Here is a 72,089-nt window from a genome sequence, read left to right on the forward strand (position 1 = left end):
AATGAAATCATATGGTAAGTACTCTTTTCATCTGACTTCTTTCACTCGGAATAATTATTCTGAGATTCATCCATATTGTTGTGTGTATCATTAACTGCAGAGCTGTTTTTTAAAGGGGCAGTTGCTGCATGCTACTGAATGACCCCAGGTGCATATACTTTATCTTTCTGGATTATTGTGTGGAAAAAGGATGGTATCTCTACTCTGTTCCACTGGTCTATGTGTCTGTTTTTATGCCAGTACCATGCTGTCTTGGTGATCACAGCTTTGTAATAAAGCTTGAAATCAGGTAAGGTGATGCCGCCAGCTTTATTTTTGTTTTTCAACATTTCCTTAGCGATTCGGGGTCTCTTCTGATTCCATACAAATTTTAGGATTATTTGCTCCAGCTCTTTGAAGAATGCCGGTGGAATTTTGATCGGAATGGCATTAAAAGTATAGATTGCTCTAGGCAGTATAGACATTTTAACAATGTTTATTCTTCCGATCCAAGAGCATGGAATGGTCTTCCATCTTTTTGTGTCTTCCTCAATTTCTTTCATGAGTGTTCTATAGTTCCTAAAGTATAGATCCTTTACCTCTTTAGTTAGGTTTATTCCCAGGTATCTTATGGTTCTTGGTGCTATAGTAAATGGAATCGATTCTCTAATTTCCCTTTCTGTATTTTCATTGTTAGTGTATAAGAAAGCCACTGATTTCTGCACATGGACCCTCAACTCTATGGTCAATTAATCTTCGACAAAACAGGAAAAAATATACAGTGGAAAAAAGACAGTCTCTTCAATAAATGGTGCTGGGAAAACTGGACAGCTATATGTAGAAGAATGAAACTCGACCATTCTCTTACACCGTACACAAAGATCAACTCAAAATGGATAAAAGACCTCAACGTGAGACAGGAATCTATCAGAATCTTAGAGGAGAACATAGGCAGTAATCTCTTTGATATCAGCCACAGCAACTTCTTTCAAGATACGTCTCCAAAGGCAAAGGAAACAAAAGCGAAAATAAACTTCTGGGACTTCATCAAAATCAAAAGCTTCTGCACAGCAAAGGAAACAGTCAAAAAAACAAAGAGGCAACCCACGGAATGGGAGAAGATATTTGCAAATGACAGTACAGACAAAAGGTTGATATCCAGGATCTATAATGAACTCCTCAAACTCAACCCACACGAAACAGACAAACACATCAAAAAATGGGCAGAAGATATGAACAGACACTTCTCCAATCAAGAAATACAAATGGCTATCAGACACATGAAAAAATGCTCATCATCATTAGCCCTCAGGGAGATTCAAATTAAAACCACATTGATATATCACCTTACACCAGTTAGAATGGCCAAAATTAACAAAACAGGAAACAACATGTGTTGGAGAGGATGTGGAGAAAGGGGAACCCTCTTACACTGTTGGTGGGATTGCAAGTTGGTGCAGCCTCTTTGGAGAACAGTGTGGAGATTCCTCAAGAAATTAAAAATAGAGCTTCCCTACGACCCTGCAATTGCACTCCTGGGTATTTACCCCAAAGATACAGATGTCGTGAAAAGAAGGGCCATCTGTACCCCAACGTTTATAGCAGCAATGGCCACAGTCGCCAAACTATGGAAAGAACCAAGATGCCCTTCAACGGATGAATGGATAAGGAAGATGTGGTCCATATACACTATGGTGTATTATGCCTCCATCAGAAAGGACGAATATCCAATTTTTGTAGCAACATGGACGGGACTGGAAGAGATTATGCTGAGTGAAATCAGTCAAGCAGAGAGAGTCAATTATCATATGGTTTCACTCATTTGTGGAGCATAACCAATAGCATGGAGGACAAGGGGCGTTAGAGAGTAGTAGGGAATTTGGGTAAATTGGAAGGGGAGGTGAACCATGAGAGACTATGGACTCTGAAAAACAGTCTGAAGGGTTTGAAGTGGCGGGGGGGGTGGGAGGTTGGGGTACCAGGTGGTGGGTATTATAGAGGGCACAGCTTGCATGGAGCACTGGGTGTGGTGAAAAAAATAATGAATAATGTTTTTCTGAAAATAAATAAATTGGGGGAAAAAAAAAAAAAAAAAAAAGGAAAAAGGATGGTATCTATCCCAGAAGGGCCATGAATATGTATCCCAAATAGTTTTCACTTTAGGGTTTCAAACCCTGTATCTCCTTCCCTCCCCACTTAGGCCTAGTAACCAAGGAGGGCCAACTGCTTTAAATCGTTAAACCAATTTCTCGTCACAGAAAATTTACCATTTAAGTAGGCAGTTCACAAATGATTTTACATCACTCTACTTCTGGCTGAACTCTACATCAGAATTTCCTCATGATGCTCAGTCTCAGTTGACACTACATTCCCTTTCCCCAGGGACTCTCAGTCCCAGGTCAGCATTATCTTAGCCCAGGGAAGAGAGGAAAGAAGAAAAAGAAAGCACATCATGATAAAGTATTCTATTACTAATAAAACCAACTTTCTTACATGGCTGATGAGTAGAACTGGAAATTCCAAAGGTGACCATCAACATTTCTCATCAGCTGGCTATGTCTGAAGGGTATCATTTATGTCAAGGACATAGGACTGACTGTTATTCATGTATTTAAACATCACATACCTTGCCTATTATGGACTAAATCCTATAGGTAGACAATTGTGCAAAATTTGTGCTCAAGAAGTTATTACTGGGACCAAGTCTAGTTACTTTAGCTCTCCCTGAGCAAGCCTGAAATTTCTAACATTATGAAACAAAAGCACAGACACAGATCAAATCATGGAAACAAATGTTTGTGCTCTAGTTCACACATTTTAAAGGAGGATATTTCCTAAATAATGACAGGGTACGGAGTAACACCAGAAGTATTGACCAGACACACAGCTCAAGTAGAAATGTTCTGTTTTCAACCACAATGAACATCAATCTGTTCTCTAACACTTGTATTTCTTATAAGAGATTTATCAAAATTTTCTGCCCAAATTTATCAAAATGCCATTAGCAAGAAGTCCTAAGTCTTTTCCTATGTGATCATCAACTTTCCCAAAGAGAGTATTTTAAATTCTAGGAGTCTAAAAAGATGAAGCTTTCTTTGACCTCATGATTACTTTTGCTCTTCCTTTAAAAAATACCAAGAGTATCTTTAATCTTTACTCATGCATTTCTCATGACATTTTTAAAAAATCATATTCTACATGAAAAAAAATCAGCATTTATGAATTTATTCTGTAGATTAAAATTTAAAGCTTGGGAGGCACTTACTCATTATGTAGTCGTCTTCCCTTCCCAAGCAGGCTATCTAAAAGCAAATGCTGAATGATTTGTAAAAATAAAGTAAAAATTAGAAAAAATTGTATAGCGCTTTTATTACTACTAATATATATTAACATACTGAGTTTTATATATGGCCTTTAAAATATAAACACTTTTAAAAACTCTGCATACTCTGGTAGGCCATCTAGAGTTGATCAAACATTTGGCATAGTGTTTTAAGTCACTTCTACTAAATAATGGATATTAGATCACTAATTTGGAAAATAATCCTCTATTATTAAATTTCTATGAAAATAAATGTCTATGAAAAGTCAATGTTACCGACTCTTATTATTCTGATCTTCAATCCTTTTGAACACAATACATTGTAAGATAAAACTTTTAAAGGGATACTCTCTATGTGGCTATGATATGAAAAGAACATAGAGTAATTCTGTTCATACTTCAAAAACTATACTTTTGAAATTTAACACTCTTACAAGATAATAGGGAACTTAAAGAAGATTATTTTCCTCAAACTCTAAGTTTTTCTAAGGTAACTATAAAGCTGATTAGGTTCCATGCTTATTTCATCTTGCCCAGTAACTTTCCAACAGCCTGTAAGTGTGATTTTAGACCCTTGAGGAGACCCTGGACTTACCAAGATAACATATAAGCTAAATTGAATTTCAAGTAACAAAATATAAGTATTAAGGTATTTTACTTCAAATTTAAATGAATCTTAAAATCACCACATTAAATACTTTTAAATATAGTTTTAACTTATTTTCTTACTAGTAAGTTCTACTAAGTCCATGTGTAGAGTTTAGTCTCTCTAAAGTCCTAATAGACAGCAAATTTTATACATTATTTGATTTACTCCTAAAGTTCATGTCAATGTTAGACAAGTTGACATATATGTAATAAATTCTTTGATTACATAGACATCATGGTCCACAGACCTTTTACATAAACAAGAGTAGTCTTGGTAAACAACAAAACGTATAAAGTAGCAATCAATTCAAATCAATTTTTTAAAATCTGGCTTAAATCTGGCTTAAATCACTACAATTATAATATAGCCCAAAGAGTGGCCATAGTTCTTTTTTTTTTTTTTTTTTTTTTCAAGTAGTCTCCATGCCTAGTATGGAGCCCAATGTGGGACTTGAACTCACAACCCTGTGATTAAGAAATGAATTGAAACCAAGAGTCGGACACCCAACCAACTGAGTTACCCGGGTGCTCCAGTCTTAGTATTTTTAATTTTAGTTTAGTTTTGGTCACTGACATGAGCTCCATCTCCATGTAGAATGGGGCTAAGCCTGTTCTACAAAAGCCCAAGCAAAAAATCAATGCTATTTCCTTTAGGATATGTTTTCTTAAAAAGAAGTCTAAGGCCCTGAGGTAGTTTTTGAAGTTCCTTTAGGCAATTATACACTTGTCTCTTGTAGTATTCATGTTTACGCCACATCTCCCCCTATGTTTTAGATGAATTATAATCATTAGTGAAAAAGTAACTGATTTCATTCAAAACAATATCATTCATCTCAGTGTTTTAGCAGTGTGTGTCTTTTTCCAAAGACAAGAAAAGCAAATAGGTTTACCAGTCTGTAAGATTAAATTTTCTATTAATATTATTCATCTCCATAATGATGTTACTTATCATGCTTATCAACTGTATTAGAGTAGGTATGTATGAGATATCTTTTTAAAACCTCTTCTCCTACTTTCAGATATTAAATTTCTTACCAACCTTCACAAGTGGCATCTGCTCAATAGGTACATTTTCAACTGGGACATAACATGTATAGCAATAGAACATTCTTGAACCACCACACTGGAGACATTTTGATCTTCCACTTTGTTGAGCTTTTTGAAGAACTTCTTGAGATGCTAAGCATAAGTTTTGAAAAGGATCTTCTGCAGCTATGGAAGTAGTTTGTGAGTGCTGTATTTCTACAAACTTTGAATTATTTTCTTCCTTTTCTTTGAGAAATATAGGTGGATTGAGAGACATTTTTCATTCAAACCAAAGTTTAACATCTATTTCTAAAACATAAATCATAGGTGCACTGCAAAAGAAAAAAAAAAAAGTGGGGTAGGGGTGAAATAAAGACAGGAAATATTTTGTTCCTTGTCTCCACAAAGAAAATTACCCAATTTAATTTACAACTGCATGCCATTTTTAGCATTTATTAACAAGTACTAATAAGCTTTTTAAACCACTTAGTTAGCATGATTTAAAATACAAAATTAAAAAGCAATAAACTCAAACAATAAATTACCCTTCTGAGTCATTCCCTCCATAAAAATAAAAAGGTGCTCTCTTAGAAAAACTATTTCAAATATAAAATTTAGGTACCAATAATACATTTTTCAGTGACTCTTATTTTGTTTTATATTAGGAATATAGTGTTTAAATGCTATTATCAGCCAAGAATGTATTCAACCCTGTACACTCTGACTTTATTTTTTTTATTTTATTTTTTTTAGATTTTATTTATTTATTTGACAGACAGAGATCACAAGTAGGCAGAGAGGCAGACAGAGAGAGAGGGGAGAAAGCAGGCTCCCTGCTGAGCAGAGAGCCCGATATGGGGCTCCATCCCAGGACCCTGGGATCATGACCTTAGCCGAAGGCAGAGGATTTAACCCACTGAGCCACCCAGGCGCCCCTACACTCTGACTTTAAACCAATGTTATATAAAATCTCAACCTGGATCCTAATGAAAATACAAGGTTCCAGTGAAATCAGTAAAACTTAGTTGTTATGTTTCAAAAGACTTATTCTTCTCCAACTTATATCACACACACACAAAAATATAACTAAACATCCATTAAAATAGGACAGGCATCTACTACCAATTATGATTTGTAAAATACCCCCAAGGCTGAAATATATGCCCAGAAAAATAAAGTGTGATCCTGTAAACTAAAAATTTTACAGAGTAATGTTAATGTCCCCTCACTCAAAGACTTCATACCACTTTTAAAAAATATAATTCATTCGGGGGCACCTGGGTGGTTCAGTTGGTTAAGCCACTGCCTTCGGCTCAGGTCATGATGCTGGAGTCCTGGGATCGAGTCCCATATGGGGCTTCCCCTGCTCTGCAGGGAGCCTGCTTCTCCCTCTCCCTCTGCCTGCCACTCCCCCTGCTTATGCTCTCTCTCTCTCAAGTAAATAAAATCTTAAATAATATATATAATTCATTCAGAGTCTTCAGTTCTAGAGATAAAATAGTGAAATAACTTCCTCACTTAAATATTTCCTGCCAAGAAGAATGATGTCTGTTACTCAAATATTCTGTAAGCACAGTATCTCTTGAGGGAGAAAAGAGACTAAGGCCCTTTTGATTTGATATGCATTCCAAAGCTGTAAAACGAGTCTCTCATTATAAAGCTTATGGCATTGTGGTGTTTAACTATGAGGCCCCTGGCACTTTGAGTACAAACACTGACGGGAGAAATGCTGTGACTGCAACAGGAAACTTTTCTGTGGTATTCCAAATAGAAAGTGAACAAAAAGTCCAGTAGAACATAATATACAACATAATTTAGCAACAAGAAGTTAGTGATACTAATTTAATTACTCATCAAGAGTTTTTTATAGGGTGTAAATCCCAGTAAGCTTGAGACCCAAATAAAAAGATACAAAGGAAAAAGATGTTTATCCCTGAAGGAAAAATAAAATACACTGGCCAAATTTACTCAAAGTAAATTTACCAAGCTGTCACCTTTCCTTGAATCTCAGATCTTTTTAAGATCATGTTGAGTCTTGGACCTTATCTGTACATGTATACACAAGACACAGTATTTCATACACAATTTCAGATGGTTTGCAGATCTTTAAGAGTCCATCTACAGAACCAGGTAAAGAAATCCTAAGTTCAAACAGTCATTCTAAGGACAGGAGCAGTTCTAAAAGTCTGGGAAGAGATCCTATTAGTCTCCAGAAATCAGAGCTACAAATCCCCTGTTAGGCAACTAAAGGTCAGCTGTCACAGGCCAATAGGTCTCATTACTGCACTTAGGAAGGTGGTTTAAGTTGCACCTAAGTCTTGGTTTGGGTTTGCTCTGGTGTTTTCTGAAATTCTGACAGAGAAACATTTTAAGATTATAATAGTCTTGAATTATCCCATCATGGGACCCATCCTAAAAAAGAAACTAGACTGGACTAATTCAACCTGACTCTATTTTCCTGGGTGTTCTAGTGGCTAATTAGGGGGTTTACATACGCCACTAAAGGCCTCCGGAATAATGGGGCTGAAATACACAGTTCCTGGGGATGTCATGAAAGTCAATGTGCTTCCTGACATTCAATGGAAAACTACTGGTGAGTTTTTCTAGGGCCTTCCAAGTGCATTCTGCCTCAGAAACATTCCCCTATATTTCACTTGGCCTTCCATCCACAAAGCCAAATGGATACTAGTAAAGCCTTATATAAATGTTCTTCCTCCCAAAAATCAAACAACATAAACATATGAGGCAATGAAAGGGAAATGTTTATGGCTCCTTTCCCGGCCTCACCTATACACTCTCTCTTATGGCTCTGGTGGCCACACAGAAGAGTCCAGAAATAGTAAGTCATGGACACCTCCCTCCAAAGGTCTCTGAAACCATATGACACCAGCATTTGTCCTCACCTAGCCAATAGCCTCAAATGTGTACAGACAGTTTGCTGCAAATGATGGTTCACAACCTTTCAAACACAATTATTAATATCAAGTTCATGCAGGGAATACGAGTGGAGTTGTGGGAGTTACTTAGAAAACATAAAAAGAATATATTCCTAAAGAAATAATATTTTTACCTTGATGGTACATTCATCAATCTGCATCTTAGGTTGAAAACAAATTTTTACTCCCCCTCTACCCTCTTTTCCCAAAAAACCAATTACTCACCAAGTTCCATCAATTCCACCTAGCATATAATTCTCTAACTTTAGGCTCAAAGTCAGGACTCTAGATGATCTATGGCAATAGATCTGACATCTTTTTAGGTTTACCCCTTTATTACTGGTTCCACAGATTTAGCATGGAAAAATCTGCTTTAGCCTAGAGTTGTCTTTTAGCAAAGCTATCCCTCCTAGCAATCAACTCTGCAAAAGAAGCATTCTTGACCAATTCTTTACATATCTCTCCCTGTGTCTCATGCGGCAGGAGGAATTCAACAATTACTTATTAAATCAAAACCGTCCTAAAAACAGAAACATACGTATGCATCTCCCTCCTGAATGACCCAACAAACCACCTTCATGGGCCATCTGCAGCCTGGCACAAGTGGCAACATGGCAGATTCCTCTCCCTCCCCACCCCCCAAAACAATGATCTTAAAAGCTCCAAGGTACAGGTTACCTCCCAATGGAATACTATATAAAATTCCCCTACCATGTATTGTAGACCAATTCAGTATACTAGATAAAACCCACTTCAATTTTTTCTTTTCCTTAAGTATTTTTAAGAACCCGGTCAAATAACACACACAGGTCCAACATTCATTTTTTAAAATCCAAGGTGCCACCTTTTTCATACAGGACCAGCGGCCCCTCCCACGTCCCCCATCATTTGGCAGGCAGGCAGGCTGTCTTGCCTCAGTTTTTCATGGTACACTGGGGTTCAGGCAGAAATAATCCTTAAATGTTTAAAAGAAATAATCTTTAAATGTTTTCACTCAAGCAGAGATTTTTATCATCCAGCTCCGTGAACTTGTATCTTAATCTATTAATATACTTCTTTACTTCTTCTACATTCCCAAGAAACAATTTAGACCTAAGAAACAGCCTCCCTGGCTTATTATGTAACCACTATCTCAATATTTTAAATACACTGCATGGCACACTATTTCTGTACTAAGCTGCTGCTTCTGTGATTACCAATTTCCCGCAAACCACTCCAAACACTAAAAAATATAGATCCTAGGGGACTACCTGCCAGAACAGACTTTCCTCAAGGCGGAAACCACTGAAAATGATTGTTAGGGCAAAGAAAATTTTTGAGGAACAATTTGGAAGCCTTTTCCCCGAAGGGCCCGCAGGATGGTAAAAAAATGCAAGCGCTCCAGTACAGGGACCAGGGTCCCGCTCACAGGAGACACCCTGCACGGCCTCCACCAGCGCCCAGCCAAGCAGCGTCCTCTCCCCGCAGCCGCACGGCTCCGGCCAGGCCACTGGTCCGCACACGGGCGCGGACACCCGCACCAGCGATCGGAGTGGGACTCAGACCTGCGCTTCCCTCGGGTCCTCGCACGGCTCCACACGCCTTCCGCTCCGTCGGAACCCGAGGAGCGCGCCCGGCCGACGTCGCGCTAGAGCGCGGCGGAGCGCTTTCCGGGAGACACAGGAAGGAGGAGCCCGGCCGTTGCTAGGGCCGTTGCCAGACCTTGGCGTCGCGCACTGCCCGCGACGAAAGTAACGGGCGGGAAGGGACGCGGGGCGTGGTTAGAAGGGGAAGTCCCGCCTCAGCCTCTGGGCCGCTGGCGGAGTCGCCCAGGTCCTGGGAGATCCGGGCTGAAGCAAGGTGGGGCTGTGCAGCTGGTCCTTACAGTCCAGCCGCCTTGGGCTGCGTTCCCTGCCGAACCTGGCGGAGGCCCCTTGAACGGAACGCGGTTCTGGAAGTACATTCTCGAGGTGTAGTTGCAGTGAGTTGTGAAAAATGCTGATCCTACAGAACACTTTTCCATTTTACCCATTCCACAACTCTTTTCGTCGTGAGAACTTAGTTCTATTACTTTTTTAGGGCTACGTCAAGAGAAGTACTAGTAGTCACGAAAGCTATCAGGGAAACTGTGTGTCTCTTGATGGTTTGGTTTGCTTGAAAACTACACGCGGGTAGAGTTGGAACTGCTTTATGCACTTTTCCATTTTGGAATTAAGCATAAAATGTGGATAGATGATAAAACCACTTTCCCTTGCCCCACCCCAAAGAAAATCCCAGACTAAGGAGTGCGTGTTAAGACTGAGATTCAGAAACACAGACCCTGAGCATTGTATTTATTGAGTACTTTGAATTTAGCATCTGAAGGATCAAGGACAGATGCTTGCCCTAGAGGAGCTTAGGACATCAAGTTGAAAGGGCTAGTATAGAAAACACATGACTAATAAATTGTAGGTATTTCACAAAAGTTCAGAAATGGGGTGGTCAATGAAGGCTTATTGGTTGGACTTGAGTAAGGTTTTGGAGAATGACATGGCCCGGAGCAGTGCTTTTCAAGGGGATTGGTGGAGGTCCCGTTTGTAAGCAAGCAAATAGACTGAGTGGAAACGACACATTTAATTTTTTTGTTGTTGTTGTTATTTTTTTTTTAAATGTCCCAGTGTGGGACTTGAACTCACAACCGTGAGATGGAGCGTCACAAGCTCCACAGACTGAGCCAGCCAGGTGCCCCCAAACTAGAGATTTTAAAAAACGAATTAGCATAGTGTGAAAATGTCAGTGCATGGCACTTGGTAATGTTAAGTATTACTTCATGGAGGTTTTTTTGTTTTGTTTTGTTTTGTTTTAGATTTTACTTATTTATTGGATTGGGAGAGACAGAGAGTTCAAACGGGAAGAAGTAGAGGGAGAGGGAGAAGCACACTCCTGGGCGGGGAGCCTGATGCGGGGCTCCATCCCAGGACTCCAGGATCATGACCTGAGCGGAAGGCAGATGCTTAACTGACTGAGCCGCCCAGGAGCCCCACTTCATGGAGTTTTAAATTACAGATGGTCTGTGACTTAACATTTCACTGACTTAGGATTTTTCAACTTTATAATAGTGTGAAATCAATAAGCATTCAGTAGAAACCATACTTTGAATTTTGACTTGGTGTTTTCCTGAACTAATGATACATAGGATGAAACTCTCTTGGGATAATGCACAGCCACGTCAGCGAGGCCATCACTAAACAACGGACAAGTTCTATACTTTAGAAACTATTCTTTACCCATACAACCATTCTGTTTGTCACTTTTAGTAGAGTGTTCAATTACATGGCATATTTAACATTTGATTATGAAATAGGCTTTGTGTTAGATGATTTTGCCCAGCAGTATGTCAACATGTATTCTGAGCACATTTATGCACATTTAAGCTAATTCAGTGTGTTAAGTGTATTATATGCATTTTCAACTTAGGATGGGTATTTGGAAACATAACCCCATCATAAGTCAAAGAATATCTTTGTGTGTGCACATGTGTACATGCTTGTGCACTAGGCCGTGTTTATAAAATGTATTTGTTATTGTGTGTTTCTCCTAAAAAGTTTGAAAGCCACTGCTTTATGAAGAAAGATGAGCTTTCTGGGTAAGAGAAGTAGCACTAGCAAAGTCTCCAAGCCAAGAATAAATAATTTGCAGCTTTTTCTTTAGTTCAGGTGCACAGATTACAAAAACAAATGATGCTATTTATTATTTGAAGTGATGCGAGTATTGGCTCACTACTGCTATGTAAGAAATTACTCCAAAATATGGCTTAAAACAACCTTTTTATTGTGTTCATGAATTGTGTGTTGAGGAGGCCACAGAGGGACAGCTCTTCTTTGGTAACTCAGCGTGGCAGTCTATGAATGCTATCAGAGATCACATGCATAGCCTCTCCATGTGGCCTGAACTTCCTCACAGGATAGCAGCAGGGTAATTAGACTTCTAGTTTAGGCCCAGGGCTCCAAAGCCAAGTGTTGCAAGGAATAAGGTATAAACTACATGTTCTTTTCTGGCCTACTCTCAAGGGGTAACACAGTATCACTTCTCACACATTCTTTTGGGTATAAATATATTTTAAGGGGTGTCCAGATTATAGGCGATGGAGCATAGATAGATGCCACTTCTCAAAAGATTGTCAAAGAATTTGTGGCCATTTTTTAAAAACCACAATAATGAATTTACTACTGTCAAAGACAACCCCAACATTTCAGTGGTTTAATATAATAAACTTTTATTTCTCACAGGGAATCCATTGAGGATGTTACTAGTCAGATGGAACAATAGATTTAAGGATGCAGGTTGTTTGTTTTTTGGATTTGGGTTTTTTTTTTTTTTTTTAAGTTTTAGTGGTTCTACTGTCTCCTAAGACTTAAGTCCAACAGCTTACGTGACAAAAAAGATAGCATGGTGAATCATACAAAAGGTTTTAGAGGTCATCCCTAAAAGTGACATATATCACTTTGCCCACATTTCCCAGGCCCCCACTTTAACTCCCAAGCAAGCCTGGGAAATGTAGAGAAACATATACATATTGGTGAGCACCGATAGTTTGTCCTAGTCTAGAGTTTTCACCAAAATCCCTTGGTCCTCAGTTCCTCCATTCTATTCTCAGTTCTTTTTTCAAAAGGAAAATTCTTTCATGTCTTTTCAATATTTTTTCTCTTATTTATTGCAAATTTCAAAATACACTTATATTGCAATTTTCTGATTGACAATTTCAGATATCATCCATCAACTTTCTCCTATAGAAGCCAATGATATAGCTCTTTTATAACACCATCCTCAGGTGTATGAACACTCCTTCTTTCTCTACCTCCACATGTTCTTATCACCTCATCTCTCAATATAATGATATCCTAATTTTTGTTTAAATCAACATTTGTAATAGCACTCAACCATGATATGTTGTGTTTTTGTTATCTTTCATTATCATTCAGTTAGAGTTTTTTCCAGTTTTCGCTATTATTTTTTCTGTAAGCCATATTTTACTTAGAAATGGATTATTTAAGATTTAAGATTTTTCCAGATATCTTTTTGTTGCTGTTTTTTTCTTTTACTGGTCTTGTCAGAGAACATACTCTGAATGATTTCAATTATTTGTAACTTTTAAGATTTGTCTTATGATACAGCATAGGTTCATCTTGGTGAATGTTCTATGTTCCATTAGTTTAAAAGAGTGTGTATTCTGGGTTTTTTTTTAAGATTTTATTTATTTACTTGACAGACAAAGGTCACAAGTAGGCAGAGAGGCAGGCAGAGAGAGGGGGAGAAGCAGGCTCCCCACAGAGCAGGGAGCCCCATGCAGGGCTCAATCCCAGGACCCTGAGATCATGACCTGAGCCAAAGGCAGAGGCTTAACCCACTGAGCCACCCAGGCGCCCCAGAGAGTGTGTATTCTGTACTTGTATAGTTGTTCTGTAAATGTCATTTACGTTAAATTGCTTAAGTATTGTTCAGATCTTTTATCTCCTGATTTGTTTGTATGTGTGTGTATGTACATACTTGATTCATCAATTATTCAGAGAGGTTTGTAATGATCTCTAACTGTAATTGTGGTTTTTACCTATATTTCCCTTTAGTTAGGTAAATTTCTGTAAATTTCTGCTACATGTATTTCGAGGCTCTTTCATTAGATCCAAACACATTTAACATTGGTATGTCTTCCTAATGAACTGACCTCTTATCACTATGAAATAACCTTATTTATGCCTGGTAATACTTGTCTTGAAGTCTGTCTTATCTAATATTAATGTTGACACAATAGTTGCTTATAATGTGCATGGTTCTAGAATTTCCATTTGTTTCTTTTTTAGAATTTCTGTTTCCCTTGAATACCTGATCTCTTCATGCACCATAATCTAACCTATATTGTAAAATCTTTAACATATTGGTAACAGATGCTATAAAGTCCTTGCCTGCTAGTTATAACTGTGTTCTCAGTGAATTGGTTTGTGTCGACTGTGCTTTCTCTTGATTATGGGTCCCATTTTACTTCTTGTTTGTATTCTTGTAATTGTTTTATTGTGTGTTAAACATTATGGGAAATGCTTGTAGAGGACAAAGTACAATTTAGTGTTACTTAGTCTTCAGAAAGCACAAGCCTATTACTCTCCTTGGCATTGAAAGTGAGATGTTGATCTTTTTATTCCTCCTAGACTTGAGTTGAACTTTAGGGTTGGCTTCAGCTTTAATTGGATTGAGTTCACTTTTGACTAACCCAACTTCCAACTTCTCTCATCACATCCAACTTATAGCTCATCAATATTGAATTGGGAGAAGTTGGGACTAAAGTTTTTTTACATTTTTGCTCCATCTTTGGGGTCAACTCTGTCAGGGCCATGGAACCCAAGTGCCGTAAGAATGTGTTGGCCTATATAAGTTCTCTATCTTTCTAGCCCCTCCTTGACTGCTGCTTTTTAGACAAAACTCAGAAGTGAGGCATAGTGGTCTGGGAAGAGATTGTTTGTCTGACTCATATATTTTTGTATTTGGGTGTCTTTCAGATTCCAGCCTCTTCTTCCAGCTCACATCAACAACTGAGGTCCAAGTGATTTCTCTTCATCTCCTCAAAGTTACTGCATCATGGCAGACCAACACTTTCCTCAATGGATGATCAGAGCTTGCTGCCAGGTAAGGAAGCTGCCAGACCTTTATGCTCACTTATAAAGAGAATATTTCTTTTTGGATTTCTGGTCATTAAGGCTTCCATGTAGGGAGGCTTCATGGGCAGTTGCACAGGGCCTCGTGATTAAATGGACCCCACACTTGTTTTAGTGGTCTCATTTTACTATCTTAAAATTCTTAAATTTTGGACAAGGGACTGTGCATTGGCACAAATGATATAGCCAGTCCTGCTTACTGACACCCACTGCTCTTCACCAACCTCATAGAAAAGTAAGATTTTTGTTTTATCTGCATTTCTTTTGTTGTTACTGTGGAAGCATAGGTGTTCTGAATCCTTCTACATTATACTGAGAGCAGAAGTCCGTTTAATTTATACCTATCTCCTTTTAACATTTACCTTAGAGAACTTTAGAATTTTATATTGAATTTAGCTGGAACTTTCTCATGTTAAGTTTCATTTCCATAATACATTTTTCTAAGTTCCATTAGTTGAAACATGGGTAATATTTTAATGGATAAAGAAGATAACACACACACACACTCACACACACACACAGGAATATTACACAGCCATGAAAAGGATAATATATTGCTATTTGCAACAACATGGATGGACCTAGAGCGTGTTGTATTAAGTGAAATAAGTCAGACAGAGAAAGATAAAAACTTTGTAATTTCACTTATATGTAGGACCTAAAAAGAAAAACAAATGAATGAACAAACAAAAGCAGAACCAGAACTATAAAAATGGAGCACAAACTGATGGTTGCCAGAGTTAGGGGAATGTGCAAAATGGGTAAAGAAGAATAGGAGGTATAGGTTTCTAATTGTGGAATGAATAAGCCACAGGAATAAAAGGTCCAGCATAGAGAATATAGTCAGTGTTACTGTGATAGTGTTGTATGGTGACAGATGGTAGCTACACTTGTGGTGAGCAGAGCATAACCTATAGAGTTGTTGAATCACTATGTTGTATACCTGAAATTAATGAATGTGTGTCAACTGTACTCAAATAAAAAAAGAATTTTTAAAAGAGAAATGTGGGTATTATTTTTAGTGCTGTGTACTAGAAATGGTTTGATAACCCCCACAAGAAAAAAAAGGCAAAATTTAGATTATTTTAATTAACCTCTTTATAGTCCTTATATTTCAAAATATATTGATAGTTTCCTTCTAGCAAAACTACTACACTCACTCTCTCTGTATCCTGAACATTTTTGTTTGTTTGTTTCTAAGCATTCTCTGCACACCATCTTTTTTTTTTTTTTTAAGAGTTTATTTATTTGTCAGAGAGAGAGATCACAAGTAGGCAGAGAGGCAGGCGGGGCTTGGGGGAAGCAGAGAGCTCAATGCAGGGCTCGATGCAGGGCTCCTGACCAAGCTGAAAGCAGAGGCTTTAACCCACTGAGCCACCACGCGCCCCTGGGCACCATCTCTTATTTCTTACCCTTCTCAATGTAGAGTCCCCTGTTTTCCATTAAATTTTTTTGACAACTCTATGCAGCTTTGCTTCTGAACACTTAGTTTTATAATGATTGTCACATATACCTTTTACTTTGTTGTTATCTATCTGCTTATATTCATCATCTATTTTAAACAATTCTACAGAATGAAATATTCTCTTCAGCCTCAAATGTATAACTCTTTTTAAAAAATATGGTGATTTTGTAATCTTGATCATTTACATATTGATGTGAAACATGTGTTTAGTGTTTTAGTCTTTTCAGACATATCATCATATCATTAGGATATGATATTGAGATATTCTGAATTTCTCTTATTTTTGCTGCCTTCTTGCTGGTTTTTCACTCTCTAGAAATGGTCTTATTATCCTTTTAAATAACATATTTCTCTGACATCTATCTACTCATTTATTAATTTATACACATTGCAAGTAGTTATGCACTAACTCTGAGCCAATCACTGTATGAAATTTTGACAGTTCAGCAGTGATTATACTATAGTTTCTATCCTCATATAGGAACAAATCTGCTATGTGTTATCATAGATACAGTCTTTTGGGGGAACAAGGAGGGTTTCCTAGAAAAAGTGACATTTAATTTGACATTTAAAATAGAGGAGTTAAATAGGCCAAAAAGGGATTGTAGGGAGAGGGTTTGGAACAGGGAGCCTTCCAAGCAGAAGAAAGAATGTTACATAGTCTCTAATACAAGGAAGAACAAGATGTGGTCTTGGATAAAATTAATTTGTCTAGTGAAAGAATATGTTTTCAACTTATGAGGAAACTACTAATAAAAATGGGAATATTATTTTTACACAGAAACATCCAAATATTTGAATTATTTTCACCATGTCACTAGTGTGGCCTTTTAAAGACCTCGTTGGCAAGAGGGGCAAGTTACTATATTTTTGGCTCTGGATTTATTGTAGACACCATCCAGGATAACCCAAAATGTCCCAGAACTGTTGTAGGAATTAGAAATGAGGATATTCAACAGAATTCTTGTGGAATTTATTTCTAGGAGCAATATATGAGGGAAGCCTTTTACAGAATTTGGTTTGGAGGCCTGGGATTTAAACATTAATATCTCTATCTTTCTAAAGTGCAGGGTCTTTACAAGGTGAATATTTTACAATGTCTTATGGCTCTGAAAATTATAACTTAAGTCTAGTATCATTTACTGAAGTAAATTATTTGTAAACATAAATAGTCTGATTTTATGTTAATTAGCAATATTGATTTTACTTCATTAGAAAATGCAAAAACCTCCAAGGAACATTGAAGAGTTCTTAAAGTTTCAAAATTGGGTGAGTAGAACATCTAATTTATGTGCCAACACATCTTTTAAAATATCAGTTGTGGAAGGGCACCTGGGTGTCTCAGTCATTTAAGCGTCTGACTCTTGATTCCAGCTCAGGTCATGATCTAAGGGTAGTGAGATGCATCAAGCCCCTGCTTGAGACTCTCCCTCTGCCTATCTCTTTCTCTCTCTCTCCCCCCACTTCTCTATAAATAAATAAATAATCAGTTGTGAAGATGTGGAAAGCTTTGAAAAGACTTTAAGAAAAAAAAAAGAATAGAAATTCAAAAACTACATTTGAGTACCTATTACATGCGAACCACATGAATAATTAGAATATACCAGTGACTAAAAACAAGCAAAGATACCCCCTTGATGGAGCTGTCATTTTTTTACTTAGAAATGTGGCATATGATAAATGAGTAAAACAAAACAGAAACTAAAATATATTCTAAACTGCTTATGGCTTCCTGGAAAGCCTATCTTTTTAATTTCCCTCTAAAATATAAAAGCAAATGTATGGATCTGCTTAGTGGTATAGGGGTTAAGAACAAAGGCTCTGGTGTCAGACTGCCCATGCTCAGATCCCAGCTCTACTACTAGCTGGCAGTAGACCCGTACCTGGCACCTACATGTTAGCTGTTAGTTTCTCATGTCTTATAGTTTATCTTTTGTCACATCATCTAAAGCTGTCTCATTTTGGCCAATTCCTACCATTTTTATCTTTCTTTTGTAATTTTAATATTTTATACTGTCTTCTCCTATCTTTCTCCTCTTCTTCTTATAGTTCTGTGTACTTTTTTAAAAACTTCAGTCATTTCTCATTTATCAACTTGATCAAGTCCCACATTTGCTTCCTGCTTCTTTCCCCTTTACTCCATCACCATTCTGTTTCTATTTTTGTTTTTATAAAAATATTTTTTTAAAGATTTTATTTATTTGACAGAGAGAGATCGCAAGTAGGCAGAGAGAGAGAGAGAGAAGCAGGCTCCCTGCTGAGCAGAGAACCCGATGAGGAGCTTGACTCCAGGACAATTGTGGGGCTTGACCCCAGGACCCTGAGATCATGACCTAAACTGAAGGCAGCGGCTTAACCCACTGAGCCACCCAGGCACCCCAAAAATATTTTTATATTTCATTTTTATAACGCCTCTTGTTCCACTAGTGTTGTGTTACTATCAATTCTCTTACTTATCCTAGCCATTCATTCATTTAATGATTTTTATTCACTACCTACCAGGCCCCAGGTATTGTTCTGGACACTGGAGATACAATAGTGAACAAATCAGAGGGGAAATCCTTGCCATCATGGAATTTGCATCACTTTTCTTCTGCACTATTTTTCTTTGTTGTCATACTTTTTTTTCCTTTCAGTTCTTTAGGTACTGAAGAATTGAATTCTTTCTTTACTTACACATCACATTTGATCTTCCCTGTTATTTATTTCATATTCTGTGTCTTGTTCCTGTTTTCATGTGACTTTTATCTAGGAGTGCTTTCATTAATCTTCTCTCAGTGCATCGGTATCAATTTTCATTAACAAAAACTACTACATTTGTTATCTAGACCTAAAGAGTACTCAGATTCCTACTGTGATTTTTTTCACAGGATCAAAGGTACTTAATGATAGAATAATTACTTCAATCCCATTCTCTTTATTTAGGGAACAGCCTGTTTGTTGTCTGTTTATTCGTCTATCCATCCATCCATCCATTTCAATCCCTCCTATATTAAAATTTAAGATAAGGGAAGAAGAACTAAAAGTCATTTCTTCTAACCCTAGTCATTCCTTGTATTTCTTACCCTCTTTTGGATACCTCAGCACTGTTTCTTAGGGCTTAGGACATGGGTAAAAACCTAACCATATATTCAGTAAACTAAATTTGTTTTCAAACTTCAGGGTCTCGCTGTGGCTACTCGGCTCCTTCTCTGGTTGTGTACCAGTAGGCAATATTTTGTGCTTCTGCTACTGCCAAAGTTTAATTGCGGTAGTTAAAGTAAGCATAACAAGTACATAGCCAGTTCTTGCTTCACTGACCTTTTAAATAAGATAAATGTTTTCCTGAAATTATCACTGAAGAATATAGTGCTATAATGGAGAGTTTAACTCTTCAGGGAACAGAGATTTCCTATCCAATTCTTTTGTCTCTTTGGAATTGGAATACGTTTTTGTTTTTTTTTTTTAAATTTATTTGTTTGACAGACAGAGATCACAAGTAGGTGGAAAGGCAGGCCGAGAGAGAGGAGGAAGCAGGCTCCCTGCTGAGCAAAGAGCCTGATGTGGGGCTTGATCCCAGGACCCTGGGATCATGACCCAAGCTGAAGGCAGAGGCTTTAACCAACTGAGCCACCCAGGTGCCCCGGAATACATTTGTTTTTAAATGAATATAATTACTGTGGTCGCTGGATGTTTAAACCCTAGCAGTGCTGATTTTGTCTCTGGCATAATGAGTTCACTTTTGCCTGGCAGTTGATCTGCTTATTGGCTACTCCTGTTTAGCTTCCCTAGGTCTGGCTACAAAAATTATTTTCAGATGATATTCTAATTCAAGGAGCAACAGACTGAAGGCAAAATAGAAAGGAATAATAAAGGAACGTAATTAGAGAAATGATCAGGTGTGAGCTACTACAAGATCATCATTGGGTATCCATTTAATCATGCAGCCACAAAGAAACCAATAAAAGAATCAGGGCTAATTTACACATCATCTTTATCACATTAATGGCTTTGGGATACCAGTCAATCCCCTGATTACCTTGGGAAGGTACAGAATACAGGATCTAATTAGGCTTATAGGATTTCAGGATACTTTATTCATCTCATAATATACTTCAATACTTTAGAAATAAGGATTGTGGATTGTGGTATCTTGAGCCTGGTATAAGGGATATATTTTCATAAATGTTTGTATGTATTGTAAAATCTTGTCAAATGCCACTTCCATTTCAGCCTCTTTCCTCTTCCCAATATCGCTAACAATAGTAATGCATGACTCATAAGGACTGTGTTTCCGAATGCAGCTGTCATTATGACTTGACAATATTTGTCTCCAGGGATTGTACCCTGTGATCATATCTTATTCTTCTGAAGTCTTTGTACTTTTTGGCACATAAAACCAAATTTTAATGCAGGAAAACTTCTCCAGGTAGCTGTATCTTGTTTAAGGTACACATTTGTAGGATTTGGGAGATGGCACTTATGTATCAAAGTGAATTCTTTTATCAATAAAGGAAAGAACAAGAACCATATGATACTCTCAATAGATGCTGAAAAAGCATTTGACAAAGTACAGCATCCCTTCCTGATCAAAACTCTTCAAAGTGTAGGGATAGAGGGCGCATACCTCAATATCATCAAAGCCATCTATGAAAAACCCACCGCAAATATCATTCTCAATGGAGAAAAACTGAAAGCTTTTCCACTAAGGTCAGGAACATGGCAGAGATGTCCATTATCACCACTGCTATTCAACATAGTACTAGAAGTCCTAGCCTCAGCAATCAGACAACAAAAGGAAATTAAAGGCATCCAAATCAGTAAAGAAGAAGTCAAATTATCACTCTTCGCAGATGATATGATACTATATGTGGAAAACCCAAAAGACTCCACTCCAAAACTGCTAGAACTTGTACAGGAATTCAGTAAAGTGTCAGGATATAAAATTAATGCACAGAAATCAGTTGCATTTCTCTACACCAACAACAAGACAGACGAAAGAGAAATTAAGGAGTCAATCCCATTTACAATTGCACCCCAGACCATAAGATACCTAGGAATAAACCTAACCAAAGAGGCACAGAATCTATACTCAGAAAACTATAAAGTACTCATGAAAGAAATTGAGGAAGACACAAAGAAATGGAAAAATGTTCCATGCTCCTGGATTGGAAGAATAAATATTGTGAAAATGTCTATGCTACCTAAAGCAATCTACACATTTAATGCAATTCCTATCAAAGTACCATCCATCTTTTTCAAAGAAATGGAACGAATAATTTTAAAATTTATATGGAACCAGAAAAGACCTCGAATAGCCAAAGGGATATTGAAAAACAAAGCCAAAGTTGGTGGCATCACAATTCCGGACTTCAAGCTCTATTACAAAGCTGTCATCATCAAGACAGCATGGTACTGGCACAAAAACAGACACATAGATCAATGGAACAGAATAGAGAGCCCAGAAATAGACCCTCAACTCTATGGTCAACTAATCTTTGACAAAGCAGGAAAGAATGTCCAATGGAAAAAAGACAGCCTCTTTAATAAATGGTGTTGGGAAAATTGGACAGCCACGTGCAGAAAAATGAAATTGGACCATTTCCTTACACCACACACAAAAATAGACTCAAAATGGATGAAGGACCTCAATGTGAGAAAGGAATCCATCAAAATCCTTGAGGAGAACACAGGCAGCAACCTCTTCGACCTCAGCCGCAGCAACATCTTCCTAGGAACATCGCCAAAGGCAAGGGAAGCAAGGGCAAAAATGAACTATTGGGATTTCATCAAGATCAAAAGCTTTTGCACAGCAAAGGAAACAGTTAACAAAATCAAAAGACAACTGACAGAATGGGAGAAGATATTTGCAAACGACATATCAGATAAAGGACTAGTGTCCAAAATCTATAAAGAACTTAGCAAACTCAACACCCAAAGAACAAATAATCCAATCAAGAAATGGGCAGAGGACATGAACAGACGTTTCTGCAAAGAAGACATCCAGATGGCCAACAGACACATGAAAAAGTGCTCCATATCACTCGGCATCAGGGAAATACAAATCAAAACCACAATGAGATATCACCTCACACCAGTCAGAATGGCTAAAATGAACAAGTCAGGAAATGACAGATGCTGGCGAGGATGCGGAGAAAGGGGAACCCTCCTACACTGTTGGTGGGAATGCAAGCTGGTGCAACCACTCTGGAAAACAGCATGGAGGTTCCTCAAAATGTTGAAAATAGAACTGCCCTATGACCCAGCAATTGCACTACTGGGAATTTACCCTAAAGATACAAACGTAGTGATCCAAAGGGGCACGTGCACCCGAATGTTTATAGCAGCGATGTCCACAATAGCCAAACTATGGAAAGAACCTAGATGTCCATCAACAGATGAATGGATAAAGAAGATGTGGTATATATACACAATGGAATACTATGCAGCCATCAGAAGAAACGAAATATTGCCATTTGCGACAACATGGATGGAACTAGAGCGTATCATGCTTAGCGAAATAAGTCAAGCGGAGAAAGACAACTATCATATGATCTCCCTGATATGAGGAAGTGGTGATACAACATGGGGGCTTAAGTGGGTAGGAGAAGAATCCACTAAACAAGATGGGATAGGGAAGGAGACAAACCATAAATGACTCTTAATCTCACGAAACAAACTGTGGGTTGCTGGGGGGAGGGGGGTTGGGAGAAGGGGGGTAGGGTTATGGACATTGGGGAGGGTATGTGCTTTTGGGTAAATTGGAAGGGGAGGTGAACCATGAGAGACTATGGACTCTGAAAAACAATCTGAGGGGTTTGAAGTGGCGGGGGGGGGTGGGGTACCAGGTGGTGGGTATTATGGAGGGCACGGCTTGCATGGAGCACTGGGTGTGGTGAAAAAATAATGAATAATGTTTTTCTGAAAATAAATAAATTGGAAAAAAATACAAAAAAAACAACAACAACAACAAAAAAAACAAAGTGAATTCTTTTTTCTAAAATGACAGAAGGACCTAGGTATTCTGTGGGAAAGTTTTCCAGAATTAAAAGCTGGTTATTATTCAGGTACCTGTTATTATTAGAGAGCATAGTTCATAAATCAGACACATATGATGGAGACACACATGATGGGTTTAGGAAGCCATTAAATGGAGTAAAAGGCAGGTAGAATAAACCAAGGCATGTTTATAATTCCTGATCTGCAGACTTTAGATTTATTCCCATTTAGCTAAATTCCCAGAGCATCTCACCCAAATTCCATTGAAGAATTTTATTCTCCACAAATTTTCTACCATTACAGAAAAAGTTCTTTTACTCATAAACCTTTAATTATGTAGGCTAACTTTGTTTTGCTATTAGTTGATTATATTAAAAGATCATCCTATATTTAGATTTACAAATGGTTATGATTCCCCTTCCTTTCCTTTCATTTCCCTTTTTTCCCTTCCCTTCCTCTTTTTCCCTTCCTGAACAATTTAGTCCTAAAGCTATTTGGGGGCCCGAACAAGGCAGGTGTCCATATTTGCACTGGGGAGGAAGATAAGCTGCAATCACCCTAAGCAAGCTATCTGAACTATGAAAATAGTACTCATGTGATACCAAGGTGTCAGAGCTCAAAGGAATGAGATGGTAGCCACCTGAGGCTGGGGATGAAGTGTTTTTTCATGGAGGTGTGGAGGTACGCTGTGGCTTATATGGGAAGTCAGAACCCAAGTAGGGTAACAAAGGGGTCCCTACAGAATTGGCAGCCTAGGACTGGATGTCAGAGTCGAAGCAGGATGAAAAGGGCATCTACATATAAAAAAGAGACTCGAAAGAGGCAGCCTCTTTGGAGAACAGTGTGGAGATTCCTCAAGAAATTAAAAATAGAACTTCCCTATGACCCTGCAATTGCACTCCTGGGTATTTACCCCAAAGATACAGATGTCGTGAAAAGAAGGGCCATCTGTACCCCAATGTTTATAGCAGCAATGGCCACAGTCGCCAAACTATGGAAAGAACCAAGATGCCCTTCAACGGATGAATGGATAAGGAAGATTTGGTCCATATACACTATGGAGTATTATGCCTCCATCAGAAAGGATGAATACCCAGCTTTTGTAGCAGTATGGATGGGACTGGAAGAGATTATGCTGAGTGAAATAAGTCAAGCAGAGAGAGTCAATTATCATATGGTTTCAATTATTTGTGGAGCATAACAAATATCATGGGGGACAAGGGGTGTTAGAGAGGAGAAGGGAGTTGGGGTAAATTGGAAGGGGAGGTGAATCATGAGAGACTATGGACTCTGAAAAACAATCTGAGGGGATTGAAGTGGTGGGGGTGTGGGAGGTTGGGGTACCGGGTGGTGGGTATTATGGAGGGCACGGCTTGCATGGAGCACCTGGGTGTGGTGAAAAAATAATGAATACTGTTTTTCTGAAAATAAATAAATTGAAAAAATTAAAAAAGAAAAAAGAGGCTCGAAGTGAATGGGAGAGAGTGATTACCTGAAAAGATTGATCAAATAAGTATATACATTAAAGATCATGGCAACTAGATTTTCACTATTAGAGATGGTAATTGTAATATGGAAAAAGAGAAAACTAGGATGTATGGAATTGGAATTGGAATTTCAGGTTTCATTGTGAACTCCTGGTTTTAAATATGTGGAGGTCAAGAAAAGACTGGGGAATTTTTAGACTGAAGGAGACTCAAGACATATGAAGCCCAAATGTAATCATGCTATAAAGGGCATTACTGGTTTAGTTGATAAGAACTGACAGAGTCTGAGACTTAGATAGGGACAATGTATCAATGACAATTTCCTAATTCTGATGGTTATATTTTGATTATGTAGAATGGTTTTGGTTTTAGGAAATACATAATAATGTATTCAAAGATGATGGGACATCAGTCAAGTAAGCAAATTATTTTCAGACAAGTTTTTTTGTAAAATATCTGAAACTTCTGAAGTTTATGATTATTTTACAATTTTTAAATGCATTTAATGAAAAGTAATGCTGTGTTGTATAGTATGTTGGGCACCTGAAACTAATATAACATTATATGCCAATTATTCTTCAATAATATAAAGAATATAATGCTGTGGAATTAAATCTCAATTTTAGTTCATTGATTTAAAACTCTATTATTTAAATTCATTAAAAATGACTTAGGTTACATTCTCTCACATTTTTTGCAGGATTACTGGCCAAGGGAAATCCATTTTGGAAATAGTGATGAATGGTTACACACTGTGAAGAAAATAAAAGAAGATAGTTCATTTACTTCAATTTATACACATCTGTGGGGAACAGTCCCTCGAATACATGAGGCAGTCATGGCCATGGAGACAAGATTAGGGGAATGTTCAGTCCTTTTGAAAAGCCATGCCTCTAAAATATTTGAGTGGAAGAGCATAACTTTTGATACTAGTAAATCTTATTTTTTATGAGTAAAGTAATGGTCAGTTGTGTGTGTCTGTGTGCATTCTCATAAAGAATAGAAATCCTGAAGTATAAAATATCTGAGAACATAAACATTATTTTATTTTTAAAAACTTCTTCATTTCAACATAGTTCAATCAAGATTTTTAGCTGAATGTGAGCATATGGGTTTAACGAAAGTGTTGTTAGAAAACCCTAAAATAGTTGTGAACTTTGTTCAGCTGCAGCAGAGGTGGCCGAGTATCAAGGAAACAGGGTTGGATCAATTCTGTATTGGTAGTAGAGACGAGCAAGCCCGTAAGGGTCAGAACATAAGAAAAGAACCATGTAAAACCCAAAGTAAATTGAGCTGCATAAGCTAGGTTAGATTGTAGGAAGTGTTTAGAATTCAGTGGTAAAAAACTGCAGACTGAGGGAAAAGCATATCTTCCAGTAACGATCATATTCACTTCTTTTCAGCATTTATATAACATTTTTCTCACCTAGTTGTATTTATTAATACTTCCAGAATAGTTTTAGATACTAGTGGTGATTCTTGTATCATTCTTTATGCAATGAGCAAACTTCTCATAATACAAGCCTTAAAAATGATAATATTAGTTGTACTTACAAAGTATTTTCTATGTATTAAATACATTTAATTAATTATATTACTTAAATATGTAATATCTTTTTTGGACCTTGGTTTTTCAAATTCTGAGAATTTGTTTAGTATACTATTAAATTCACTACTGTTTTATTTTAAATTTTCTTACTGCATTTTAAGCTATGTACATATGTATAGAGAGAGAGGGAAGGAGACATAGAGTGAGTGAGCCCAGATGTGCACTTTCAAAAAATAATTTTGTATATGCTCTTTTTCCTCAATATGTAAATATCTGGAGTTTGGACTCAATTCTGGGTTACCTGCCTTCAAAGTTGTCCCTCAAAAACTTTCACCTAGACTTGACTCAAAGTACTGTACTTTATTGAATTTAAGGTGGCCATGAAGCAACCAAACATAAGTAGCTGAGCTTTGTGAAAAACAGGGGGTTGTTCTGTAGGAAGGGATTGAGGTAAAACTTTAGATTTAGGGGTAAGTACAAAAGACATTAGTTGGAGCATGGCATTTCTAAAGAGAGGAAACAGAAAATACGGTATTCATTCAACTAAGGGTATGTGTGTCTAGCATTATGCTGATCAAAATAGTCTCATGAATAGTTTTATATGTAATTTCTTTAAAGCATTTAATTTTTTTTTTACTTTAAAAGATATATATATGTCTGTACATATATGTCTCATTCTTTTAAAGGTTCTAAAGGAAATTTGGAAAGATACAAAACATTTCTAAGGAAGTACCATAGGAGAAAGAAGATAATGGTATGGTGTTTGTTTTCATCTTCCTTGAAAAATTATATTTTCACAGAAAATTGTTATAACTTCACAGATAAACACTGATAGAATTTTTTAAAATTTTCTTGTTAGTCTTTTATTGTCTACTTTTGTATCTATCTGTGTGCTTTTTAAAATAGCTAGACTCATCTTCTTTATATACTCCATATTAGAATGTTGGCATTTTCACATACCGTAAGTTACTTGAAGACTTTAATGTATACATTCAAACTCCAGTTATTTCATAATTATAATAACCTATACTTAGTAGTGCAGTTTCCTTATCAGTCCTCTTCCTTTAGAAAAAAATAATAATTCCTTTTGATTACCTTCAAAATTGCTTTGTCATTTTTTTAAAAAAGTCTCTTCGGGAGTTTGATTAGAATTATAATAGACTTTTATTTTGTTTTGTTTTATTTTTAATTATGTTATATTAGTCACCATACAGTACATAATTAGTTTTTGATACAGTGTTCCCTGATTCATTGTTTGCATATAACACCCAGTGCTCCATGAAATCCGTGCCCTCCTTAATACCCATCACCAGTCTCACCCATACCCTCAGCCCCCTTCCCTTCTAAAACCCTCAGTTTGTTTCCCAGAGTCCATAGTCTCTCATGATAGACTTTGAATTACTTTTAGAAAGTTAGTCCTTTTTGAAAATACATTCTAAAATTATATAATGTTAAAGCTATAAAGACTTTAAATGCCACCACTAGTTTCTTCATCTCATTATATATTATTTTTCAATTTTCGAAATTATCTTTTCCTGATTATGACTAAAGTAGTCATTTTAGAAAATTAGAAGAAATAGTTAAGCAGTAGAAAGGATAAATATCCTAATTCTATCATTTATAGATAAATCACACTTGTCACTTGCATTTTTATTTCCTTTTAGAAAATTCAAAGTATATTCTATATTTGTAATTCATTAAATCTAATATGAAATTTTCATTAATAAACATTCTTCTCCACCATCTTAAAAGTAAAGGTAGTTTTCATTCACTATTATTTACAAAGCTACTCTGAATATATTTAGAACTGAAGATTGTGCTTATCCATGATTATTTTCTTTCTTTTTTTTTAATAATTATTTTTTATTTTTTATAAATATATATTTTTATCCCCAGGGATACAGGTCTGTGAATCGCCAGGTTTACACACTTCACAGCACTCACCAAAGCACATACCCTCCCCAATGTCCATAACCCCACCCCCTTCTCCCAACCCCCCTCCCCCCAGCAACCCTCAGTTTGTTTTGTGAGATTAAGAGTCATTTATGGTTTGTCTCCCTCCCAATCCCATCTTGTCTCATTTATTCTTCTCCTACCCACTTAAGCCCCCATGTTGCATCACCACTTCCTCATATCAGGGAGATCATATGATAGTTGTCTTTCTCCGCTTGACTTATTTCGCTGAGCATAATACACTCTAGTTCCATCCATGTTGTCGCAAATGGCAAGATTTCGTTTCTTCTGATGGCTGCATAGTATTCCATTGTGTATATATACCACATCTTCTTTATCCATTCATCTGTTGATGGACATCTAGGTTCTTTCCATAGTTTGGCTATTGTGGACATCGCTGCTATAAACATTCGGGTGCACGTGCCCCTTTGGATCACTACGTTTGTATCTTTAGGGTAAATTCCCAGTAGTGCAATTGCTGGGTCATAGGGCAGTTCTATTTTCAACATTTTGAGGAACCTCCATGCTGTTTTCCAGAGTGGTTGCACCAGCTTGCATTCCCACCAACAGTGTAGGAGGGTTCCCCTTTCTCCGCATCCTCGCCAGCATCTGTCATTTCCTGACTTGTTCATTTTAGCCATTCTGACTGGTGTGAGGTGATATCTCATTGTGGTTTTGATTTGTATTTCCCTGATGCCGAGTGATATGGAGCACTTTTTCATGTGTCTGTTGGCCATCTGGATGTCTTCTTTGCAGAAACGTCTGTTCATGTCCTCTGCCCATTTCTTGATTGGATTATTTGTTCTTTGGGTGTTGAGTTTGCTAAGTTCTTTATAGATTTTGGACACTAGTCCTTTATCTGATATGTCGTTTGCAAATATCTTCTCCCATTCTGTCAGTTGTCTTTTGATTTTGTTAACTGTTTCCTTTGCTGTGCAAAAGCTTTTGATCTTGATGAAATCCCAATAGTTCATTTTTGCCCTTGCTTCCCTTGCCTTTGGCGATGTTCCTAGGAAGATGTTGCTGCGGCTGAGGTCGAAGAGGTTGCTGCCTGTGTTCTCCTCAAGGATTTTGATGGATTCCTTTCTCACATTGAGGTCCTTCATCCATTTTGAGTCTATTTTTGTGTGTGGTGTAAGGAAATGGTCCAATTTCATTTTTCTGCACGTGACTGTCCAATTTTCCCAGCACCATTTATTGAAGAGGCTGTCTTTTTTCCATTGGACATTCTTTCCTGCTTTGTCGAAGATTAGTTGACCATAGAGTTGAGGGTCTATTTCTGGGCTCTCTATTCTGTTCCATTGATCTATGTGTCTGTTTTTGTGCCAGTACCATGCTGTCTTGATGATGACAGCTTTGTAATAGAGCTTGAAGTCCGGAATTGTGATGCCACCAACTTTGGCTTTGTTTTTCAATATTCCTGTGGCTATTCGAGGTCTTTTCTGGTTCCATATAAATTTTAGGATTATTTGTTCCATTTCTTTGAAAAAGATGGATGGTACTTTGATAGGAATTGCATTAAATGTGTAGATTGCTTTAGGTAGCATAGACATTTTCAAAATATTTATTCTTCCAATCCAGGAGCATGGAACATTTTTCCATTTCTTTGTGTCTTCCTCAATTTCTTTCATGAGTACTTTATAGTTTTCTGAGTATAGATTCTGTGCCTCTTTGGTTAGGTTTATTCCTAGGTATCTTATGGTCTGGGGTGCAATTGTAAATGGGATTGACTCCTTAATTTCTCTTTCTTCTGTCTTGTTGTTGGTGTAGAGAAATGCAACTGATTTCTGTGCATTGATTTTATATCCTGACACTTTACTGAATTCCTGTACAAGTTCTAGCAGTTTTGGAGTGGAGTCTTTTGGGTTTTCCACATATAGTATCATATCATCTGCGAAGAGTGATAGTTTGACTTCTTCTTTGCCGATTTGGATGCCTTTAATTTCCTTTTGTTGTCTGATTGCTGAGGCTAGGACTTCTAGTACTATGTTGAATAGCAGTGGTAATAATGGACATCCTTGCCGCGTTCCTGACCTTAGTGGAAAAGCTTTCAGTTTTTCTCCATTGAGAATGATATTTGCGGTGGGTTTTTCATAGATGGCTTTGATGATATTGAGGTATGTGCCCTCTATCCCTACACTTTGAAGAGTTTTGATCAGGAAGGGATGCTGTACTTTGTCAAATGCTTTTTCAGCATCTATTGAGAGTATCATATGGTTCTTGTTCTTTCTTTTATTGATGTGTTGTATCACATTGACTGATTTGCGGATGTTGAACCAACCTTGCAGCCCTGGAATAAATCCCACTTCGTCGTGGTGAATAATCCTTTTAATGTACTGTTGAATCCTATTGGCTAGTATTTTGGTGAGAATTTTCGCATCTGTGTTCATCCAGGATATTGGTCTATAGCTCTCTTTTTTGATGGGATCCTTGTCTGGTTTGGGGATCAAGGTGATGTTGGCCTCATAAAATGAGTTTGGAAGTATTCCTTCCATTTCTATTTTTTGGAACAGTTTCAGGAGAATAGGAATTAGTTCTTCTTTAAATGTTTGGTAGAATTCCCCCGGGAAGTCGTCTGGCCCTGGGCTTTTGTTTGTTTGGAGATTTTTAATGACTGTTTCAATCTCTTTACTGGTTATGGGTCTGTTCAGGCATTCTATTTCTTCCTGGTTCAATTGTGGTAGTTTATATGTTTCTAGGAATGCATCCATTTCTTCCAGATTGTCAAATTTGTTGGCGTAGAGTTGTTCATAGTATGTTCTTATAATTGTTTGTATTTCTTTGGTGTTAGTTGTAATCTCTCCTCTTTCATTCATGATTTTATTTATTTGGGTCCTTTCTCTTTTCTTTTTGATAAGTCTGGCCAGGGGTTTATCAATTTTATTAATTCTTTCGAAGAACCAGCTCCTAGTTTCGTTGATTTGTTCTATTGTTTTTTTGGTTTCTATTTCATTGATTTCTGCTCTGATCTTTATGATTTCTCTTTTCCTGCTGGCCTTAGGGTTTCTTTCTTGTTCTTTTTCCAGCTCCTTTACGTGTAGGGTTAGGTTGTGTACCTGAGACCTTTCTTGTTTCTTGAGAAAGGCTTGTACCGCTATATATTTTCCTCTCAGGACTGCCTTTGTTGCGTCCCACAGATTTTGCACCGTTGTGTTTTCATTATCATTTGTTTCCATGATTTTTTTCAAAATTCTTCTTTAATTTCCCGGTTGACCCATTCATTCTTTAGAAGGATGCTGTTTAGTCTCCATGTATTTGGGTTCTTTCCAAACTTCCTCTTGTGGTTGAGTTCTAGCTTCAGAGCATTGTGGTCTGAAAAATATGCAGGGAATGATCCCAATCTTTTGATACCGGTTGAGTCCTGATTTAGGACCGAGGATATGATCTATTCTGGAGAATGTTCCATGTGCACTAGAGAAGAATGTATATTCTGTTGCTTTGGGATGAAATGTTCTGAATATATCTGTGATGTCCATCTGGTCCAGTGTGTCGTTTAAGGCCCTTATTTCCTTGCTGATCTTTTGCTTGGATGATCTGTCCATTTCAGTGAGGGGAGTGTTAAAATCCCCTACTATTATTGTATTATTGTTGATGTGTTTCTTTGATTTTGTTATTAATTGGTTTATATAGTTGGCTGCTCCCACGTTGGGGGCATAGATATTTAAAATTGTTAGATCTTCTTGTTGAATAGACCCTTTGAGTATGATATAGTGTCCTTCCTCATCTCTTATTATAGTCTTTGGCTTAAAATCTAATTGATCTGATATAAGGATTGCCACTCCTGCTTTCTTCTGATGTCCATTAGCATGGTAAATTCTTTTCCATCCCCTCACTTTAAATCTGGAGGTGTCCTCGGGCTTAAAATGAGTTTCTTGGAGGCAACATATAGATGGGTTTTGTTTTTTTATCCATTCTGATACCCTGTGTCTTTTGATTGGGGCATTTAGTCCATTAACGTTCAGGGTAACTATTGAGAGATATGAATTTAGTGCCATTGTATTGCCTGTAAGGTGACTGTTACTGTATATTGTTTCTGTTCCTTTCTGATCTACCACTTGTAGGCTCTCTCTTTGCTTAAAGGACCCCTTTCAACATTTCCTGTAGAGCTGGTTTGGTGTTTGCACATTCTTTCAGTTTTTGTTTGTCCTGGAAGCTTTTAATCTCTCCTTCTATTTTCAATGATAGCCTAGCTGGATATAGTATTCTTGGCTTCATGTTTTTCTCATTTAGTGCTCTGAAAATATCATGCCAGCTCTTTCTGGCCTGCCAGGTCTCTGTGGATAAGTCAGCTGCCAATCTAATATTTTTACCATTGTATGTTACAGACTTCTTTTCCCGGGCTGCTTTCAGGATTTTCTCTTTGTCACTAAGGCTTGTAAATTTTACTATTAGGTGACGTGGTGTGGGCCTATTCTTATTGATTTTGAGGGGCGTTCTCTGAACCTCCTGAATTTTGATGCTCGTTCCCTTTGCCATATTGGGGAAATTCTCCCCAATAATTCTCTCCAGTATACCTTCTGCTCCCCTCTCTCTTTCTTCTTCTTCTGGAATTCCAATTATTCTAATGTTGTTTCGTCTTATGGTGTCACTTATCTCTCGAATTCTCCCCTCATGGTCCAGTAGCTGTTTGTCCCTCTTTTGCTCAACTTCTTTATTCTCTGTCATTTGGTCTTCTATATCGCTAATTCTTTCTTCTGCCTCATTTATCCTAGCAGCGAGAGCCTCCATTTTTGATTGAACTTCATTAATAGCTTTTTTGATTTCAACTTGGTTAGATTTTAGTTCTTTTATTTCTCCAGAAAGGGCTTTTATATCTCTGGAGAGGGTTTCTCTAATATCTTCCATGCCTTTTTCAAGCCCGGCTAGAACCTTGAGAATTGTCATTCTGAATTCTAGATCTGACATATTGCCAATGTCTGTCTTGATTAGGTCCCTAGCCTTCGGTACTGCCTCTTGTTCTTTTTTTTGTGGTGAATTTTTCCACCTTGTCATTTTGTCCAGATAAGAGTATATGAAGGAGCAAGTAAAATACTAAAAGAGTGGTAACAACCCCAGGAAAATATACTTTAACCAAATCAGAAGAGATCCCAAATAGTGAGGGGAGAGAAAGGGGATAAAAAGAGGTTAAAAAAAAGAAGGGGAAAAAAAAAAAGAAAAGAAAAAAAAAGGAATTAAAAAAAAGAAAACGAAGAAAGAAAAGTATGAAAAAGAAAAAACATATATATTAGATAAACTAGTTAAAAAAAGTTGAAAATGAAAAGGGTAAAAGTTAAAAAAAATTTATTAAAAATAAAAAAAAATTTTAAAAATTTAGCAAAAGTAGAGAAAAAAATGAAAAAGAAAAAAAATTACTCTAACTGCAAGACTAAAAAATCACAGGGAGAAAGCCATGAGTTCCGTGCTTTGCTTTCTCCTCCTCTGGAATTCTGCTGCTCTCCTTGGTATTGAAACCGCACTCCTTGTTAGGTGAACTTGGTCTTAGCTGGATTTCTTGTTGATCTTCTGGGGGAGGGGCCTGGTGTAGTGATCTCAAGTGTCTTTGCCCCAGGCAGAATTGCACCGCCCTTAACCAGGGGCCGGGCTGAGTAATCCGCTGGGGTTTGATTTCAGGAGCTTTTGTTCCCTGAGCGCTTTCCGTAGAGTTCCGGAGGACGGGAATACAAATGGCGGCCTCCTGGTCCCCGGCCGGGAGGAGCCGAGAGCCCGGGGCCCCACTCCTCAGTGCGCCCTCAGAGAACAGCACCCAGTAATTCCCGTCTGCCTGACCTCCGGCCACGCTCCGAGCTCACAAAGCCTGCGACCGGTTCAAGGTAACCCCAAGCTGCGAGCTCGCTGTCGGCTCTGTCTCTGTAGCCGGCTTTCTTGCTCCAATACCCGCAAGCTCTGCGACACTCAGACACCCCCGATCCTTCTGTGACCCTGCGGGACCTGAGGCCACGCCGACCCCACGTGGGCTTCGCCCCGGTTTAGCCTCTGGAGCGATGTCCCTCAGCGGAACAGACTTTTAAAAGTCCCGATTTTGTGCTCCATTGCTCCGCCGCTTGCCGGGAGCCAGGGTCTATCTTCCCGTCGCTTTGGATTCACTTCTCCGCCAGTCCTACCTTTCAGAAAGTGGTTGCTTTTCGGTTTCTAGAATTGCTGTTCTTCTCTTCGATCTGCCGATGGATTTGCAGGTGTTTGCAATCTTTAGATAAGCTCTCTAGCTGATCTCCTGCTAGCCGAAGTAGTCTCAGCCTGCTACTTCTCCGCCATCTTGACTCCTCTCCCCATGATTATTTTCTTAAGATAAATTTCCAGAAGTGGAACCACATAGGAAAAGAAATGTGAAAATCTAAGTGTTTCGATACATATTGCCAAATTGTTCTCTAGAAAGGCAGTACCAATTTATATTTGTAACAATAGGGTTTGTGATTGATCTCTTATCCATTTCCTTGTCAACATTTAATACTATATTTTTTAATGTTTGCACAGTTGATAAGCATAAATCTTATCAATTATATATGTTTTACTAATGAAGTTGGTATTTCAGGTTTTTCTTAGTCTTTGTGGTTTTTTACTGTGAATTGCCTATTAATGAAATTTGGCCATTTTTTTGGCTATTGGTTTTTTTTGTCCTTAAGAGCTCTTTAGGTGTTAAAAATATTAACCCTTTCAGTAATATGTACTTCTTTGTCGCCTTTAAGAAGAGTTTTTGTTATATAGAATTTTGCATTTTTATGGATCTATAATTTTCTATTGAAGTTTTCTGCCTTTAGTGCCATATTTGAGAAGAGTTTCTTTGTCACAAGATCCTACATATATTCACTTGTGTTCTGTTCTATTATTATTACAGATATTTGTGTGCGTGTATTTGATTATCTAGTGTTTATTTTTGTGTAAGAGAGTAAAACAGAGATTTTCTTTTAGGTCATCAGTAAATTTGTGATTTTCTTCATATAAGTTCTAAACATTCCCTGTTAAATTTATTCTTAGGAATCTTAAATTTTTGTTACTGATATCAGTAAAATTGTTTTTCCATTATTTTATTAAATGGCTTATTGTTAGCATAAAGGAAATTATTTTTGGTATATGCATATTATTCAGGAATGTTAGTGATTTCTCATCTTGTCTTTGATTTGGAAAGAATGCTAGTACTTTGCTATGAAGCATCATTTTAAATGTTTAAATACCCGTCTTTTTTTGGATTAATGAAATTTATTTCTATTCCTAGTTTATTAAAGCTTTGTGGATGTGATGTAGATTAGATATAAATCAGTTCGAGATTAAATACAGGTATCATTGTGCTCAAACACTTGAAAAAGAACTTCATGGTTTGAAATGGAGAGGAAAATAATCCACTGTGATGATAGCAGAAGCTACTTTGAACCTTTAATCTTTGTGGCAGATGACATTAATAACTTTTCCAGAGTTGAGACATTCTTATATTCTTAGGTCATACTTTTTTATTGCATTACTGAATTTGATTTGTTATTGTTTTGTGTGGATAGTTACATCTGTGTTTGATAAGATATGATTTTCTTTTGATTTTGGTATCTAAATTATACTAACCCCAGAAAATGAATTACTTAGTTTTATTTCTTTTTCTAGTCTGCAGACTACAGAGCATGGTAGTTGTATAGGGATATCATTTGTTATCCATATATGTGTATTGATATCATTTGTTCTTTGGATGTTTGGCAAAAGTCAACTATGAACTTCTGTTGATTTAATTATTATTTATATTTTGCAGAGGGGAATAGGTAGGTTGGTAGAAAAGCTATGTGGAAATTAGCAGATTTCATAAATGTCAACTTGGGTGGATTGTCAAACCATAATATTAAGTTTTAAAAAAGGCAAATTACCAAATAATATGTACAGTTGATACCATTTCTTTACATTTTAAAAACACATAAGAAGTGTTTATATTCTCTAAATATATGTACACACATATATATAAATATGTTAATGGGATGGGAAGGATGCAAATGAAACTAATAATAGTGAATCTTTCAGGGAAGGGGGAACACATGAATAGAACTATAGAGATTATGGTAAAAAGGAAATCTGAACTTTATACTTTGTTGAACAAATTTCAAATTTTATTTTATAACATAGTTGTAAGCAAATACTAAAATGTCAACAGTAGTCCATTCTGGGTTGTGGGAACATGAAAACACTGGTAATTTCTTTTTTTTTTTCTTTAATATTCAAAAGAATTTCAAAAATTTTGACTTCTGGATTTTATCAGACAATTTTTGAGGATTTATTGCAATGACCTTTAGATGAATTATACTAACAAAAATTTTAATTATTTTTATTGCTAAATGTGTTTTATTGATTTTTTAAATTTGGACTTTAACACGTATTATTTGTATTTTTGTAATATCTTTTCTAGGTTGTATGATCAAGAACTAGTTTTGTGTTACGATTATTGTGCTCCTTGAAAACTTTCAGGGTTTCCTTGCTTCCTGCAAAATAAAGCCAGGACTTTGAGATTAGCACTAACATCTTTCTAAATATGACCCCATTCTCATTGATTAATGATATCTGTAACTCCCAAGTACACAACCTTCTTTCTTATTAAATGAAAACTGATTTTATTTTGCCTAAGTAATCTGCTTTTATTCCTTTGTGTACTTTTTTTTAATGACAATAATATCATTTTCTCTTTCTGTTAGTAATCTGTTATCATTCTTCAAATTTGTTTCCTCTGTCATTTCCTCTATAGTATGTGTATTATATAATGTGTGTGTGTATGTATGTATGATTTGCCTGTGAGCTTAGTTATTTCTGGAAGAAATGGAGATGTGGAAATTAATAAACAATTTATCAACATGTCAAGTGATCAATAATGTATACAGAAGGCTGCTTATTCTCTGTGTAAAGTAGTATGGTGGACATAGAGATGCACAGCCCAGATTCCCCATCAAGGAAGAATCTGTTGTCCTAGCTGCTAAGAGTGCTGTTAGTGGTGCACCCTTCAGCTATCAGTCCCTTCAGGGTTGCTTTACCTACAAAGAACTTCCTCTTCCAAAGACATTCTCTTTCAGGAACAACCTACATCCAATGACTGATCAAGCTGGGGGCAGAAAGACCTTTCAACTGAATGGCTCTTTCAACTAAATGCAGGACAACTGTGACAGGCCCTTTCAGCTCTAGAGCCCTTTTTAGAGTCCATGGAAGCTGTTAGACATGTATCATAGCTGATTTTTCCAACTTCCCAATTATGCCTCTTCCATTGCCTTCTGTAGATGTTGAGCCCAAAGGCACTCCCATAGACATTCTGAGTACTAAACTCCACCTCAGAGTCTATTTCCCAGTGAACCAAAAGTGCAATAAGTAGTTTTATATTTCTTATTATAGCCCTTATCTATCTGTGTTTTGTTTGTGTATGTATCTGATTTCTCTCCTGAGCTATGACTAGCCTGAGCATAAGAACCATCTTTGATTTCCTACCATCTAGCAGAGTGACAGCATTCTAGGCTTCAGTAGGAGATAAACACACACACACACACACACACACACACACACGTACACACATACACATGCACACACACACAATTAACAAATTTACAAAATAAAAAATTTAATTTAGAATTTTAAAGATTCTATATTAAATGTTTTCCAGCTTTCAGAGGAAATGGAGACAAAGAAGACTGTAGAGGTATTTAAAATTTCTATTCTATAAGATTATGTATCAGAAGTATTATATAGAAATAAAGAATGTCTATAATAATATAGATATAGCTATAAATATAGATGGGGCTCTAAGAGAGAGAGGTGGAAACAAGCATAGAAGCTTTTTCCTTCTGCCTTCCCCTCCCTTATGGGTAGTCTAGCTAAAATTCTGATCATTCAAGTTGTGAAAGTTGGTTCTGAAATATGATTTTATTTTGCTTTTGAATTTGGCATATGAATATGCCAGGGCTCTTAATTTGAGAGAATCAGAAAATAGGAAGATTTTTTAAGGTACAATGAAAAGTTTTCACTTATTTTAATAAATGGAAGTAAAATAATTATGTTAATTAGTTATGGTTGAATATTTATCTCTCTTCTGTAGTCCTCTGGGACTATTATACTGGAAAGGGTAAAATAATGACTTTTGTGTGCTATTTCCTTCTTTCTAGGGTTTCACCTTCTCAGGATTCAAAACAAATGAGCTTACTCAGCTACCCAGACATTTGGATGCTGAACAAATTTATCTTTTTATTTTAAAAGCCCATAACTTTGATGTATGTAAACATTATTTTTATTGTATGATACATTTTGAGAATATGATATAATGAATCAGACTTTTATTTAAAGCTATGACAAATTAGGTGATAAGCATGGTTGAATTTTGAGGGCATTAAGTCTGTAAGGAAAAGGCCAGTGATGCTTACTACCTTGATCACCAGAAAAGAACGTATTAGATTCTGTGTTACCACTTCAGGGGTCTGAGGGTCCTAGCATTGTCTTGGCATGTGACTGTAACAAGTGTTTTCCCCTCCCTCTGCCTGCTTTATCAGCTCAAGAGATTTTAGTCTGCTTATTTTGACCCCAGAATAACTTATAAGAGCCCTTCTCCACAATGCCACCTTTTGAGCCTCCAAGTATCTTGGGAATTTTTGAGTAGTATCCCTATAAGATAGCTAATTGAAGTATTGCAGGCATAGGACAGTTACTAGATCATTGCCCATTGCTTGCCAAGCATAGAATGAAAGTTGGGTGGTACCTGATTTTGATTTCCCACTTAAATATTAGGTGCTCACCTAACAAGGTTTCTGTTTCCTACAGGCTTCAACAATGTTCCTTGTACCCCAGGAAGATTCCTTCCAGATAGTTCTCTGGGGTGGATTTGGACTTGGAATTTCCTAAAGCCCTCCTAGAGGGGGACCAAGTCCATCCTTCACCTCCCCATCCTTTATCTCTCCATCCCTCCCCATCCCTCACCTCCAACTTTCCTGTGCCTCTTCATTTCTCAACACAAAATCCCTGTTTTCACTCCCACTGTAGTTCATCGGAAGAAGTATAATCAACCACTTAACCATCTTTTTTTTTTCACTCTCTTCAAGATGCAATGTTCCAAGAAATAGACTGTGATTGACTTGATTTGGGTCTTCTATATACCCCTCAGGCAACTACAGAGTACCTCAACTGACAACTATATCTAGAATGATTTAATAGTGATACTCTTTTATTTTTCATACTAATGCAAATGTTTTTCGATTCTCTTTTATATTTTGTGGGATTTGGGTGAGAGTAAAGGCTTAGTCTTCCCCCTTTATATGATCACCTGATCCCATTTTTACAGAGAAAAACTATAGATGCTAATTGTAGTTATGCCTGGATCATGAGCCTGTTTGTTTCTCTGACTATATTTTCCACAGTTTCCTTAGAAAAAAGGCTTTATTGTTACAAAAAGAAATTGCTAAATTGTTGTTGTTAAAATAAAAAAATAAAAAAAATAAAATTTATAAATCTTCATATTCTAACATTCCATGTTCTAAGATGGTATTGTATTTTAAATATGGATGCCTGTCCATCTAACACAAATCAGATAAACAAGGCAGAGATGTACAGCTATAAGTATTATTAATATGGTTAGTTTAGGGATACTGGCATTATTGAAAGAAATAGGAAAGTGAGGAGTGGAAGTAGATATGGGAAGGGGACGGGTGGAGTATGACAAGCTTCTGGGCATATCCACATATAGACACCAGTGTTTTATTTGTTAATACTCCTACATGATTTCAAAAAAATTTAAATTGGTTTACTATAGCATGTAGAATGCAATGACATTAAAAAAATAGATAATGAAGTTAGACCAAAGAGATTATAAAGTGAGTATAGGAAAATAAAAATATCAAGAAATGTTATTTCATAGAAATGCTTATAGTAACAGACTAAGAGATCAAACTTATGGATCTGAAACTTGGAACGAGAAGAGTATGGGTTTACTATTACATGATTGAAGGTATGGGAATCCATGGAATTGATGAATTCACCTAAACCCATCTAAACACATTCCTGGATATTCATTAATTAAGTTCCTTCATGAGAGAAAGTGTACATTATCCTCTGTACCATCCAGAACAGAACTGTGGCTACAGGTTGATTTTCAGTAAAAATTTTATTAAATTAAAATGAGTTAAAAATGAGCTATATTGTGACTCAGAGGAGAAAGCTAAGCCACAAGCATACTGATATATATGAGTAGAAACTGATAGAAAATTAGAAGTAATTTTGTCCAACCTAGACTCAGTGTTAGAACCAAGTTAGATAATCTAGGTTTTAAGGTGTATTTACAGTTACTTGAATCAAAAAAGTATCACAAAGTGGGTAGGGGAGAGGAGAGAATCATTTAACTTTTTAAACTGGGTTTGGGTTTTGTTTTGTTTTTTAAGCCAATTTCCACTTTTTTGGTTTTGGCTAAATATTGATGTATTTTAAAGAATTTGAAATTTTACTGAAAAAGGAAGTTAGTGATACTAAACATAACCAAAATTAGAATAGAAGCAATTGTGCGGTTAGTGTACAGTTAAAATACTCTTTGCTTGAAATTTGCAAATAATTTAAGCAAAATTATTGTTCCTCCCCCCCGAATTTCAATTTTCTACTTTTTTCTTTATGTACTTCACATATGTTCTTTGTAATGAAAAAATACTAAATCTAAGCTGTTAAGTACTAAGTACTAAATTGAAGCTGTTACCTTATGTACTCCATACTATAATTAGTGGTCATTGGAAGAGAAGTGCCCCCACAGAATACATAATGACTAATCTTTTTGGTATAAAAATCAGGATATAAAATCAATGCACAGAAACCAGTTGCCTTTCTATACACCAACAACCAGACAGAAGAAAGAGAAATTAAGGAGTTCATCCTACTTACTGTTCCACCCATAACTGTAAGATACCTAAGACTAAATCCAACCAAAGAGGCAAAGAATCTGTACTCATAAAGCTATAGAGTACTCATGAAAGAAATTGAGGAAGACACAAAGAAAACATGGAAAAATGTTCCATTCTCATGGAGTGGAAGAAAATACTGTGAAAATATCTATGCTACCTAGGGCAATCTGCACGTTTAATGTGATCCTTATCAAAATACCATCAACTTTTTTCAAAGAAATGGAACAAATAATCCTAAAATTTATATGGAACCAGGAAAGACCCTGAATAGCCAGAGGAATGTTGAAAAAGAAAACCAAAGTTGGCAGGATCACAATTCCAGACTTTAAGCTCTATTACAAAGCTGTAATCATCAAGACAGCATGGTACTGGCACAAAAACAGACACATAGATCAATGGAACAGAATAGAGAGCCAAGAAATGGACCCTCAGCTCTATGTCAACTAATCCTTGACAAAGCAGGAAAGACTGTCCAGTGGGAAAAAGACAGTCTCTTCAACAAATGGTGTTGGGAAAATTAAACAGCCACTTGCAGAAAAATGACGCTGGACCATTTCCTTACACCACGCACAAAAATAGACTCCAAATGGCTGAAAGACCTCAATGTGAGAAAGGAATCTATCAAAATCCTTGAGGACAACACAGGCAGCAACCTCTTCTACCTCAGCCACAGCAACTTCTTCCTAGAAACATCACCAAAGGCAAGGGAAGCAAGAGTAAAATGAGCTATTAGGACTTCATCAGATCAAAGCTTTTGCACCGCAAAGGAAACAGTCAACAAAACCAAAATACGACTGACAGAATGGGAGAAGATATTTGCAAATGACATATCAGATAAAGGGCTAGTATCCAAAATCTATAAAGAACTTACCAAACTCAACACCCAAAGAACAAGGAATCCAATCAAGAAATGGGCAGAAGACATGAACAGACATTTCTGCAAAGAAGACATCCAAATGGCCAACAGACACATGAAAAAGTGCTCAACATCACTCAGCACCAGGAAAATACAAATCAAAACCACAATGAGATACCACCTCACACCAGTCAGAATGGCTAAAATTAACCAGTCAGGAGACGCACGTGTTGGTGAGGATGGGGATAAAGGAGAACCCTCACACACTGTTGGTGGGAATCAAGCTGGTGCAGCCACTCTAGAAAACAGTATGGAGGTTCTTAAAAAAGTTGAAAATAGAGCCATCATACAACCCCACAATTGCACTACTGGTTATTTACCCTAAAGATACAAATATAGTGATCCGAAGGGGCACGTGTACCCAAATGTTTACAGCAGTAATGTCCACAATAGCAAAACTATGGAGAGAGTTTAGATGTTCATCAACAGATGAATGGATAAAGAAGATGAGGTATACATATACAATGGAATACTATGCAACCATCAAAATATCCAAAATCTTGCCATTTGCAATGACACGGATGGAACTGAGAGTATTATGCTAAGTGAAGTAAATCAATCAGGGAAAGACAATTATCATATGATTTCACTGATAGGAGGAATTTGAGAAACAGAGGATCATAGGGAAAGGGAGGGAAAAATGAAACAAGATGAAACCAGAGAGGGAGACAAACCCTAAGAGACTCCATAATTTCAGGAAGCAAACTGAGGGTTGTTAGAGGGGAAGGTTGGGGGGAAGGAGAGATGGGGTGGTTGGGTGATGGATATTGGGGAGGGTGTGTGTGATGGTGAGTGCTGTGAATCATGTTAGACTGATGGTTTACAGACCTGTACCCCTGAAACAAATAATACATTATATGTTAATTCAAAGGTCCAATTCATAACTACTTATCTGAAGAGATGAAATATCTTATTAGCAGATGATTTTGACTATTGGAATTCACTCTAAATAATTTAGACTTGGCTGCCTCACAATTTATATAATAAAATATCTTTAAAAGAAAAAAAGTCTGCATGATGTCCTTCCTATAGACATAGGAATTCTTACCTATGGATTTCATTAAAGTAAGTCTTGAACTCTATTGACTCTGGTATTTAAAAACTTGTAGTAAATAAGTAAGATAAAAATGGTCTATTGAATGTGCCTATTCAAACTAAGATTTATAGTCATGGGAAATAGTTTTAACATTATGTGACAATTTTTATTAATTTCCTTAAGAGTATACTCTATTTGAATGGGGTCTAAACTTATGACAGAGCTTGTTGGGATAGAATTCCAAGATACCTGTCTTTAGAATAAAAGAGAAATTGTAGCATGTACCTTGGAGTTTGCTGTTCTTTGTCTAGCCTACACTATCATTTCAATGGCTATTGGGCAAGTATAATTGTTGAATATATGAAGTGTGGTTAATGTGACTGAGATGAATTTTTTATTTTCTCTCTTAATTTATATATAAATTTAAAAACTAATACTTGATTCAGTTATTGTAAACTTTCAGTTTTGGTTGGAGCAAAATCACAACTCTGTATTTATGAAGTCTGAAAACCTATCTAGTATTTACGATGAAAATTTATTATTCAAACTGAGATGTGCTGTAAGTATAAAATATATACAGGATGTGAAAGACCTATTACTACAAAGGAATGTAAAATATTTCATTAAGAATTTAATGCCCGGGGCACCTGGACGACTTGGGCAGTTAAGCATCTGCCTTCAGTTCAGGTCATGATCCCAGGGTCCTGGGATCAAGCCCCATGTCTGGCTCTGCATTCAGCGGGGACTCTGCTTGAGAATTCTCTCTCTCTCTCCCTCTGCCCTTCCCTCACTCATGTGTTCTCTCTCTCTCAAATGAATAAATAAAATCTAAAAAAAAAAAAAGAAAAAATTTAATGCCCATATGTTGAAATGATAACATTTTAAATATATTTGATTGATTAAATATGTCATTAAAATTAATTTCACCTTTTATTTTTCATAAAGTGGCTACTAGAAAATTTAATTTAATTTTACATATATGGCACAATTAAATTTCTTTTGAAAAATGCTAGTCTATAACCACTGAATACATATTCTTTATAAAGTCTATTTGCATTAACATGTTTTATAATGGATTTTATTTTATTTTTTTTAAAGAGTTTATTTATTTGACAGAGAGAGATCACAAGTAGGCAGAGGCAGGCAGAGAGAGGGGAAGGGAAGCAGGCTCCCTGCCAAGCAGAGAGCCCGAAACGGGGCTCTATCCCAGGACCCTGGGATAAAGATCTGAGCCGAAAGCGGAGACTTTAACCCACTGAGCCACTCAGGTGCCCCTTATAATGTATTTTAATTTGACCTCCGTGCATCTTTTGTTCCATAGGAAAAGGTTTTCAAAATCTGGAAGACCCATTTTCTCTCAGAAGCCTCTATTGCTCTTTTACATGATTCCTTTTGGTGGTGGTTTCTGCATAAATTTAAGGTATGATGTTATTTTTTAAACTTAGTTCTTAAATTGATTTGGGGCACAGTTAATTTTTTAGTAGAGGTGGCACTGGTACAAAAAATATTTTTCTAGATCTTTTCATAGAACTTGGATTTTTAGTATTCTATACATGTTAGAAATCCTATTCAAAATCTAGAGTCTTTTCATAGGAGTTAAAACTTTAATATGGATTTCAATGATCTGAGTTTTCATTAGTCAGAGAAAGATCAGTGAAATCAAGCAGTGTAATGAATAATAAGGTTGTAGCTTAACTTAGTAGTATAATGTGCTGAAAAACAGCTAATGAAAACCCACTGCAAATCAGTGACACTGAAGGTGGTTTCATTTGGAAAATAGTCTATGGAGCAGATGAAGAGAGGGCCTTTACTTGATTCAAAAAGAATTAGCATTAAGAGGAGAAATTAATTAGCATTAAGAAGAGAAAGACATCTTGATATTTGGGAAAGGTCTCTGGGAAACAATAAGAGAATGGAAATAAACAGCACACTCTCATGTTAGAGAATATGTGAGCCTGGAAAAAGTGGTGAATACCATTGTGTGACTTCTGGATCTGGAAGAGTGGAAGATAAGATCAACCCCAGGGATCAGGTCTTAAGCTTTGAGAAGGTGTGCCACCCCATCAAGGAAGACTGAAAATGGACTCCACTCTCCACCTTCTCCAGCTCAAATTACTCACACAAATCTGCTTATGGATTGTCACAGGAATTTTACACCATGAAGAAATTGGGTGTTAACCAGTTTTACATACAAACCATTCAGTTAGTGCTTTATGTTAGGATAAGCTGTAGGTTAGAGTTACTCTAGGTTAAGAATCTCTGTCCTATATTTCTGGTATTGTTAGGAGCTCTGGATGATGCATAGGAAATGGCATATCAGTAATAAAAAGATAATTACTGAGGGAAATTTGTGAAATCAGGATTTACATTACCTGAAATTTCTTTCTCTAGATCTGGGTCCTGAATTTATGCTTTCCCAGGAAGACAAAGAAACATTACATTCCCACTTAAATCTGTTGAGATTATATATAACAAGTTTTTTGAAAGAAACATAATCTAGAAGTGTTCTAGTTATTGTCTTGTCAGGAAATTGTAGTATTTTATTGTTTTGAATAAACACAGGAATAACACAAAAATATGAATAACTCACTACATTTATAAGATTATTTTTGCAATAACAAGGAATTAGAATTTTTTATTATTTCTTTTTTTTTTTTAACTGGGCTCCATGCCCAGTAGGGAGCCCAATGGGTACCTTGAACTCATAACCTTGAGATCAAGACTTGAGCTGAGATTAAGAGTTGGATGCTTAACTGGGTTACCTAGGTGCCCCTACATTTTTTTTTATCTTTAATCAAACTATTCTCTAGAAAATAGCTTTCTGAAATTAAAATGCAATAATTTAGTAATAATTTTAAAACATTATAATTTACTAACATTTCTAGTGTCCTGATTTTTGTCATGTTTTGAGAACCAATATATTTGGCTGGGTCAATGTTCCGCTAGTGTTCTTTGGGAACTAAAGGGGGAAAATTGAAGCAAACTCTCCATGATTTAACTAGAACAGTTCTTCTTTCATCTGTTTAGTTCAATAAACTCTATTATTTTATTTCTAAGAGGGTTTATTGTTAAATATATATATGATATATATAAATATGTTAAAATGGATGCAAAATACATAAATTCTATCTACTTTGGAAGGATAAATAGTACTGATTTCATACCTGGAATATGGTAAAACCATGAACCACTTGTTCAGTTTAGTTACCTGGAGTGTAATATGAAAATATATATAATCATACTCTAGAATATAGCAGGCTTCAGTGTGGTGGCTCTAACTTATCAGTAATTATTATATGATTAATAGAAAACCAAATTTTCCTTGTTTATTGCCCATGATTTAGTGGTAACCTGGTCTAGTAGAAAAAAATGCTGAACTTGGATCCAGAAAACTAGAATTTTAAATCTAGTTTTCCCAAATAGTTATTTTTAAGAGTTTGGACTAGTCAAAAAATCTCTCTGAGCATCACTTATCTCATCTCTAAAAAACAAAACCAGTAGAAAATAAAACATACCCTGCTTTTTTTTCCTCTAAGGTTGCTGTATTAAAAGTGATACAAATAAGAAGACATACAAAAAAAAAAAAAAGAAGAAGAAGATACCTAATAAACTCTGAAATACTATATAAATGTAATATGAGAATCAATAAAATAGAGTTAAGAGATCTGGCTTTCAAAAACAAGTTTATGCACTTAGTAATGTTGTGACCTAGAATAGTTATTTACCTCTCTAAATCTATCATGAAATTAAAAAAAAAAATCACCTAATTTACATGTTTTCTGGGTTAAATGAGAAAGTACATGTAAATTTGTTTGTTTATATGGGGATATATATATAGTAAGTGTTCAATGAACATATCATCACCATCATCATCATTATTATTACTATTACTACTATATTAATAGAACAAAAATTATTCCAAAAATTGCTGGTCAATTGATAGGCTAATGACAAAAGTTTCCCTAATGATGTTTGACTAGAAGAACTTTGGTAATGATATTGCCATATGCTTAATGTTTAAAAATTGTCCTTGGGACTTGGGCTCCCAAAAAGATTCAGAAAGCTGGAAAACACATCATTTCCACCCATGTAACAACAAAGAAAAGCGATATAACCTATAAAATTACAACTTTTTTGAACTTATCATATAGTGTAGATTTCATAGCAAAGAATGTTACCAGGGGAAAAAAGAGTAACTGTATGATGGTAAAAAGGTCGATTCCTCAATATAACAATCCTGAATATATGTGCACCTAATAAAAATGCTTTGAAACACGTTTAATAAAAACTTAAAACTTCAAGGGAAAATGAAATTAAAAAGTATACTGAGGTGTTTCAAAACCTCATTCTCAATAATTGGTAGACTATACAGATATAGAAGACTTGAGCAACACTGTCAGCCAGCTTAATTGATCAAATTTGACATTTATTAAATATTCCTTTCAGCAACAGCAGTACACATTAAGCATTTATCAGCTACTTTCTGGGCTAGGAAAACATCCTAATAAATTTAAAACAATTCAAGTCAAATACAGCATGATTTCAGACCAAAATGGAATCATATTATAAATGAATAACAAAAAGCTATCCAGAAAATCCTCAAATATTTGGAAACTAAATAACACATTTTTCAATATCTGTAGGTCAAACCAGAAATCAATAGAGAAATTAGAAAGTATTTTTGAATTTAATGAAAATATACTTAAAATTTTGGGGATTTTGGGTGCTTGGGTAGCTCAGCCAGTTAAGCATCTGCCTTTGGCTGAGGTCATGATCTCTGGATCCTGGGATCAAGCCCTGCATCAGGGTCCCTGCTCAGTGGGGAGTCTGCTTCTCCCTCTGCCCCTCCCCCACTACTCATGCACTCACACTCTCTCTCTTTCAAATCAATAATTATATTTAAAAAATACAATAAAGTTTGTGGGATGTAACTTAAAACAGTATTTAGAAGTTTAGAGGATTAAAATAACTATATTAGAAATAAGTTCTCAAAAACGATGACCTCACCTTTTATTATAAGAAACTAGAAAAAGAGGAGTAAAAGAAATCCAAAATAAGAAGAAAGGAAATAATAAAGATCAGAGAGGCAACTAATGAAAGGAACTGAAAAACAAAGAAGGATCTTCCCAAGTTCATCCTATCAGGATTTGACTATAATATTGAGATTATTATTATCTATACATTTCTTTCTTCTTACAACATATTTACTGTGTCTTAGGTTAGACATTGTGTCACAATTTTACTAGTTCTGGCTGTGATTTGTCTCATCCTAGTAAATGCTTTAATTTCACACTGAGTTACTGATAATAAGTTGGAGTAGATATAGGACAAAAGAAAGTAATAGTCATTGATTGCCTCTACATGCCAGCTTTAATGCAGGAACCTTCATTAACTCATCAAATGTGTGTAGGCTTTCTGTGTGCCAGGCACTGTGCTAAGTGCCTGAAAGACAAAGTCAAACTAAACATGATTCTTGTCATTATTTTACTATGCTACTTTAAGGTATATATATTTTATATACATTTGACATATGAGGAAACTAGGACTGATTAACCCAGGATAAGGAAACTAATGAATAACAATGCCAGTGTTCAAATTCAGGTCTGCATGATACCAAACCCATACTCATTCTCACTGATCTGCCTTGTAAGAATAAATAAATTTACTGACATTATGCATACAAATTCCAATTTAAAATTATAATATTAGTGCTTTTAATTTCAGAAAATGTTTTATTTTTAAGCCTGACAGAGAGAATCAAGATTCCTTGTTTGACAGAATTTCAGAAAGTTATGTGATACTTTTCATGAACATCCCTGCAAGTCGAAAAGATGCATTCCTTCAGGTAAACATAGAAATTAACTGGTTATACTAAGCATTTTTAGAGCAAATGAAAATTTAAAAATAGTTATTTTATTTAAATATCTATTAGAACATATTTTGTTACTTTGAAAACAAATTTCCTGAAGTAAAGTATTTATAATGTTTTAAAAGTTACTTTCCCCCTTCATTTTATTTTATTTTTAAAGATTTTATTTATTTATTTGACAGACAGAGATCACAAGTAGGCAGAGAGAGAGGAAAAGAAGCAGACTTCCCACTGAGCAGAGAGCCCAATGCGGGGCTCGATGCGGGGCTCGATTCATGATCTGAGCTGAAAGCAGAGATTTAACCCACTGAGCCACCCAGGCACCCCTCCCCCTTCATTTTATTGTATTCCTTTGCCTTGAAGTCTTACAGAATTTCCTTAATGTGGTATAGATTTTTTTTTTTTTGCATTTTGGTAATTTGAAAACTACTGTCTTATTCCATGTATATTCTTTATTTTTTTCTGTTTACCTATAAAATTATCATTTTTCTTTTACTTATAATGTATCTCTGTTCTGTTTAAGAGGACTTGAGAGGTTTATGTTATATGTAAGGACTAAGTACCTGTTACAGTAAATGAAAACAGACATAATTATAATCAAATGTTTGTTTTATATTTTTGTTATTATAATAACTAGTGAATAGAATTGATTAAAATAATTTGTGTCCTTCAGTAATGTGAAATGAAAATGTATAGGAATTTCATTAGATACTTGTAAATTTAAATATCCAGCACCTCAAAGCAGAAGTCACATTTAGTTACTTTGTTCTGTTGACATCTGTAAGTCAGAAATACATTCATATTTTAGAGTTGATAACTGTTTTTATGGGTAGAGCAGTAAAACTTAAAAACGGTAAAATGTCCTTCCCGATGAAAACACAATTTTCAGTCTTCACCTATCTTTCTTACTCACAGCCATATACATGCAGTGTCTATAAAAGGAAACCAGTAAAAAAAAAAAAAAAAAAAGGAAACCAGTAGTCGATGGGGAATAAGGAGACTTGGTCTAATGTCCAGAATCTGCTAATTACCTGGGTGACCTTGGGCAACACATTTGGTCTCTCAGTTTCATAGCTGGAAGAGGTTGATTATAACTGTGATTCATGAATTGTCATTTTATAGAACAGTGGTGTTCTGAAAGACGGACTTGGATTTTCTCTGCTAATATTAAAATATTTTTTATTTCCATGTAAAAGTTAGTTAATGGTTAGGATTTGGGGCAAATTGTCTAAAAGTGACAAAAAACAAATACTTCTCCTATCTATGATCTTTCACTTTTCTGTTCTTTTGTGGTAGGTGAGCCTTGTCTACCTACATGGTTTGATGAAATCAAGCATACTTTAACATAATGCTCTTGAGAAAAGGATAACAGGCTTATTTAAAGGGGCAAAGAAAGTACCGGCACCACTGCATATCTTTTTGTCCAAATGTTCTCTCCTGGGATAGATATACCTTTTGATAGATACTATATTTATAACTTTTCTCAAATCATGACTTGGTTTTTTTCTGGATCCCTATTTTTTGGTGGCTTTTTCTGAGGGGAAATAAGAAGTTATTTAATCAAGATTCAAAACCTCTTTCAGAACAAATAAAATGTACATATAGGTGATTTGACCACTTGGCTTGGGTTCAGTCTTCTTTTAATACTCCCTTTCTGTGTCTGTGCTTGAGAATGAAGACATCTGTCTATACATCTATCTCCTCCAGAGCTGTTTTAGTAGAAATAAAGTCTTATCTCCTGTTAACCAATTTCCATTATATTTCACTCATTCAAATAAGTCAGGATTTTGTTACTGCTTGTTCATCTGATTTACCTTACCTAACAAAGACCAATTTATTAATTTTTAAGAATCAAAAAGTCACTGTCATGTCCCACTGTTCAGTACAAATTAGCTGAATCTAATCAGATTTAGTATGACTTTTACTTCCTTTTCTTCCAGTGTCATACAATGATAGACCTTCAGAAATTTTTCCAACACAATTTGATACTTGGTCCTTAATCATGAAGATGAGATATTCACAGAAAACTTAAAGAAGTTCCCCTTATTCAGATTGTTCAACCTTTTAATTTTAAATGAAAGTCACTATGATTTTTATACCAAAATATGTGATTATTTCTGGCATGACTCATTTCAATAAAATTAAATACACAAATATGTTAAAGCATTCCCCTCTCACACAACTACCACCAAAAAAAAAAAAAATCATGGAGTTATTCAAAGAATATTATCACTTACCAGCAAATATTATCACTTACCACTTGGAGTAGATGAGTTTTAGTTTCTTGTTGTTGCTATAACAAATTATCACAAATTTAGTGACTTTCAAGACAAGAAAAATTCATTGTTTTAGTGCTATAGAGGCCACAAGTCCAAAATTAGTCCTTGGGGGCTAAAATCAAGGTATCAACAGGGTCAGTTTCTTTAAGAGGCCCTCCATTTCTTAATCTCTTCTAGCTTCTGGTGGCTGACAGCATTCTTTGGATTCTGGTTGTATTGCTCTAATTTCCTTTTCTACCATCTCATTGCCTACTTCTCTTCTGTAGTAAAAATTTCCATAGCCTTCCTCTTACAAGGACACTTGTGATTGCCATGAAGGCCCACTGGATAATCCAATATAATCTTCCCATATTAAGATCTTTAACTTAACAAAATCTGTGAAGCCCTTTTGCTGTATAAACGAACATTTACACACTGCAAAGACAGTGACCTCTAAGGGACACTTAGGTTACAAAGTTTTACATTTAATATTAAGGACTAAATGTGTTTTTAGGTATTTATTTGGTTGTCGAGTACCAGAAAAATAAATAAAAATTTTAAAAAATTTAATATAAAAATGTAACTTTTATGTTTAGTCCCTTCCTAAGAGGAATTTAGTAGTTTAGGGATTTTATGTCTAATAGAATAATGGTAGAACCATATATTTGTTGATATCTGATCATAGTTTTCATATGTAAACAATACACTAATAATTTCAATATATTAACTCACCTAAACAGACTTCAGTTGTTTAAATATATGCTTGCTACTCTTCTCTCTCTCTCTCTCTCTCTCACACACACACACACACACACAGAATGATAATTATGTGAGGTGATAGAGATGTTAGTTAATGCTATGGTGGTAATCGTATTGCAATATGTAACATGTATCAACATGTTGTGTACCTTAAACTTACAGAGTTATATGCCAATTATAGTTTAGTTTTAAAATGCATAAATATATTTTTTATTATATGACCTATATGTGTCATTTTCTAAAATAGCATAACAATACCGAGGTTAAATGAAATAAATAATCATCAAACTTTATCTTAAAATATAACCATCAAGCCTACTCTTGTTAACTTCATCCTTTACCCAAATTAAATTTTCTAAATGAAATAAATAATAAAACTTAAAATAGAATCATCAAACTTCATCTTAACTGTTAACTTCATCTTTTTATCCAAATTAAATTTTCTAAAATGCCAACAAATAGCTAAACTGACTTTATTCCCACCTCTTCTTTGTTCATGTCCCTCAAGTAGAGGTACAAAAAAGTTATAAGTGGCCAAACACAAGCTATGAGAAAAAAGGGACCTGTATATTTCACAAACTTAATAATCATTTCTTTAGTAGTTTACATATACTACATAAAATATAAAATTATTCTAATATGACTCTATTTTGGGTAGGTGTATCCTGATTGTTTGTCACAGGCCATCTATGCAACATTCCAGGAAGCATTTCCAGAATCCAGTAATCTTTTTAATGATGAATTTAAAGAAGAACTAGGGAATAACATTTTTCTTTGGTTGTCAGGTATGAGTAAATCATTTACATATTGATCATTATTTTGATAAATAAAACTTTTTGTATACAGTATCTTGCTTACTCCAGCTTAAAAAAAATGGTAATTCTCTGCCTTATAAAACATGCCATATTGATGCCTATATTTTTTTTAATTTATTTTTTATTTATTTTCAGCATAACAGTAGTCATTATTTTTGCACCACACCCAGTGCTCCATGCAATCCGTGCCCTCTATAATACCCACCACCTGGTACCCCGACCTCCCACCCCTGCCCCTTCAAAACCCTCAGATTGTTTTTCAGAGTCCATAGTCTTTCATGGTTCACCTCTCCTTCCAATTTCCCCCAACTCCCTTCTCCTCTCTATCTCCCCATGTCCTCCATGCTATTTGTTATGCTCCACAAATAAGTGAAACCATATGATAATTGCCTATATTTTTTAAAAAAAATTTATATGTGTGGAATTGTTGGATTATACACCTGAAACTAATATTACACTGTATGTTAACTAACTGAAATTAAAGGGGCACCTGGGTGGCTCAGTGGGTTGAAGCCTCTGCCTTCAGCTCAGGTCATGGTCCTGGTCCTGGGATCAAGCCCCGCATCAGGCTTTCTTGGTACGCATTGGCAAAAAGTTAAGTTGAAAACTAAGGCTACATGGAGTCGCTATGATTTTTTTTAAATCATGAATATTTTTTTACAGATTTCTTTCCCATGCTTTTTCCCATATTGCATATCCATCAAGAGTCAAATGTTTCCTGAGTCTATCCTCATAAATGACCTTTTCGACTTTTACTACATTTTGTCTCTCACTTGTGACTATTTGCCCTGGCTAGAGCACTTGTTGAAAGAATTTTATAAGACATGTTTTTCTTATTTCTTGTTCTCTTGTTTCTTTCTTTGAGGAAAGGTTTATATTGTAGATCTAAAATGCCAAATTCAGCATTCTCCTCCTTAATGTATCAAAATTTCTTTTTCAGGATAAAGTAATCACTATTAGGTGATAAAGTAATTATCTCTATTAGGTAATTATTCATTGGCTTTATCTGTCTGTACATTACATACTCAGTTCCATTACTTACATTATCATTGGCTTTCATTTTTGTTTCATTTTTTCACCAACAAAATTTTTATTACCATAATTTCTTATACACAGTAAGAAAACAGATCACTAGAGACTCTATTAGTTTCCTCTTGCTGCTGTAACAAAATTAGCACTTAGCTGTTTAAAACAACACACTGTATTATCTTACACTCATGGAAGTCAGAAATCCAAAATGAGTCTCACTAGGCTAAAATCAAGATTTAGCAGAGCTGTGTTTCTTCTACAGGTTTTGTGGAAGAAATTTTTCTGAAGCCTTTAGAAGCTGTGTACATTCTTTAATTCCATCGCCTTCTTCCATCTTCAAAGCTAGCAATGGCTCATCAGCTTCAGATAAATAAAAAACAAAAACAAAAACAAAAAAACTAAAAAGAAAAAAAACAACAAAAATACTTTAACAAGCAAATGTGTCCACCAAAAGTGAAGTTGAAGACTCTACCCCCAAACTACCAGAACTCATACAGCAATTCAGTAATGTGGCAGGATACAAAATCAATTTATTGAAATCAGTTGCTTTCTTATACACTAACAATGAAAACATTGAGAGGGAAATGAGAGAATCGGTCCCATTTACTATAGCACCAAGAACCATAAGCTATAACCATAAAGCTTATAAACCATAAGCTGGGAATAAACCTAACCAAAGAGGTAAAGGATCTGTACTCGAGGAAATATAGAACATTCATGAAAGAAATTAAAGACACAAAAAGATGGAGGACCATTCCATGCTCATGGATTGGAAGAATAAATATTGTTAAAATGTCTATACTGCCTAGAACAATCTATATATTTTCAATGCCATCCCGATCAAAATTCCACTGGCATTTTTCAAAGAGCTGGAACAAATAATCTTAAAACTTGTATGGAACCAGAAGAGATCCCAAATTGCTAAGGAAACATTAAAAAAGAAAAACAAAACCAGGGGCATCACGTTGCCTGATTTCAAGCTTTACTACAAAGCTGTGATCACTATACAAAATCAGTTGCATTTCTCTATACTAACAATAAAATATCTGAAATAGTAAAGAAAACAATCCCATTCACAATGGCATAGATAACAATAAAGTACTTAGGAATAAATTCAGTCAAGGAGATTAAAGAGCTGTATTTTGAAAACTATAAGATTTTGATGAAAGAAATTGAAGAAGACACAAACAAATGGAAAGGTATCCTGTGTTCATGGATTGAAAGAATTGATTTTGTTAAAATGTCCATACTATGTGAAGCCATCCATAGATTCAGTATATTTCCTATCAAAATTCCAATGACATTCTTCACAGAAATAGAAAAAACAACCTTAAAATTTGTATGGAATCACAAAAGAACCTCTGGATAGCCAAAGAAATCCAGAGAAATATCAAAGCTGGAAGCATTAGACTTCTTGATTTTAAATTACACTACAAAGCTCCAGTAATCAAAATGATACAGTACTGCCATAAAAATAGACATAGACCCATGGAATAGAATCCAAAGCCCAGAAATAAACCCTCACAAATACAGTCAACTAATACTCTCTTCCATAAATGGTGATGGTTAAACTGGATAACCACATGTAGAAGAATGAAATTGGACTATTTATTTTTAAATATTTTATTTATTTATTTGACAGACAGAGATCACAAGTAGGCAGAGGCAGTCAGAGAGAGAGGAGGAAGCAGGCTCCCTGCTGAGCAGAGAGTGCGATGCGAGGCTTGATACCAGGACCCTGAGATCATGTCCTGAGCCGCCAAAGGCAGAGGCTTTAACCCACTGAGCCACCCAGGTGCCCCCAAATTGGACTTTGAATACCACTCACAAAAAATTAACTCAAGATTAAAGACTTAAAAATAAGAACTGAATGGCCAAACTATAAGAAAATATAGGGGGGAAAATCCTTGATATCAATCTTAGAAAAAAATTGTTTTGGCTATGAACCAGAAACACAGGCAACAAAAGGAGAAATTAATTAAGTGGGACTGCATGAAACTAAAAATCTTATGCATAGTGAAGGAAACCATCAACAAAATTAAAAGGCAACTCATGGAATATATTTGCAAATCATATTCTGATATGATAAAGAGTTAAAATCCAAAATATATAAAGAATTCATATAATTGACTAGCAAACAAACAAAAATCCAATTTAAAAATGGATAGAGGAACTGTGCAGACACTTTTCCAAAGAAGACATACAGATGGCCAACAGACACATGAAAAGATGCTAAACATCACTAATCATCAGGGAAATGCAAGTCAAAATCACAATGAGATCTTATCTCACACCAATCAGAATGGCTCATACCAAAAAGACAAAAAGTAAGTCTTGGCAAGGATGTAAAGAATAGCAAACCCTTGTGCACTCTTGGTAAGAAAGTAAATTGGTGGTGTTATTAGAAAACAATAGAGAGGTTCCTAAAAATTTTAAATAGAGCTACCATGTAACAATCCAACTTCGGGATATATATCCAAAAGAAATAAAAAACATACCAAAAGAGATATCTGTCTTCCCATGTTCATTTCGCCTTATTCACAACAGCCAGGATATGGAAACAATCTAGGTGTCTGTCAATGGATGAATGGATAAAGAATATGGATCTATACAGACAATGGAATATTGTTTGGCCATAGGAGAGAAGATAGTTTTGCCATTTGCAACCATATGGATGAACCTTGAATGCATTATGCTGAGTAAAACAAATCATACAGAAACATACAAATACTGTATGGTATCGCTTATATATTGCATCTAAAAAAGCCAAAGTCATAGAAACAGAAAAGAATTCTTGGTTGCCAGGGGATGGAGAAAATGGGTAGATATTGATCAAAGCATACAAACTTCCAGTTATAACATGAATAGGTTCTGGAGAAAATGCATAGCATGTAGATTGTAGTTGATAAACTGTATCATATACCTAAAAGTTATGAAGAGAATAGATTTTAAATATTCCCACCATAACAAAGAATGGCAATTATGTGATCATTCCAATATATGTAAGTGTATCAAATCAGTACAGTTGCATACCCTAAATGGTATACATATAGATTGGATAAAGATGTGGTATACGGGGGCGCCTGGGTGGCTCAGTTGGTTAAAGCTTCTGCCTTCGGCTCAGGTCATGATCTCAGGGTCCTGGGATTGAGCCCCACGTCAGTCTCTCTGCTCAGCAGGGAGCCTGCTTCCTCCTCTCTCTCTCTCTGCCTGCCTCTCTACCTACTTATGATCTGTCAAATAAATAAATAAAAATTAAAAAAAATAATAAAAAAGATGTGGTATACGTATACCCAATATATATACGGTGTGTGTGTGTGTGTGTGTGTGTGTGTGTGTGTACATATATATATGCATATTCATATATAGGAATATTACTCAGCCATCATAAAGAATGAAATCTTGCCATTTGCAATATTGTGATGGAACTAAAGGGTATTATGCTCAGCGAAACAAATCAGTTGGAGAAAAACAAATGCCATAAGGTTTCACTCATATATGGAATTTAAGAAATAAAACAGATGAATATAGGGGAAGAAAAGGAAAAATAAAATAAGATGAAATCAGAGAGGGAGGCAAGCCATGAGAGTCTCTTCACTCTATGAAACTGAGGGTTGCTGGAAGGGAGGTGAGTGAGGAAGAGGTGATTGGGTGATGGCCATTAAGGAGGGCACTTGATGTAATGAGAACTGGGTGTTATACACAACTGGTGAATCACTAAATTCTACCCCTGAAATTAATAATAAAGTATTTTTAACTAAATTGAACTTAAATAAAATAATTTATTTTTGTTACTTTTTGATTCCTACAATTGATTCATAAATATTACTTTAAAATTAGGGGACACAAACAAGGAATAACAATGATAGTCACCTATACTTGGAAGCAATCATGTTAACACTTAAGCTACAGCCACACATACACAATAGGTAAAAATTGTTCTTCAAAAAAACATATTACAAATGCCTTTCTATGTTAACAAATATTTACAAGATCATTTTTAGTGGATACTTCATAATCCATTGTATAGATAACAGTCTTTTTGGATATTTAGGTCCTTTCCAAGTTTTTACAATAATTAACTTCCTCTTATGTCCATTATTGAACTTAGCTTATGTCTATGAGTCAGAAGATGATATCAAGTTTTACCTCTTTTCTATTATTTTACATAATAAGACATTAATATTTCTTATAGACTTTCTCTCATATGAAACTTCAGACTGACAATTTCCACAGGATTATTGTGAGGCTGAAACATGTAATACTCAAAAATGCCTTGAGAAATTAAAGGATATTTTCAAATGCTAATTTCCTGACTAAATTACATTTTATATTAACAGGTTTAAAACCTCAAAAAGGGTTTTGGACTCACTGGGATCTAAAAGAGCTCATCACAACAACCATTCATGGTACTAAGAAAGCACCTTCAACATCTGTAAAGGACAGGATTAAAAAGAGTCAGACACGTATAACGGCTGGTAAGTAAGTTTATTGTTAACTGTGAGATGAAATAGCCAAATAAAGTATATTAAGTTATGAATTTATCATAATTTTCTAATGATTAATTCTTTGGAGGGTCTTATTATAATAGTTTGAATATTGCTTCACATTGCTTCACATTTTAGTTTTTCATTATAAAAGTGGTATGTGCTTAAATATGTCCTCCCATTTGCCTGTTATATTTTTATATTGATCTCTGTCCTACAGTCTCTAATTCTAATAGCCTTTTTATAGATTTCTAATAGCCTTTTTATAGATTTCTTAGGATTTTCTGCATGTAAAATCATGTCATCTGATATTAAAGAGCATTTTACTTCTTCATTTCCAATCTATATGCCTTATCTATTTTACATGCCTATGACTAGGACCTCTAAGAAAATATTAACTAAAAACAGTGAGAGTGGACATCCTTGCCTCATCCCTGACCTTAAAGGGGAAATGTTACATTATTGGCCTTTAAATAGATTTGGTCTGCCAAATAGATGTCTTTTGTCAGGTTGAGGTAGTTTCATTCTCTTCTTGGCTTGCTATGAATTTTTTTTTAATGAATGGATAGATGTAGGATCTTAACATGCTTTTTAGCATCTATTGGGATGAACTTTTTTGTTTGTTTCAGTCTTATAATATAGTGAATTACAGGGATTGATTATTGAATGTTAAACCAACCCTGCATCTCTGGTATAAAACCCATTTGGCTATTATGTTTTAACTTATTCATGTACTACTGGATTTAATTTGATGAAGGTTTGTTTTATTTTCTTGTACTATCCTGTTTCATTTTAGTAATAAGCATCATGTTCCATCCTCGTCTCTTTTTATTTTTTTTTATTTATAGTCTCTCTCTTTTTTTTTATTTCTTTTCAGTGTAACAGTATTCATTGTTTTTGCACCACACCCAGTGCTCAAGGCAATCTGTGCCCTCTCTAATACCCACCACCTGGTTCCCCCAACCTCCCACCCCCCACCCCTTCAGACCCCTCAGATTGTTTTTCAGAGTCCATAGTCTTTCATGGTTCACCTCCCCTTCCAATTTCCCTCAACTCCCTTCTTCTCTCCATCTCCCCTTGTCCTCTATGCTATTTGTTATGCTCCACAAATAAGTGAAACCATATGGTAATTGACTCTATCTGCTTGACTTATTTCACTCAGCATAATCTCTTCCAGTCCCGTCCATGTTGCTACAAAAGTTGGGTATTCATCCTTTCTGATGGAGGTATAATACTCCATAGTGTTTATGGACCACATCTTCCTTATCCATTCGTCTGTTGAAGGGCATCTTGGTTCTTTCCACAGTTTGACGACCGTGGCCATTGCTGCTATAAACATTGGGGGTACAGCTGGCCCTTTTTTTCACTACATCTGTATCTTTGGGGTAAATACCCAGTAGTGCAATTGCAGGGTCATAGGGAAGCTCTATTTTTAATTTCTTGAGGAATCTCCACACTGTTTTCCAAAGTGGCTGCACCAACTTACATTCCCACCAACAGTGTAAGAGGGTTCCCCTTTCTCCACATCCTCTCCAACACATGTTGTTTCCTGTCTTGCTAATTTTGGCCATTCTAACTGGTGTAAGGTGGTATCTCAATGTGGTTTTAATTTGAATCTCCCTGAGGGCTAGTGACGATGAACATTTTTTCATGTGTCTGATAGCTATTTGTATGTCTTCATTGGAGAAGTGTCTGTTCGTATCTTCTGCCCATTTTTTAATGTGATTGTCTGTTTTGTGTGTGTTGAGTTTGAGGAGTTCTTTATAGATCCTGGATATCAACCTTTTGTCTGTACTGTCATTTGCAAATATCTTCTCCCATTCCATGGGTTGCATCTTTGTTTTGTTGACTGTTTCCTTTGCTGTGCAGAAGCTTTTGATCTTGATGAAGTCCCAAAAGTTCATTTTCGCTTTTGTTTCCTTTCCCTCTGGAGACATATCTTGAAAGAAGTTGCTGTGGCTGATATCGAAGAGGTTACTGCCTATGTTCTCCTCTAGGATTCTGTTGGATTCCTGCCTCATGTTGAGGTCTTTTATCCATTTTGAGTTTATCTTTGTGTACAGTGTAAGAGAATCGTCGAGTTTCATTCTTCTACATACAGCTGTCCAGTTTTCCCAGCACCATTTATTGAAGAGACTTTCTTTTTTCCACTGTATATTTTTTCCTGTTCTGTCGAAGATTATTTGCCCATAGAATTGAGGGTCCATATCTGGGCTCTCTACTCTGTTCCAGTGGTCTATGTGTCTGTTTTTATGCCAGTACCATGCTGTCTTGGTGATCACAGCTTTGTAGTAAAGCTTGAAATCAGGTAACATGATGCCCCCAGTTTTATTTTTGTTTTTCAACATTTCCTTAGTGATTCAGGGTGTCTTCTGATTCCATACAAATTTTAGGATTATTTGCTCCAGCTCTTTGAAAAATACTGGTGGAATTTTGATTGGAATGGCATTAAAAGTATAGATTGCTCTAGGCAGTATAGGCATTTTAACAATGTTTATTCTTCCGATCCAAGAGCACAGAATGGTCTTCCATCTTTTTGTGTCTTCTTCAATTTCTTTCATGAGTGTTCTGTAGCTCTTTGAGTACAGATCCTTTACCTCTTCTCTTTTTAAAAAGAGATGGTGTCGAATTGGTATTTATTTTTCTTCCCATATATGGGAGAATTCACTAATGAAACCATCAAGGAAGGCCTAGAATTTTTTGTGGGAAAGTTCTTAATAATAAATTCAGTTTCTCTAATAGATATAGGGCTATTCAGTTATCAGTTACTTCTTAAATGAACTTGGTTGTTTTGTGTAATTTTTTATTTTATTTCCTTAAATATTTTTGAGTTTTTTTCTGGGATGCAATCCAGTTACTTAGAAATTCTTTGATCCATTTGAGCTTTCCTTTCAAGTTTCATTTGGTAGAACCAGCAACATCTTTTGTTTAGGCTTAACTTGTTTCGCCTGATGAAGCAATACCCTTCTCAGTATTTTACCCCTTGCTCTATATAGAAGGTTTCCCATCCGACTGGCTAGAATATGAGCTTTGTGTGAACCTCAAGCAATGTTCTGCCTGCTCCTCCCTGTGGGTGGCTCTTTACTAACTTCAGGCAAAGATTCAAGAATAACCCTCTGAGGATCTTTAGAATGCTTTCTTGTGTGCATCTGTCTCCTTATTAGGCTGACCTATGAACTGTAGCTTGCCAACACCTTCCTGAATGCTAAATTTTACTTTCTCAACTCAGTGAGACTAGTGGATTCTGTTTGGATTCCCACTCCTCCATGTGTTTCTCTTTTCTTGGGGATTACTGACCTGTGCTGCCTATTGTCTAGCACACAAAAACCATTTTTTCATATATTTTGTCAAAATTTTTATGTGTTTAAGAAAGAAGAGTAAACTTGGGCCTTTTTACTCTATAGTAACTAGAAGTGGAAGCCATTATATGTATTTTTAAAAGATTAAGAGAAGACTTAAAGTTGTCTTCTATATTCATTCTTCCTGGCACTTCATTCCTTGCTATAAATTTGAGTTCCTTATGTATTTCCCTTCAGCCTGAGCAAGTGCCTTTTGGCATTTCTCATAGTTCAATTCTTCTAGCAATGAATTTCCTTGCTTACTTATCTAAAAACGGTGTTCATTTTGCCTCTATTTCTGAAGGATATTTTTGCTGGGTATAGAGTTCTGGATTTGTTTTTCTTTTGCCTTTTAGCAACATTGTTCCGTTGTGTTCTGGTTTCTATTATTTCTAGTAAAAAGTCAGACATTATTCTTACTATTATTTCACCATGTCTAGGGTCAGAAACTTCTCCTGTCAAGGGCCAAAGAAGTCAATATTTTAGGTTTTGTTAGAAACAAATCAGGTATTTTTCTTTACAACTCTTTAAAAATATAAAACCCTTCTTTAGGTTCCGAGTGATATGAAAAATAGGCCATGAACTGGATTGGATCTGCAGGGTGTACTTTGTTGATTCCTACTCCATTCAGTATGCATTTTTTCTTCTATCTACTGTTAAGATTTTTCTTTTTGTTCTTAGTGTTCAGAAATTTGTCCATGATGTGCCATCATACTGTTCTTTGTCTTCATCCTACTTGGCCTCATTAATTTTCTTAAAATTGTGATTTGATGTTTCTCACCAAATTTGGGAAATTTTTTGCCATTATTTTTCAAGTAAATGCTGTTCTATTTCTCTTCTCTGGGATTCCAGTTTACCATATATTATATTACTTAATGTCCACATTTCACCAGGACTGTGTCATTTTTTTTTTCAACCTTTTCTCTCTAAGTTTTATAGATTTTGTATTATTTCATTTTAAGTTCACTGACTCTTGTATGGTCTATGAGCTACTCTTAATCCCAATAAATGAATATTTAATTTCATATATTGTACTTTTCAGTTAAGGATTCCTATTTAGTCCATTTTTTTTTTTTTACTTTTTTTAAAAGATTTTATTTTATCTATTTGGCAGACAGAGACCAGAAGTGGGCAGAGAGGCAGTCAGAGAGAGAGGGAGGAAGCAGGCTCCCTGCCGAGCAGAGAGCCCGATGCAGGGCTCAGTCCCAGGACCCTGGGACCATGACCCAAGCCAAAGGCAGAGGCCCCAATCCACTGAGCCACCCAGGCACCCATAGTGCATTTTTAGTAGTTTCTTTTTCTCTTCTGAGTTTCTCTTCATTATGACCACATTTTCTTTTAAGTCCTCAAACATATTTAAGGTAATTGCTTTTAAGCTCTTGGCTGGTAGTACCAATATTTGGATAAGTATGAGGTTGATTTCTATGACCATCTTTTTCTTGACTAAATCACAGTTTCTTGTCTCTTTTCATGTCTAGTAACTTTTTATGTAATCTTGGGATTTTAAATGAAACTTTGAGGATATTCTGCATTCTGTTAACCTCCACTAAACAATCTTAATTTTGTTCAAGTAAGTTACTTTGGCTGTATTCAAAGTTCAAATGCTTTGTGTTCTGTGATGGTCAGCCACTTAAATCTCTACTTAGAACTTTTAGCCATCCAGCTATTCCTTTCTACCCATCCCTCTAAAGTTCCCTCTTTCTGCCCTGAGTAATTCAGACATCACCCAAGGGTTTAGAGAGAGCTTATAATATTTAGATTCTGGGTTTCCCCTTCTGTAGCCCCTTTATTTCCAGGATTTCTAGACTACCTCATTTTTCAGCCCTCTGGCAGTCCCAAATACCATTCTCTGACTCATTAAACCAATAATATTTCCACTTTATGTTTGAATTCCATCCATTTACATACTATGATGACTAACTAGTACCATCAGCCAAAAAGCTACTACTGCCTGAACACAAATTGCATGCACTAGATTTTCCCTCTTATAAGGCTCAGCTCCCCTTCAATTTCTATCTACTCTTAGTCATTCTCTGGTATCCCCAAATTGTTGTGTTTTTAAAAATTATTTTCAAGAATTTATAACTTTTATCTTTGGGAAAGTCAGATTGATGTAAGTTAAACATTTTACTTAAATATTAATGTTTTTTTACAATTTAAATATCAAATTTTTAAGTTACTTTTTCCCTAAAGACTATATGTTGCTTCATTTTCTTCTATTAATTAGTTTAGCAGAGAAGTCTAAAGACAACTATTTTATTTTTTCTTTACGGTTAATTTATGGGTTTTTTTTTTTTTTTTTTACTTTTCTGTTTAGTTGTTCCAAGATTTTTTTTAATTTTTAATTTTTTATAAACATATATTTTTATCCCCAGGGGTACAGGTCTGTGAATCACCAGATTTACACACTTCACAGCACTCACCATATCACATACCATCCCCAATGTCCATAACCCCACCCCACTCTCCCAACCCCCCTCCCCCCAGCAACCCTCAGTTCATTTTGTGAGATTAAGAGTCACTTATGGTTTGTCTCCCTCCCAATCCCATCTTGTTTCATTTATTCTTCTCCTATCCCCTTTACCCCCCATGTTGCATCTCCACTTCCTCATATCAGGGAGATCATATGATAGTTATCTTTCTCTGATTGACTTATTTTGCTAAGCATGATACCCTCTAGTTCCATCCACGTTGTCGCAAATGGCAAGATTTCATTTCTTTTGATGGCTGCATAGTATTCCATTATGTATATATACCACATCTTCTTTATCCATTTATCTGTTGATGGACATCTAGGTTCTTTCCATGGTTTGGCTATAGTAGACATTGCTGCTATAAACATTTGGGTGCATGTGCCCCTTCAGATCACTACATTTGTATCTTTAGGGTAAATACCCAGTAGTGCAATTGCTGGGTCATAGGGCAGTTCTATTTTAAACATTATGAGGAACCTCCATACTGTTTTACAGAGTGGTTGCACCAGCTTGCATTCCCACCAACAGTGTAGGAGGGTTCCCCTTTCTCCGCATCCTCGCCAGCATCTGTCATTTCCTGACTTGTTAATTTTAGCCATTCTGACTGGTGGAGGTGATAGCTCATTGTGGTTTTGATTTGTATTTCTCTGATGCCGAGTGATATGGAGCACTTTTTCAAGTGTCTGTTGGCCATCTGGATGTCTTCTTTGCAGAAATGTCTGTTCATGTCTTCTGCCCATTTCTTGATTGGATTACTTGTTCTTTGGGTATTGACTTTGCTAAGTTCTTTATAGATTTTGGACACTAGCCCTTTATCTGATATGTCATTTGCAAATATCTTCTCCCATTCTGTCAGTTGTCCTTTGGTTTTGTTAACTGTTTTTTTTTTTTTTTTTGCTGTGCAAAAGATTTGATCTTGATGAAGTCCCAATAGTTCATTTTTGCCCTTGCTTCCCTTGCATTAAATGTGTAGATTGCTTTAGGTAGCATAGACATTTTCACAATATTTGTTCTTCCAATGCAGGGGCATGGAACATTTTTCCATTTCTTTGTGTCTTCCTCAATTTCTTTCATGAGCACTTTATAGTTTTTTGAGTATAGATTCTTTGCTTCTTTGGTTAGGTTTATTCCTAGGTATCTTACGGTTTTGGGTGCAATTGTAAATGGGATTGACTCCTTAATTTCTCTTTCTTCTGTCTTATTGGTGTAGAGAACTGCAACTGATTTCTGTGCATTGATTTTATATCCTGACACTTTACTGAATTCCTGTACAAGTTCTAGCAGTTTTGGAGTGGAGTCTTTTGGGTTTTCCACATATAGTATCATATCATCTGCAAAGAGTGATACTTTTACTTCTTCTTTGCTGATTAGGATGCTTTTAATTTCCTTTTGTTGTCTGATTGCTGTGGCTAGGACTTCTAGTACTGTGTTGAATAGCAGTGGTGATAATGGACATCCCTGCCGTGTTCCTGACCTTAGCAGAAAGCTTTCAGTTTTTCTCCATTGAGAATATTTGTGGTGGGTTTTTCATAGATGGTTTTGATAATTATGAGGTATGTGCCCTCTATCCCTACACTTTGAAGAGTTTTGATCAGGAAGGGATGCTGTACTTTGTCAAATGCTTTTTCAGCATCTATTGAGAGTATCATATGGTTCTTGTTCTTTCTTTTATTAATGTGTTGTATCACATTGATTGATTTGCAGATGTTGAACCAACCCTGTAGCCCTGGAATAAATCCCACTTGGTCGTGGTGAATAATCCTTTTAATGTACTGTTGAGTCCTATTGGCTAGTATTTTGGTGAGAATTTTCGCATCTGTGTTCATCAAGGATATTGGTCTGTAGTTCTCTTTTTTGATGGGATCCTTGTCTGGTTTGGGGATCAAGGTGATGCTGGTCTCATAAAATGAGTTTGGAAGTTTTCCTTCCATTTCTATTTTTTGGGACAGTTTCAGGAGAATAGGAATTAGTTCTTTAAATGTTTGGTAGAATTCCCCTGGGAAGCCGTCTGGCCCTGGACTTTTGTTTGTTTGAGATTTTTGATGACTGTTTCAATCTCCTTACTGGTTATGGGTCATTCAGGTTTTCTATTTCTTCCTGGTTCAGCTGTGGTAGTTTATATGTCTCTAGGTATACATCCATTTCTTCCAAATTGTCAAATTTGTTGGCATAGAGTTGCTCATTGTATATTCTTATAATTGTTTGTATTTTTCCCCCTTCCAATATGTAATCTGTTTTTTTTCTTAAATTCCATATATATATGAGATCATATGGTATTTGTCTTTCTCTAACTGACTTATTTCACTTAGCATAATATACTCTACCTCCATTGACATCATTGCAAATGACAAGATTTCATTCTTTTTGATAGCTGAATAACATTCCATTTTATGTAAATATATATATATATATATATATTTTTTTTTTTTTTCACATCTTCTTTATCCACTCATCGGTTGATGGACATTTGCGCTCTCTCCATAGTTTGGATATTGTTGATAATGGTGCTATAAACATCAGGGTATATGTACCCCTTTGAATCTTCAGTTTGTATTATTATCTCCTTTGGATATATACCTAGTAATATAACTGCTGGATCATAGGGTATTTCTACATTTAACCTTTTGGGGAACCTCCATACTGTTCTCCAGAGTGGGTGCACCAGTTTGTATTCCCACCACCAGTGTCCTCATCCTCACCAACACCTGTTGTTTTTGTGTTATTAATTTTAGCCATTCTGACAAGTATGAGGTGGTTTCTCATCATGGGTTTGATTTTTATTTCCCTGATGATAAATGATGGTGAGCATCTTTTTCTATATTTGTAAGCCATCTGAACGTTTTCTTTGGAAAACATCTTAAGCTTCTGCCAATGGAGATGTGGATCTTTCAAGATCTCCTCCCATGTACTTTCCCTTCATGTGATAAAATATTTTCAAAGACTTCTACAAATTTGGTTTTATTTCATAGGCTTCAGATATAATACCAGTTTATAAAACTGTGTTCTAGTGTTGATGCATATTTTCCTATTTATGTTTCATAGTAAGTTAACTGAGCATTGGGAGATAGACTAAAGTAGCTGTGTTTATCTCATCATCTTATGTAGAAGTCTCCTGTATTTTAGGTAAGCATGCAGAACAGTAAAGAACATTTCCCACATGTAATAAATATTTGTATTTTTCCATATTTGCCTTATAAGCCTTTTATTTACAGGGTGTTTTTTTGGTATCATTTCTAAATCTATCTCCCCCTTTCCAAAGGCAATGACTATACTGAAATTTGTGGGCATCCACACTGTCTATAATATGTAATAATTGTTTTTATGTTCTTTACAAAAACAAAATACATGAAGCCATTTTGCATTTCAAAAATTAACAATAATCAACATTCAATAATTTAAAATATTAAGTATTAGCCAATTTTTTTGACTGTAAAGAAAACATAGTCAAGTTGCTCCATAGACAGTCAAGAAGGTTTTTTTCTCTGTTTCTAGGAAATACTGTTTGTGAGCTTTTATTTCAATAATGTTTATTTCAAACATCCCTTATTTATATGTTGCTTCATGATAATCCTTGGTTTTTCAGAAGTTATTATTTCAGTATCCATGTATTGCAATCTAATATGAAGAAGATTCTGGGTGGTGAATTACAATGCTTGAGTTTTTAAACTGTATTTTAATGACCATTTTCACCTGAAATAAACATTAATATTATCTTTGAATCAAACACACTTAATTTTAATAACAGGAAATCTTGATAAAATGTATCATATATTTTACTTGACCCTAAATATTTGAAAAATACTTTTTATATTTGATTCTAAAACATGAGTAGTATTTTCTATTTCTGGATGCGATCTTCTAAGTTTGGGAGAGTGGATTAGGGGTTTATGGGTGTCTCCTTTCATATAGTGCTCAAAATTAAAATTTAATAATTTATCTTAAACATATAAATCTTCAATTTGAAGTATGTACTTCATAATGTCTGTTAACTTTTTCTATAGAGCCTTATTAGTAATATTCTTATGTAGCAGTTCACTTTTATTATCCCTTATAAAGTAAGAAAACTGAAGCATAAGAAATTAAGTAATAACCTACTCAAGGTCACATAACTGGTAAGTAGTGGAATATGAATTCATATCCAGGAAATTCTGGCCTTAGAGTCTGAACTCATAGCCAACTCACATGCTTCCTCTTAGTCATTTAATTTTATAAGCTTACAAGTACATTAAGGCTTAAAATTGTCATCATAGGATAAGAGTTGCAACTTATAAGAGTAGCCATAGCCTTAATCCTTCATTCATGACTAATGTGAATGAGTTTTTAGATCCTTTCTTGGGATCAAATTTTAATACATGAGAAGGAAGGAGGGAGATATATTACTAGAAGGGTCATAAAAAGAGCAGAAGACTGGGGGGGAAATTTCACTTATTTCCAAACTTTGTATATGGATTCCTCTAGAAATAGCAGTGGTTTGGGGAATTAGAAACCCACATTCTGGGGCCAAAGTAGTCCGGAAGTGCAATGACAACAAAGGGTTGGAATTTCTAATCTTTTGAAAGTAACTGAGCCTCCACTGGGAAAGCACAGGTCTGCCATGCACCAATGTTTTTGGCAGGGAAACTAAAAGGGCGATTGTACAATTTCAAAAAGTCATGAATTCCATAAAGAGGGGTTTGGGTTTGGTTTGGTTTGGTTTGGTTTGGTTTTTATGAAATAGTTTTTTTCTCTAAATTTCTACTTAGATTGTGACTACTAGGAAATCTATGTGTTTATTTGAACTTTGAGACTTTTCTATTTTTCTAGGCCCCTAGCCTGCCTTTAAAGGTATCTTGCTGAGTTTTTATTTTAGCTAGTTATCAATGAGTACCTCTCCTCCACATAGTGTTTCAGAGATCCAGGCTGTTTCCGTCTACTAGGGTCACCAGCCTATAGAACTGGATAGCCATTAGAATTAATCTGCACCAGGAAAATATAAGAGAAGTATTAAAAGTCTTTGCTAAAGTTTTAAATTTCCAGTTATAAAATGAATACCTCATGGGACTATAAAGTGTAGCATAGTGAGTTAGTTTATAATACTGTATTACATATTTGAAAGTAGGTTGGAGAGTGGATCTTGAAAATTCTCATTGCAAGAAAAAAAATTGGCAACAATATATGGTCATGGACATTAACTGACTTACTGTGGTGATCATCTTTCAGTATATACATATAATAAGCCATTATATTGTACACTTGAAATTAATACCTGATGTCAATTATACCTCACTTTTAAAAAGTTTTGGCTCAGAAGTTACCCATATCACTTTCAATCAGATGCCATTAGTGAGGACAAGCCATAGCTGTATTTAGATATAAAGAGGCCTAGAAAATAAAAGCTGTGGCTGGGCAGGGACTACATAGAGACAATTCTGTATTATGGAAAGGGGAGACACACATTTTGAAATAAAGAGTAGTGTAGTAATCCTTATGTATAGAATGCTTTTGCTGTGACCAACAATAAGGTAGGTATTAAGGAGGGCATGTATTGCATGGAGCATTGGGTGTCATGCATAAACAATGAATTCTAGAACACAGAAAAGAAATTTAAAAAAAAAAGCAAAAAAATTTGAATATCAAAGAAAAATTTTGGAGAATATACTTCTATCACCACAATATTGATAGTTTTTCAATACTTAAAGACTGCCTAATAGGCCAGTGGTGATATTAATAAATGTTATTTTTTGATATCATATAAAGAAATGTGTTAATGTTTAGAAGATCTGCATAACTCACAGAACCAGTATTTTTCAAATGATCAGTACATTGTATTTTTTAAAATAATAAATGGATTTTTTAAATATGATTTTAGAATCCACATTTCAACCCACCATTAAGAAGTTACAACCTGTCGGGGCGCCTGGGTGGCTCAGTAGTTTAAGCCGCTGCCTTCGGCTCAGGTCATGATCTCAGGGTCCTGGGATCGAGTCCCGCATCGGGCTCTCTGCTCAGCGGGGAGCCTGCTTCCTCCTCTCTCTCTGCCTGCCTCTCTGCCTACTTGTAATCTCTCTCTGTCAAATAAATAAATAAAATCTTTAAAAAAAAAAAAAAAGGAAGTTATAACCTGTCAAGTTTTGGTGTACTATCAAAGAATATTCACAATTATATGAGAAGGCAACTCAAATACTCATTTTTCCAAATATATGTGTGATACCAGATTTTCTTCATATACATCAATATACAAATATACTCTTTTAAAATGTACCACAACAAAACAAAGGCAGAAGTAAATATTGGAATGCTGTCTTCTACTAAGGCAGATGTTAATGAGATTTTTTAAATGTGAAATAATGTTATTCTTCTCAAAACTTTTCTTGAAAATAGTTTTTTTTTCCAAGAAAAAAAAAAAGATGTGATACATGCACATACACACACAATGGAGTATTACTCAGCTATTTAAAAAGAATGAAAGTTTGCCCTTTGCAATTACATGGATGAAACTAGAGAGTATAATACTAAGTGAAATAAGTCAGTCAGAGAAAGACAAATACAATATGATTTCACTTATATGAGGAATTTAAGAAACAAAACAAAGGAGATAAAAAAGGAGAGAAGCAAACCAGGAAACAGACTCTTAATTATAGAGAAAAACTGATGGTTACCAGAAGGGAGGTGGGTCGAGGGATGGGTGAAATAGGATGGGGATTAAGGAGGTCATTTGTGACGAGCACCGGGTGATGTATTGAAGAGTTGAATCGCTCTATCGTGTACCTGACACTAATACTACATTAGGTTAACTAACTGGGATTTAAATCAAAAAATTTTAAAAATAGCTAGCTTTTCCATAAAGTTACTATTTATTTTAATAAGAAATGAGTTTATTACTATTATTTTTAATGAACAAATACTCAAGATTTCTCAGTTTTAATTTCTATTATAGGGAATACTAATAGATACAGAATCCATTAAACAAAAGTTCTTTGGCATCTTCAGTTATTCTTAAGAGTATAAAAGAGCCCTGAGACCAAAAAGCTTGAGGGCTACTGGGAAGGCTTGCTCCATGGCATTTGAGAGCTATCATATCCTGCTTGTTGTTTTACAGTTTCTGTGTTACTTATCCCCATGCTGGACTCCGTAATCACTATGGAGAATCCCCTAAACATAAGACTCAGATAATTTATTACTAGGCCATAAGTATGTTTCGTTTTGGAAAATTTTCTACAGCTACTAATATTTCTTCAGTGCTGATGTATTTAATTTGCACATTAAAGACTTGAATTCTTTTATCCTGTTACATAACCTTTCCAACTGAAAAAACTGACGTGATTAGATTAGATTATTTCTATATTCCCCCTCTTTAACATTTTATTATGCTATTACTTTTATTCTTAAATACTGAATAAGCTTCTCAAGTTGCTGTTGACTATTGAGGTAGAATTAGCAACAGAGACTGGTGACTTAGATTTATTATTTTAGAACTCTTCCCCCTCTATAGTTGTGTGCATGTCCATGTATGTTTGTGTGTATCTCTTGTGTGTGCCTTGTGTGTATAAATATATTTATCTGTGTGCTAGAGGGATGCTAAGGCAGGTGAAGGGCAGAATTGGGGTAAAACATGAGTGGATGTATATATGCATGTGTGCATATATATGACTTTCAAGAAATAAAATAACCTATGCTCTGTGTATAATGCTGTCTTAGAATTGCTTCTTCTAATCCAAACTGTATTTAAACCATAATTTCTCCTTGACATTTGAGATGTTTATTATCATGTGAGCTTAGTTTTCTCCAAAATTTAAACTAAAAAAAAGTTCTATTCTTGTTTTTAACAAAGTAGACAACAGATAGTTAAAATTTGCCTTCCAAACCAAATGGCATATCTCCCTTTTTAGGACTGGAATGTAAGCAGTTATAGAATTTCAGTATCTGGAATGACTCAGGATTTACAAGCCAGCTCCCTTTAACCAGTGTATTGTTAGACTATTTACAAGACTAAAGTTTTAATCTTTACTTCTCTTATTGTGGAACACCATATAGCCTTTTAAACTCAGATGAAGATCATTTTTGAAAAACTATTTTTATACCTCTCCCCTAGTTTTTAAACCCAAATTTTCTCTTTATCTGGACTTGAAAGTTAAGAAGTTAAAATACTTCATGATTTTTTATAAACTATAGTCTAAACTGTATGCAGTAAAATATCCTTATATTCAGTTAATATGTAACTTTTAAGTACCTATGTGTGTATCATTATACTT

At 35.6% G+C, this 72,089-nt stretch overlaps 2 protein-coding genes across 3 annotated transcripts in view; one reads left to right on the forward strand and one right to left on the reverse strand.

The window, feature by feature from the left end:
* DTWD1 (DTW domain containing 1) overlaps positions 1-9,528 on the reverse strand; it is a 19,713-nt gene extending 10,185 nt beyond the window's left edge. Inside the window, exons 1-2 of one of the 2 annotated variants that reach the window (XM_044230105.1) lie at positions 9,456-9,528; positions 4,989-5,307 (exon numbers count right to left, since the gene is read on the reverse strand). In XM_044230105.1, the coding sequence (XP_044086040.1) occupies positions 4,989-5,252 (264 nt within the window). In that variant the 5' untranslated portion in view covers positions 5,253-5,307; positions 9,456-9,528. The other variant, XM_044230104.1, reaches the window with a different exon arrangement.
* A 7,728-nt stretch (positions 9,529-17,256) lies between these two features.
* On the forward strand, positions 17,257-58,056 carry LOC122893730 (protein FAM227B-like). The gene is made up of 8 exons (XM_044230959.1): positions 17,257-17,307; positions 25,204-25,435; positions 26,739-26,806; positions 37,613-37,648; positions 38,112-38,216; positions 44,151-44,249; positions 52,374-52,500; positions 57,900-58,056. Exons 1-8 carry the CDS (start codon positions 17,257-17,259, stop codon positions 58,043-58,045), a joined length of 864 nt encoding a protein of 287 aa, XP_044086894.1. The 3' UTR covers positions 58,046-58,056.
* The last annotated feature ends 14,033 nt before the right edge of the window (positions 58,057-72,089 follow it).

Source organism: Neovison vison, chromosome 13 (assembly GCF_020171115.1).
Source record: "Neovison vison isolate M4711 chromosome 13, ASM_NN_V1, whole genome shotgun sequence".
Taxonomy (NCBI): Eukaryota; Metazoa; Chordata; class Mammalia; order Carnivora; family Mustelidae; genus Neogale; species Neogale vison.

Bases quoted from the DNA above. Each gene is read 5' to 3' on its own strand.
- LOC122893730 (XM_044230959.1), top strand. From the start codon at position 17,257: ATGCAAAAACCTCCAAGGAACATTGAAGAGTTCTTAAAGTTTCAAAAT. The intron at 25,436-26,738 runs GTAAATCTTATT...ATTCTTTTAAAG, and splicing joins GAGCATAACTTTTGATACTA to GTTCTAAAGGAAATTTGGAA. The intron at 44,250-52,373 runs GTATGATGTTAT...TATTTTGGGTAG, and splicing joins GGTTTCTGCATAAATTTAAG to GTGTATCCTGATTGTTTGTC.